Source organism: Quercus suber, unplaced genomic scaffold, assembly GCF_002906115.3.
Source record: "Quercus suber isolate HL8 unplaced genomic scaffold, Cork oak 2.0 scaffold_60, whole genome shotgun sequence".
NCBI classification, from domain to species: domain Eukaryota; kingdom Viridiplantae; phylum Streptophyta; class Magnoliopsida; order Fagales; family Fagaceae; genus Quercus; species Quercus suber.
This window is the reverse complement of record NW_027069525.1, coordinates 72,090-130,428: the sequence shown is the minus strand read 5'-3', so window position 1 is coordinate 130,428 and position 58,339 is coordinate 72,090. Positions and strand designations below refer to the sequence as shown.

General features: G+C 33.3%; 5 protein-coding genes across 8 annotated transcripts; 4 read left to right on the top strand and 1 right to left on the bottom strand.

Annotated features, from left to right (window-relative positions):
* The first annotated feature begins 10,315 nt into the window (after positions 1-10,315).
* Positions 10,316-19,661, top strand: LOC111989551 (uncharacterized). Of its 3 annotated transcripts, none has more exons than XM_024021345.2 (20): positions 10,316-10,637; positions 10,914-11,774; positions 11,896-11,964; positions 12,051-12,249; positions 12,543-12,627; positions 12,926-13,051; positions 13,180-13,248; positions 13,351-13,432; positions 13,518-13,577; positions 13,700-13,752; positions 13,832-13,998; positions 14,703-14,886; positions 15,809-15,866; positions 15,965-16,021; positions 16,104-16,352; positions 16,661-16,722; positions 17,501-17,557; positions 17,667-17,760; positions 17,919-18,059; positions 18,994-19,661. In XM_024021345.2, exons 2-20 carry the CDS (start codon positions 10,950-10,952, stop codon positions 19,078-19,080), a joined length of 2,724 nt encoding a protein of 907 aa, XP_023877113.2. In that variant the 5' UTR covers positions 10,316-10,637; positions 10,914-10,949; the 3' UTR covers positions 19,081-19,661. The 3 variants fall into 3 exon arrangements, with proteins under 3 accessions (XP_023877113.2, XP_023877114.2, XP_023877111.2); XM_024021346.2 differs by having other exon boundaries at positions 10,740-11,774; positions 12,935-13,051; XM_024021343.2 differs by having other exon boundaries at positions 10,740-11,774.
* A 1,380-nt stretch (positions 19,662-21,041) lies between these two features.
* LOC111989558 (organelle RRM domain-containing protein 2, mitochondrial) lies at positions 21,042-24,980 on the top strand. Its single transcript, XM_065772509.1, has 3 exons — positions 21,042-21,296; positions 24,395-24,498; positions 24,587-24,980. Exons 1-3 carry the CDS (start codon positions 21,199-21,201, stop codon positions 24,820-24,822), a joined length of 438 nt encoding a protein of 145 aa, XP_065628581.1. The 5' UTR covers positions 21,042-21,198; the 3' UTR covers positions 24,823-24,980.
* A 1,057-nt stretch (positions 24,981-26,037) lies between these two features.
* On the top strand, positions 26,038-33,625 carry LOC111989515 (arginine biosynthesis bifunctional protein ArgJ, chloroplastic). 2 transcript variants are annotated; one of them, XM_024021308.2, is made up of 17 exons: positions 26,038-26,420; positions 26,531-26,659; positions 26,830-26,953; positions 27,162-27,235; positions 27,549-27,593; positions 27,873-27,923; positions 28,024-28,092; positions 28,258-28,316; positions 28,537-28,606; positions 29,066-29,146; positions 29,232-29,318; positions 30,497-30,619; positions 31,108-31,170; positions 31,697-31,774; positions 31,850-31,995; positions 32,648-32,718; positions 33,444-33,625. In XM_024021308.2, the coding sequence occupies exons 1-17, from the start codon at positions 26,337-26,339 to the stop codon at positions 33,524-33,526; spliced, it is 1,437 nt and encodes a 478-aa protein (XP_023877076.1). In that variant the 5' UTR covers positions 26,038-26,336; the 3' UTR covers positions 33,527-33,625. The 2 variants fall into 2 exon arrangements, with proteins under 2 accessions (XP_023877076.1, XP_023877075.1); XM_024021307.2 differs by having other exon boundaries at positions 26,040-26,420; positions 26,525-26,659.
* A 585-nt stretch (positions 33,626-34,210) lies between these two features.
* On the bottom strand, positions 34,211-36,332 carry LOC111989516 (uncharacterized). Its single transcript, XM_024021309.2, has 3 exons — positions 36,076-36,332; positions 35,316-35,645; positions 34,211-34,771 (listed from the first exon to the last, which is right to left on the bottom strand). The coding sequence occupies exons 2-3, from the start codon at positions 35,628-35,630 to the stop codon at positions 34,388-34,390; spliced, it is 699 nt and encodes a 232-aa protein (XP_023877077.1). The 5' UTR covers positions 35,631-35,645; positions 36,076-36,332; the 3' UTR covers positions 34,211-34,387.
* Positions 36,333-43,669: 7,337 nt separating this feature from the next.
* On the top strand, positions 43,670-44,914 carry LOC112031120 (histone H2A). Its single transcript, XM_024063803.2, has 2 exons — positions 43,670-44,006; positions 44,480-44,914. Exons 1-2 carry the CDS (start codon positions 43,797-43,799, stop codon positions 44,720-44,722), a joined length of 453 nt encoding a protein of 150 aa, XP_023919571.1. The 5' UTR covers positions 43,670-43,796; the 3' UTR covers positions 44,723-44,914.
* Positions 44,915-58,339: the final 13,425 nt, after the last annotated feature.

Genomic DNA, 58,339 nt, shown 5'->3' with positions numbered 1-58,339 from the left:
GTGGATTAGAAAGAGTCTAAAATCCTTGTAACCAAATATGATTGACATATTTCCTTATGAGGAGAATTTAGTTTTAAATTTCCCATTCTCCACTTCTTACGGTTTTGTTGTGGGGGTTGTTGGACAACATAGAGCCTATAATCAAGGTGAGTGACTCCATAATTAATTTGACATTCTCATGCAATTCACGATTTAGGTTGTAAACGAGTTGAGTCAAACTATATATTAAAATTTCCAAATTGGTTCATTTAATTTTATGTTAAACATAAGTCAGATTTAATCTCCTTGCGAAGCTATATAGCATGATTAAATTTTGGTCATTTCTTGTTGAATAAATCCAAACTTATTTATGAGTTACTTGATTAAAATAATTTTCTATTATATTATGTAGTAAACACTGCAACTAATTTCTATTACCCTTTAACAAATCTAATGATTAATAACTGAATTATAGTTTACACGTAAGAAATTTAAAATGATACGTCATGCCACTATTGATCAATTAATGTACAAAGAAAATCCACTGCATAATGGTGAAGGAATTCTTTTCGTTTATGCCTTTATGGCCTACCAAAGACCCCCTCAATTTTAATGTCGATACACTACTTATACTTCTCAATCCTCCCATCAAAAAGTATCATTGATTGTTATTAGTCAAGTAATTGGTCACCAAAAGTAACGTCTATTCAGCAAATGACGTTTTAATTTAGAGAGATGCTACGTCTACAACAATTTTATAATATTTTTACAATAAATCACAGGTGGTTAGTTATTATTGGTTCAAATTTAAAATTAACACTAAGATTACTTTTTTCCCCCAAAAATAACAACCAATAACAACCGCCACTTAGGATTTGTTGCAAAAATATTGTAAAATTGTTAATGACATGTAATTTCTCTTTAATTTATGGTTCATAAATAGACTCCTAATAAAATGATTTTTTATATCACTTATTTTCTTTCTTTTTTGAGAATCCAGACTGATAGGCCAAGTTTTATTCCATGAAGAGAAAAAAAAATTACACCATACGATAGGCCAATTTTTTTTCGTTATTGTATATCACTCTTATTACTATTATTAAATATATATAAAAAAAAAATCCAAAATTATATTAATCAAACAACTAGGATAAACTCTATGTGGGCTACATTAAGTCTTCTAGCCGATAACATATTATAGAAATTAATCATTTGAGTTAATTAGATAAAATGATTTTTATTTAAGAACTTTCGTAAAACTAGATTCACTAACCTTGAATTGTTGCCAAATGCCTCATACCTAAGTGATATTGCCTGGTTCTTTATGAGAAAAACTAAGGTTTGAATCCTCCTGCCTCACTTGTTGCAACAATTAAATTTATATACAGAACAAAAAAAAAAACTTATATTAATTGTTCATAATTACATATATTTTTTACTACAATATGAACTATTTATATCATCGATAAATTACAAGTAATAATTTGATATCTTATGCAAGTATTTGCAAATGTAAGCATTCTAATTTCAAATCATATATAATATAAATATATTTTTATACATATAAATATTATAAATAGATAATATTATTTATATAAACATAAAATATTATATTTATTCAAATTGAAACTAACACTCATGAGCCTGTTATCCCATTTAAATTTGATAGTTTGATAGTTGGACCTAAACCTAAACTTGAATTTTACTTGTTTGATAATAAATAAACAAATATAAATAAGTTTTTACCGAGGTAAAGTTTGAGTTGTTTATAAATAGATTGAGTTGAGTTTACTTAAAACCATATTAAGTAATTGGAAATGAATTCTAAGAAATATTGATGTATTAATCTTGCTATGAATTATCTCACATTTTCAAAAAAAAGGAAAGCAAGAGAGGCTGATGAGAGAGACGGTGGGGGTTCACTAGATTTATATTGCACAATACATAGTTGACTTCTTTTGTATATGGTAATGTCTTAAAAGGGTTATCCAATATGCACCGAGATTCGTGGGCAATATCTTGCACAAGATGCAATAATTCCAAATTGCAAAGCATGAGCATTTAATGTCTTGATAATCCTTTTTTTTCCCTTTCCCTCGGGGTTGTTAGAAACGCATATATTTAATGTCAAATATTTTTACCCTTAAACTCCTAAGCACTTCGTCCATGAAGCGGAATCCACCAAACATAATTTTCTTTGTATAAAGCTCTCACTTTATAAGATTCCTAATTTATTATTTTGAGTTAAAGTGATAGACTTTGTGATGCTTCATTTATGTATCTTAAATCCGGTCAAACTCTCCCTATTTAAAAGAGAAACAAAAAAATAAGTTATTATTTTGAGTGGAAGATAAATATCATGCACTAAGATCGGAAGAAATTATAAAGTCCTCTGGTGGATCACGTCATTTGTCCACCATTACACTAAAAAACTTCCACTTGTTTAAAATTGCTAAGTTAGTAATTAATTTCTGTTTAAAAAAATTTTCTAACTAACAATTTTAAACAAGTGGAAGTTTTTTAGTAAAATGGTGAATTACATCACTTGTCCATCATGTAGATCTTATAATTTCTCCAAGATCGGACCATATTAATATTTTCAATGAAACATTAAAAAAAATTCGTAATGGCATAAATGCCCCTACAAGGCATTGATGCTTTTTTTTCCTCCTTTTTGTGGATTAGAAAGAGTCTAAAATCCTTGTAACCAAATATGATTGACATGTTTCCTTATGAGGAGAATTTAGTTTTAAATTTCCCATTCTCCACTTCTTACGGTTTGGTTGTGGGGGGTGTTGGACAACATAGAGCCTATAATCAAGGTGAGTGACTCCATAATTAATTTGACATTCTCATGCAATTTACGATTTAGGTTGTAAACGAGTTGAGTCAAACTATATATTAAAATTTCCAAATTGGTTCATTTAATTTTTTGTTAAACATAAGTCAGATTTGATCTCCTTGCGAAGCTAAATAGCATGATTAAATTTTGGTCATTTCTTGTTGAATAAATCCAAACTTATTTATGAGTTACTTGATTAAAATAATTTTCTATTATATTATGTAGTAAACACTGCAATTAATTTCTATTACGCTTTAACAAATCTAATGATTAATAACTGAATTATAGTTTACATGTAAGAAATTTAAAATGATACGTCATGCCATTATTGATCAATTAATGTACAAAGAAAATCCACTGCATAATGGTGAAGGAATTCTTTTCGTTTATGCCTTTACGGCCTATCAAAGACCCCCTCAATTTTAATGTCGATACACTATTTATACTTCTCAATCCTCCCATCAATTGTTATTAGTCAAGTAATTGGTCACCAAAAGTAACGTCTATTCAGCAAATGACGTTTTAATTTAGAGAGATGCTACGTCTACAACAATTTTACAATATTTTTAAAATAAATCACAGGTGGTTAGTTGTTATTGGTTCAAATTTAAAATTAACACTAAGATTACTTTTTTCCCTCAACAATAACAACCAATAACGACCTACTACTTAGGATTTGTTGTAAAAATGTTATAAAATTGTCAATGACATATAATTTCTCTTTAATTTATGGTTCATAAATAGACTCCTAATAAAATGAGTTTTTATATTACTCATTTTCTTTCTTTTTTGAGAATCCAGACTGATAGGCCAAGTTTTATTCCATGAAGAGAAAAAAAATTACACCATACGATAGGCCAATTTTTTTTCGTTATTGTATATCACTCTTATTACTATTATTAAATATATAAAAAAAATCCAAAATTATATTAATCAAACAACTAGGATAAACTCTATGTGGGCTACATTAAGTCTTATAGCCGATAACATATTATAGAAATTAATCATTTGAGTTAATTAGATAAAATGATTTTTATTTAAGAACTTTCGTAAAACTAGATTCACTAACCTTGAATTGTTGCCAAATGCCTCATACCTAAGTGATATTGCCTGGTTCTTTATGAGAAAAACTAAGGTTTGAATCCTCCTCCAAAAGTAATAATTTGAATATCTTATGCAAGTATTGCAAAGGTAAGCTGTGGGGGGGGGGGGGAGGGTAAAGCCTAGAGCCACTTAATGGGCCAGGGCACCCTGGTAAGGACTATTATATTTCCGATGAGCAATAGGTGGTTGATATGGCCCACTGAAGGCAGGGAGCCCAGAAGTAAAGGGGGAATGCCGTCGAAGGGTCAATGCTGGTCCGAGGACGTCCTTCTCCTCAGCCACAAATAGCCTTGATCAAACAAACGTGTAGAAGATCCGAATAGCCTTCCTAACAATCTCAACGATGGTGATAGATCCTGAGTGGATCCAGAGATGATCAGAACTAAAGAAAAATATCTAGAGGAAAAGTTGCTACCACCGCATTAATGCGCTGCAACAGCTTTTCTAGCCGCATTTATGTGGAGAATACCCCTGAACAGTGTAACCTCAGCTACCGCCACTCAGAAAGAACTAAAGTAGACACATGACGTGACGTGCACTTGAGTAGATGCGCGGATGAAGAACAGGTGGACGATGGAGATGATAGAAAAGGATATTATATAAAGAAGAAGGATCCCTGATAATAGGGGACGGAAAAAATAGAGAAGAAAGGAGAGAAAAGTTTTACTGTAATTCTGAATGCTGTAATCACTGCTCACTTAATAAAACATCTCTTCGGACATTCATTCATGGAGTCGTTCAAGCTTTAGTTCATGTTATCATCACTGCACGTAACCTTGCCTACTATTCTGAGTTTCATAACCAGCCCAGCTCTTTTGCCCACTCTCTACAAATTCATTGTTCTGGGTTCGTTGGGCCTTTAACCCATATCCTTTTGGGCTTGGGCTACAAAAACCGACCCTACATAAGCATTCTAATTTCAAATCATATATAATATAAATATATTTTTATACATATAAATATTATAAATAGATAATATTATTTATATAAACATAAAATATTATATTTATTCAAATTGAAACTAACACTCATGAGCCTGTTATCCCATTTAAATTTGATAGTTTGATAGTTGGACCTAAACCTAAACTTGAATTTTACTTGTTTGATAATAAATAAACAAATATAAATAAGTTTTTACCTAAGTAAAGTTTGAGTTGTTTATAAATAGATTGAGTTGAGTTTACTTAAAACCATATTAAGTAATTGGAAATGAATTCTAAGAAATATTGATGTATTAATCTTGCTATGAATTATCTCACATTTTCAAAAAAAATGTGGGCATACACATCTTTATATAACAAACCTTTTGAGCCTATATGTTATTGCCAAGTACAAAGATTTCAACTTTTATTTCTGATATTTTTTGTATGTAAAGGGACTCATAATAATAATAATTTTTCCCTAGCAAGTAAGAACTGACATTTTGAACTCAATTATTTATTTTATGTGAAGAATCGGATAATACCAATAAACTATATAAGAGAATAAGACTTTTTGTAGTGTACCAAAACATATTACCATTTTAAAATTGTTATTCAATATATATATATATATAACAATATAAAATAAAATATTGTTAACATCTTCTTGTCTAAACTTATTGGAAAATATAAGATGAGTTAAATTTAATCAAATGGAAAATGATAAAATAAAGTGAAAATCATTAATGCTGTGTTTGGATTGGGTGAAGTGAAGATAATAGGGAAGGATAAGCATTCTAATTTCAAATCATATATAATATAAATATATTTTTATACATATAAATATTATAAATAGATAATATTATTTATATAAACATAAAATATTATATTTATTCAAATTGAAACTAACACTCATGAGCCTGTTATCCCATTTAAATTTGATAGTTTGATAGTTGGACCTAAACCTAAACTTGAATTTTACTTGTTTGATAATAAATAAACAAATATAAATAAGTTTTTACCGAGGTAAAGTTTGAGTTGTTTATAAATAGATTGAGTTGAGTTTACTTAAAACCATATTAAGTAATTGGAAATGAATTCTAAGAAATATTGATGTATTAATCTTGCTATGAATTATCTCACATTTTCAAAAAAATGTGGGCATACACATCTTGATATATAACAAACCTTTTGAGCCTATATGTTATTGCCAAATACAAAGATTTCAACTTTTATTTCTGACATTTTTTGTATGTAAAGGGACTCATAATAATAATAATTTTTCCCTAGCAAGTAAGAACTGACATTTTGAACTCAGTTATTTATTTTATGTGAAGAATCGGATAATACCAATAAACTATATAAGAGAATAAGACTTTTTGTAGTGTACCAAAACATATTACCATTTTAAAAATGTTATTCAATATATATATATATATATAACAAAAATAAAATAAAATATTGTTAACATCTTCTTGTCTAAACTTATTGGAAAATATAAGATGAGTTAAATTTAATCAAATGGAAAATGATAAAATAAAGTGAAAATCATTAATGCTGTGTTTGGATTGGGTGAAGTGAAGATAATAGGGAAGGGAAATTATGGTTGGTTGAGCTTGAGAGAAGTGGGCATAAATGGGGAGAAAACTTTTTAGTGGCTCACAAAATTACACTTTCGTCCATGAGTTTTCATCCCTCTCTTTGCTTCACGAGGATATATATGTAAAAAAAAAAACAAAAAAAAAAACACTCATATTTGCTTTCTATTTCTATTCCCTTTACAAACCAAACAGAAGAAAGATAAGTACATATATATAATTTTCTTTTCTCATTCCATCCCTATTTTTAGACATGTACGCATTGTTTTAAAAATTGCACCAGACCAACCAATTCAACTAATTGACTCAAACCTAGAACTGGTTAGGTAAAAACTAGAATAACCAATAAAAAAATTTGGTTAAAACCATGAAAAACTGGCCAAAATTTTGAAAAAAAAAGAAAAAAGAACCAGACCCTTTCCTAATTCTTTAATCGTTCTGGTGTTTGAAACCATGCATATTTGAGGGAAACATTTTATTTCCCCATTTCTTTATCATTTTATTTCCCTTCATTTTTTCCTTTTCTTATCCTTCTCTCTAGCTACAAGTCTACAACCAAACAAAGTGTAAAATAATGGCACCAAAGTAAAGTTGCAACCATAAACATGATGACATGAGGAGTATTCAAACAAGCCTACAGCCCAATCCAATTATTTTCTTAAGCCCAATAATTCAAAAGATATTTGAAGGATAATAATAAGTCATTTTCTTCAAGAAGTCAAAGAGTATTTAATGTTGATTTCCTAAGAAATATTTAGTCATTATGTTTTAGTTCTTCTGGACAGATAAGTTATTTATTTTGTTTATAATTCAAGAAAAGAATTTCATACACATATACATGTAGATTAGGCTAGAAATTGAACAAAAGCCAAAAGAACAAAACGGAGAAGGACATGTGGCGCTAAAGATGGAACATAACTATCAGATCAAAAAACCAAAGAACTTATTCACAACACATATCAGAGTAGTTTTAGAGACCTTATATTAGGTTATTAGGTCCTTGTAAGTTTATGTCCTAATACCTTTATTTAAGTTTAATGCGATATGTACGTGTTGTGAAAATTTGATATGTATGAATGTCTATTTCAATGCAACATAGTGTTATTAGAATTGAATTAATCGAATTCTTGTGATTTTCCTTTAATTGAGAGGATATGCTTCAATTTACTTTTAATCGAGATAATTTACTTTAAGCCATTTGATTTTGAGATGATGCAACATGTCTTATAGTCAATTAGTTAATTTAGTTACTTTAGGAGTTTTGCCAATTAGCATTTCTTAATCTCTTTAGTTGTTAGCCGGTGCATATTTCAAAGTCCTACTAGGTTAAGTATTTTCGTACCTCATACCCTAATTTATAAAGTTGAATAACGCTTCAAACTAGTTGTCATATCCTGAGAATTATCTCGAGATAGCAACAATTTATCCATAAATATCTCGAACAACCTAAAAAGGCAATTAAAAATACTAAAATTAGTTTTTATTTAAGGTTATTTTTCATTTCATTCATTCCCCTTCAAAAATTAAAAAAGATAATTATTTAATTCTTTTATATTCTTTTTTTTTGAGAATTCATTCTTTTATTTTCTATCTATTTTATTTGATTCCATTCATTTATAAATTCCTAACATTAGGGTTAGAAACAGATTTCCCAATATCCTTTTGGTAAGAGTTTATATGACTGAGCAATTTCTAAGCCCATATGAGGCCCAAATAGGCTGGCTTGAGGAATGGCCCTGTACAGTTTTACCTTGGGCCTAATTTCACCACACGTACGCATGCATGCAGGAGCCTTATCCCTCAAGACTTCAAAATCTCACACGGTCCCAACTCCCACGTCTCTTTCACCCAACAAACTTTCTGAAATCCAACGGCTCAGAAAGCAATTGAAAATACGTGACGCAATTGCGTGGACCATCCAACGGCCTATACTAACTCCGATGCACCAATGGCGGCATGTGTTATTTCGTACACGTCACTAAGAAAAGAGACTGAACCAAACCTCAACACACTCTATCCTTTCGATGAGAATTGCTATGTACACCTGTACAAGACGTGACACTGCATCCAAAAAAATAGGTCTCAACTCTCAGGTGTCCGGTTACTATATATGTCGACACACTTTAACACAGCTTTTTTTTTTGAGAGATACTTTAACACAGCTTGATAGCGAAGGATTGGATTATATTATTTATACATTAATGAAAAATAATTTAATCACTACTTAATTATGTGTTTAAGTTGTGTTAAATTATGTTTGCAGGTGTTTGACATACTTTGACGGCATATTTGTTAATAAGTCATAGTTATATTTCCATTTATAATGTTTAATCTGTGTCAAATTATATTGGGTAGGTGTTGACATAATTTAGGCATTTGTTAATTAGCAATTGAATTATATAGACATGGCTTGTGTCTAGTGTTTAGTTTTATTGGACACGTTGTGATATAAACATGTTTATGCATCCCAACCCGTCTAGTAGAATTGGATACTAAACACAAGTTCTTTTCGAATTATATTACTTACTTATATATCAATATTCATTAATATTTAGTAAAACTAGTACCTGAGCACGCACGTGAGCGTGTGCTCAGAGGCTAGTTGAAGATTACTGAATTATGATCTGAGATATTTTCTAATAAATAGTAATAATAATCCCTTAGATTGATAGGGTTTTTAAAAGAAAAATTAGAAAGGGATAATGATAAGTTAATGAATAATAATCATGACCTAAAAAATAAAACAAGGCAAAAAAAAAAAAAAAAATTTGTAGGGAAAAAGTAATGAATAATTTCATTCCAAATTATATAGATTTGATAAATTTCAAATTAAAATGTTAGCAAAAATGAAAATCTTTGGAGATTTAAAAAATATAATGGTTGAGAATTTGAAAAATATAGTTGCAAGAAATGAATAAATAAATAAAATTTATAAAAGAAAAAAAAATGTATTCAGCACTTGATTTCTTGAAAGTAACGTATCATACAAAAGGAAAAAGAAATAGAAAAGATAAAGATAAATCAACTAAATATATATAATTCATACTCTATATATATATATATATATATTTTTAAAGTCTAAATACTAATTACTATCTTAAATATTTATAATTCACTTAATAATATAAAATTTACAAAAGAAGAAAAAGTGAAAAAAATTACCTAGTACTTGGTTTTTTGAAAGTAAAGTACCATATAAAAAGAAAAAAAAAGATAAAGATAAATCATTTCCTAGTCCACAATTTAATATTAATTACCATCTTAAATATTTATATTCTACTTAATAATATAAAATTTACAAAAGAAAAAAAAAAGTGAAATTTTTGTTTTACACAGTACTTGATTTCTTGGAAGTAAAGTAGTATATAAAATCAAAGAGTTTAGAATTAATGGGCATAAAAAAATTTAAAAAATATAAACAATTTACATTTCCTACTTAATAATATTCTCACAAAACTTTTTAAAGACTTAAAAAAAAATCAAATCTCTACTTATCACGTGTTTAAGTTGTGTCAAATTATTTGTGATAGGCCTGTTTGGTAGGCTATTTTAAGCAACTTTTAGAGCTTTTTAAATACACTAACACATATTTTTACACTATTACACACTTTTTCATTCACATATATATTAAAAACAACTAAACAACATTATTCATTCTCTTCTGCCAAACAGCCTATAGTGATCTGGACTTTTATTACTCATGCTGATGGGTCCTCAGTTTCAAGCCGCAATATATGCCACGTGGAGACACATTACAGGTCAGCTAAAGTGGGCTCCATCACGATATCCACTTCTCTTCTCGTTGCTTCCAAAACTTCTTCCTGATTTTTTGTTACTATATAATATTTTATTCTGTCTTTTCAACTCTTTCCTACTCTTTTATCTCTCTCCCTCGAAATTAAATCTCGACCGCGAAACCAGCTTTTCGTTTCAGTTTGTTGCCGCTCAGTACGTTGCCTTTTTATCAATTTCGTTTTCTTTTACCTTTTCTTTTTTCCCAAACACAAACACAAAAACCCTAATCCTATCAAATCGCGCGCTATATTCTTATTTGGATCTCTGGCTTAGAACCAAAAAGCTTTCGTTCTCTCCGCAAATCTCAGATCTGTAAGATTCAAATTTCACTCCAAGGGCCCTTTGTTTTTCTCGATTTGATTTCTTTTTGCAGATTTGGATTTATCCAAAGCTTTGAAGGTAATTTTTTTTCTTTTCATTATTTCAAATAAAAAAAAAAAAAGCAGTTCAGGCGGTTATTGATTACAATAACGGTTTTTTAATGTGTTTGGTTTGTTTTAGGATTTCTAGCGTGGAGGTTACGAAATATATATTTTTTTTTCTGTTATATAGAGGCCAACGTTGAAATTCAAGTTCAAATTCAAATTCAAATATATTTTGCTTTGAGTTCATAGTTCATAATTAAGAGGGGATTTTGGCTTCTCGTGCTGTTTGTTTTTGAATGCTCTCGCTCAGTTTTGCTGTTTGGGAGGAATTGAATTTTGTGGCTGAATGGGAGAGGAAGGAGCAGTGTGTTTGGATGTATTGACGAATGGAGTCAGTGAAAACGAGAACACGACGAATGAGTTGAAGCGCGATCATCAGTATCTTCTAGAAGTCGAGGCGGAACCGTTGTTTCCAAACAAGAAGCAAGCGAAGGAGGTTTCGAACGAAGACATTCGGTCAGAAGTTTCGAACCCCAACACTTGTTCGCCGAAGCAGAACGGGTCTAGTAGCGTTCAGGAATTCACTAGCCAATCACCTGGACTTGGGAATGGGAATGGGAATGGGAGTAACAACCAGGTGGAGTGCGGTGAAGTCACCTCCACATGTTTGGGAAGTAACTCGAGTTCGAGTTCAGACGAGGCATTGAGCCACCATGATGACAATGACACTTCTCACGATGCTGATGCCTCGGCCTCGGCCTCGGCCTCCGGTGCTGTTGAGACGTCCCGGGTTGTGATGGAAATTCCCAAGGATGTTCGGTCTACTGGAATAAGGAAAATTACGTTTAAGTTTAGTAAAAGAAGAGAGGACTATGATAACCAGTCGTATGCTTCGGTGGTGTCTCAGCCTGAGACTAATGGGGTTGCTATTGGCATGTCATATGGAGTCCATTTTGAACGAGATTATTCGGCCGCGATGATTGATTCTGGTAGGGGCATGGTAGAAAGCATATATGGGAAGGAGTACTTGGGACCCAGAAAATCGGGTTTAGGTAGTTCTAATAATGAGTTTAATGTGTCTGAGAAGGTTGTTCCTACGAATGTCAAGAAGCTGTTAGCTACTGGTATTCTTGATGGGGCTCGAGTGAAGTATGTTTCTACTTCGGGGAAGGTAAATTGTAGTTCTATATAATTTTTTATTTTGTTGGTATGTTACGCGTGCACAATTGGGTTTTGAATCCGCAACCTCATTGGGTTGTTGTTTAAATTTTTATATTTTTTTGGAATGTCAGATAGAGCTTCAGGGAATCATAAATGGTGGTGGATATTTGTGTTCTTGTTCGTCTTGTGATTTTTCGAGAGTAAGTCGTGCAGTTTTAATTGTTTCTGGTTACTGGAGCTTTTGTTTGGTAGTGGTGATTAATGATTGATTGAATGGTATGAACAGGTTTTAAGTGCCTATGAGTTTGAGCAGCATGCTGGTGTCAAGACCAGACATCCAAATAATCACATATACTTGGAGAATGGGAGGCCAATTTATAGTATTATACAAGAACTGAAGACTGCACCACTCAGCATACTTGATCAAGTGATAAAGGATTCGGCCGGATCATCTGTCAATGAGGAGTTCTTCCAGCTTTGGAAAGGTGATGACTGTTATTTGATCTTTTAAATTGTTTTATTTGGAATCTGCCTCAAATGGCACTTCCTTCCCTCACAAGTGTTGGCCGAGGGTGAGGTATTATGGTTTCAAACCATTTTTAGTTACATATGAACCAAAAGATCAGAAAAAAAGGAGGGGGGGGGGGGGAAGAGGTTGCATATATATACTTGTAATGAGAACTTGCATAGGAAAAGAGAGAAGTTGAAGAAAACAAATGTTGTGTGTCTATTCTTTTATGGTCTTGTTCAGACTTTGAGGTTCTTTTGTACCCTGCAGAAAGTCTTCAACAGAGTGATGGAAAGGTTGAATCCAATCGAAATTATAACCGCAAGCTTCCTCCGTTGCTTCATTCACATATGAGGTAAAACATTATTAATCTCCATTAGTGGGTGCTAGCTCTGCTGCCCTTTGGATTGATCCACAGGGCTTGGTTGGTTTGGTTCATGTAGAGCAAAGGAATTAATTTATCTACCTGTAGATATTTGTGGAAGACACCATCAATTTGCATAAAGTTTGTGCATGATTTTATTAAGCCTAGATTCTAGTTGTTTTCTTGATTGTGTTTTTGGTGATTTCTAATTTTCTTTTTGGGCATGGCAACTGAACTTGTTTATGATTAATTATTTGGGTTAACAATGTTGCTTTCTTGAAACTTCTAGCTACTCCAGTCCAGCTTTTGAAGAAAGTGTTAGCCCTGCTTCATGTTCCTTTGTGCAGAACAACCATTTTGAAAGGAAAATGTATACGATAGAGGCATATGAAGAGCGGAAATATGCAATGAAAAAGTATGCTCTCTCTTTGTTTTTCTCCATACATTTCTCGTTCAGCAATCTACATTCTTCTTCACTAAATTGATTTATTGAACTATATGCGTTGTTCTGTTTTGGACGCCAACATTATACGTGTTTTGTAGACCGAACTCCTATGTTTCTAGCTCAATTACACAACAGAAGAAAACTACTGATGGTGGCACTAGGAAAAGGTATTTGTTTTCATCTTCTACTATGCTTCTTCCCAATTTCAATAGGATGTTTATTAATGGGGTTTATACTTGCTTACTTGGGGAGTTTTCTTGAATTGGCAGGGATAATGATCTGCACCGGTTGCTTTTCATGCCAAATGGACTTCCAGATGGTGCTGAATTGGCTTACTATGTCAAAGGACAGGTATTGAAATATTTTAGTGTTGGTGATTGGTTCTTTTTATGGTGGATGTTCTGCTGATGTGGTTCTTTATTCTTGTCTTTTACAGAAAATATTAGGCGGCTACAAGCAGGGGAATGGTATTGTCTGTGGATGCTGTGACAGAGAGGTATGATCATTGAGTTGTATGGACCACATCAAGTTTTGAAATTTGCATTGCATGCTTGTTTACCTGTTTCTACCTCCCTCCCTCTATTGCTTAATAATACTATCACTTGTACCTGCGAACAGATTAGCCCTTCACAGTTTGAAGCACATGCTGGAATGGCTGCCAGGCGTCAACCGTGAGTAGCCTTTAAAGTACTGTGATTCTTGTTTGAGTTAGTTTGCTGTAATGTAATTAGTTTATATGTCTTATTGCAGCTACCGCCACATCTATATCTCTAATGGTTTGACACTCCATGATATAGCTATTTCATTGGCAAGTGGACAAAACCTTACCACAGGTGGCAGTGATGATATGTGTGCAGTGTGTGGAGATGGGGGGGATTTGATTGCCTGTGATAGATGCCCACGGTCTTTTCATGCAGGTGGTACCTAGCTTCTGATTTTCTTTATTGCTTTATGCTTGGATTTAGTTGATGTTAAAGATCATAGTGTGTTTGGATGAGCTTACTTTCATCAGTTTATTTTATTTATTGTGCAAAAGTGCAGCTGTACCTTAAAAAAGGTGATGCTTTGAAAAGTTGTACATTCTGTTCAAAAATGAAAATAAGTTGTACATTATATGTGTCACCTTTCCATATGTGTTATATTGGTTTCTCAATTTTGTTTGAAGTTTTGTTAGGTACACTTGAATTATGCATAAAACATAAAGGCTACCCTGTCTTTTTATACTGTCTTGCCTCACATCTTTCTTCAGCTTTATCTTGCACTAGCAGGACATATAACTTGACTCATATTGCTTCCACTAGATAATGAATGGTCTTTGTTTTACGTTGAGGAGTTTTCTAAATCCAATATTGCCAGCCCAATTTCTCAGAGATGAATACCTTATTATATCATTTCCAATTACCTTAAAAAGGCATTTGTATATAGAAAAAGACCTTAGAAAGATATGTCAGCTTCTTCTTCTTTTATATGTATATGTATGTGTGTGTTTGTATATATACATATGTGTGTGTATTTTACTCTTCATTTATGATTACTTCTTTATGTCTAAATTACTCTTAATGCTTTTTCGGTATACAGTTTTCTTTCATTTTTGTTTCAGCTGGATTTTTTTGTGTTGCAGCTTGTTTGGATTTAGAGTGTGTTCCTGAAGGTGATTGGCACTGTCCAAATTGTATAGAAAAACCTGGCCCTGGCAGAAAATCTGCTGCTGGAGAATCCTCAAGTCTTGTGAGACCAATTGTTATACGGTTGACACGAGTTGTCAAAGCTCCTGAATCTGAATATGGTGGTTGTGTTGTTTGCAGGTTGCTTGCTCTAATTTATAATTTGTTATCCCTGAAAATTGCAAAATGTTGTTTGTTATTTTTTATTTGGTTATGTGAGAAGATGATACACAAAATTTTGTGACTTGGTGCCAAATGTGGTCATGGTAATATAGTATCTCTGACATTCTTTGACTTGATTAAATTGTCTGGCATCTGAGAGAATCATGTTTAAGATATGATCAACCTTATATTTCCCCTTTGATGTGTAGTGGGTGATTGAAACAGATTTATCCTTTGTTTTTCCTGTTTTTGTTTTCATTTATGTGCCATTTTCAGTTTACACAAGGGAGTTTTATTTTTCTTATCCTATTCTTCCCAAATAAAAAATGCTTCCTGTGCATGTCTTTGTGGATTTGTGGTCTTTGTTTTTCTAGTTCACCTCATCTTTTTTTATCTCTCTTCCCCCTGCTAGATACTTTTTTACTTTGTAATTGCTTGGGAAGGGGTTCTTATCAACCTGTTATTAATTTCGGCACTTGGTCATTATCGTCCTACGCAGTTCTTGAAAGAATTTTTTGGTGATTGGGAGCAGGTACAGGGAACTAATGGAATAAATGTGGATTTAAATCAATAATGTTGGGCGGAAAAATGGATACATGATAAAGCAATGGGTTAACTGTTTTTAAAATGTTATAGATTAGTTGCTTATGTTTTGTGTATGGACTGGATTGTTTAGCCCTAATGAAGGGGTACCTATCAAAGAAGAAAAAACTAGTAAAGAAGGGGCTTCCTCTTGGTGGAAGATCTGTTTTTGCCTTTTGAAGTGGAAGTTTCTTTTATTTGTTTGTTTTCTTGTTTATGTTGATCAGTTAGCATTATATTATGTGCCAGCGATGCACTTCCTCTTTTGATTTTATAATTAGGCTAATCAACTGTTTGACAATTTTTGTTTTGTTCTTAGGGCTCATGATTTCAGTGTTGCTAAATTCGATGAGCGAACAGTTATGCTCTGTGACCAAGTATGGCTCTCATTTTCCCCTTAAGCGTGCAAGCATCAATTTTAGTATTGATAATTTTTTTAGACATTTTTTTAACCTAACTCTTTATTTCTGTTTAGTGTGAGAGGGAGTTCCATGTAGGATGTTTGCGAGACAGTGGGCTATGCAATTTAGAAGTAAGTCTGGGAACCTTGTAATAGGTTTTTCTTATAAGGCCGTTTAAAGGGGCTTATATATTTTGCTTGAATCGTATCTCAGGAACTCCCTAAGGATAAGTGGTTCTGCTGTGATGACTGTGATAAGATCCATGTGGCTCTACAGAATTCAGTTTCCCATGGAACAGAGACAGTTCCTGCTTCATTGTTTAACATAATAAGCAACAAGCATGTAGAGAAAGGATTATTTATTGATGGGGATGCAAATGATGTTCAGTGGCAAATTATGAGTGGAAAAAGTCGCTATCCAGAGCATCTACCCTTGCTTTCAACAGCTACTTCTATTTTTCGAGTAAGTAGTTGTTTATATACTGTGTTGGATCCCAACTTGTCTTAACAAAACAGTGATATCTTGTGAAAGAGTCACTTGGAACCTTGATTGATAAAATGTGAATTTGAACCAAAATTTCCCCATTGTTGATTATCTGCTTTTAAAGTCTTGTTTGATGAAAAATATTTTAGTTGTCATTCCTTTTTCCCCATTGCTGTTAAATCTTATATTTGTGTGTTTGTGTCTGGAGAACTTGGTTATACTATAGTTATTGGAGTTATTAATTGTTCTCCTCTTTTGACTAATTTTTTGTCCTATATTTTTGCCAGGAGTGTTTTGACCCTATTATTGCAAAATCGGGTCGTGATCTAATTCCTGTTATGGTCTATGGGTAAGTAGTATTTGACATGTGCTTATTACACTACCTTTTGTTTTCATTCTTCTCTCTTGTGGGTGCATGTGTGCAGTGTGTGTTTTGCTAGCATTTTATGATGGTTTCCATAAATATTTTGCGATAGTTGAAGTGGCATTTACTTACCCCAAAAAGAGTTGAGGTGGCTAAATTTATGACTGTTGTTAATGTGGGACTAGTTGGTGAGAAGAGTAGAGGCATTTGGTTCTTGTACTAGGCTACTAGCATATGTTTTGTTTAACGGTTGATGTGTGAGACATTATATTTTGGAACACCATTATATAGCAGGTATTGTGGGTACCTCTCTTGCTATTTCACTGATGTCAAACAACCTTTTTTTTTTAATACTCTCCTAGGTCTTATAAGCAAATACATTATTATGGCTACTACTATCAGATATGGGAAAGTTAAAAAATGTTCTTTATTATTTGATGTTTTAGAAGCAAAAGAAATTTACCCATAAAATTATCTTTCCTTGGTCAACCAGGATGATTTAAAAATAAAATACCTTTTTGAATATTGCATTTAAACACAGGAATATTCTAATTACCTTTTTTTTTTTTTTTCCTTATCTAACCTTAACAATTTGTTTAGCATTTCATTTAAACACTGCGGTTAGGTCCATTTAAACAATTTGTTTAGAAATTCTAATTGCATGCTTGGGCCTAATATTAAACTTCTTATGACTTTATTTTGAATGTTTGGTTATTCTGGAAATTACCATAATGTGTTTTTATTTTTCTTTTGTTTTTTGCAGGAGAAATATATCTGGGCAAGAGTTTGGAGGAATGTATTGTGTTGTTTTAATTGTGAAGTATGTTTCTTTCGTGGCACAATGTTGATTATGTTTCTGTTTAGGGTTTCTTGAGATTTATTCTAGACATTTCAATCATCATATATTTACTGGTTTAATGCATGCACAGGTCCGTTGTTGTATCAGCTGGTCTTCTCCGAATTTTTGGCAGAGATGTCGCTGAGCTTCCTCTAGTGGCCACCAGTAGAGAACATCAAGGAAAAGTCAGTACTTCCACAGTTTCATGTTGTTTTTTAAATTTGCTATGTTGTAGATGTTAATATTGCCCCCCCACCCGCTTTCTTTCCCTCCTTTTCCTGAATATTACATGTTTTTTATGGGTAATCTTATGATTTGTTTTTTATTGTATTTTTATTTTTAGGGTTATTTCCAAGCATTGTTTTCATGTATAGAGAGGTTGCTGGTTTCCATGGATGTGCAAAACCTGGTGCTCCCTGCTGCTGAGGATGCTGAGTCAATTTGGACAAAGAAGTTAGGCTTCAGAAAGATGAGTGAGGAGAGAGTAAGTGAATTCTGTGACAGTGGACTCATGCAGATTAAAAAAATATATTTACCTGATTTTTTTTTGGGCAAATTAGTTATAGGTCATCTGAATGTCAGACAACTTTAAGGGGGGAAAAAAAAATATAAACAGAAAAGAATGAAACAGTCATCTGAACAGGTTAAAGAACACTGAGAAAACATTAAGCTGCCTTTCCTTTTTTTGATCGGTAAGTGAAAGAACCATGGGACTTCAACCCATGACCCCGTGCACCGTCTCATTCTTATGGAGGGTGGAGGTGCTGTTTAGCCATGGAGCTGTGCACAATAAATAGGATAAGTTACATTTTAAGCTCCATAGGGGTTGATGTCAAATTAAGCTCTTTACTTTTAGAAGTTTCATTACATTTGCAAGACATTTCAATTGAAACTTTACACCCCTTAAAAAAAGCAACACCTTGTGATTATTGAACATGTGTCTATTATATATGATCATTGTTTAATCCAATACGTATGGTGTCATTTTATAAGTACTTTTTTATTTATTTATTTACAACATTTTGTGTAGAGGGTTTATGGTTTGAGTTGAAACTTTCATAAATTATAGGGTTTATTTGAATCTTCTAAAAATATGGGGTTTAATTTGAAACCACCCCTAAATAAAAAATACAATTTTCCCAATAAATAACATGTACAAAGAAAAGGAGAAACTTTGGGAAAATTTCCGAATGTTTGAAGGGTCGGATTAAGTTCCTGTTTTAGAGATCTGTATGACATGAGTGTCTATTGTCTTATTTTTTTTTTTCAGTGCCCATTAGTTAATAAAATATGATGGTGGACGTATTTTCTTTTTACTATTATAGTCTTATTTAGAATGGTATTGAACTTCATATTCCATCTTCATGTTGGTAAATAGTGAATGTGAAACAATTATTGACTGATATTTTACTGGCTAGTTGTCGAAGTATATGAGGGAGGTTCAGCTGACAATTTTCAAGGGAACAGCAATGCTAGAGAAGTCTGTGCAGCAAAGAATGGAGTGATAGCTTTTTCAAGTCCAAAATGACTCCATCAATGAAGATGTGAAGACTTATTCATTAATTTTTGTATAAGTGATTCTATTTTCATGTATTGGTGCTGCTATTTTGTTTTTGGCCAGCAGCCAGCTACATTGTTTCTTTCTTGTACAAACTAGGAATGAGAACTGAGTAGAGTGGAGTAGAGTGGGGGAGAAGGGAGTGTTAAATAAATGAAAAAAAAAAAAAAAAAAGAAGAGAAGAAAGAAAGAAGGGAAGAGGAGGAAGTAGAACAAGAAAAACAGTGCATGCTAACCTTTTATTGCGCATGCATGCGGTAAATTTTATTTTTGTATTATTGAAACTTTGCTTTTTTTTTTTTTTTTTGCCCTCTAGTTCCATATATGTACAAAAATGTCTATCAAAAACTCAGTTACCCTTTGTTCAGGAAGAAAGTTGATTTAGTTGGCTTTATTTATCAAAAAAAGGAATGGAAAGTTGATGTAGTTGGCATTATCGTGTACTTGAAGATCCTGATAAAGAGAAAGCTATTTTCTTGTAGAAGTCAGAATGTTGTTCATATTTATATAAATCTTATTTTCGGTTTACGTTTTTGGCCCTCATGCTGCTTAGTTTGTTTGTTTGTTTGTTTTTTTTTTTTTTTTTTTTTTTTCGATTTACTGTTATACTATATGTTTTCTTTTTTTGAGTGATAATGTATAAGCCTTTTTAACACCCAACAAAAAAGCAAAATGAAAATTAAACCTGTGCAAATTATTGGGTGCTCTATTAGCATAATCACATGGGATTTTCTATCAACAAAAGCAAGTCTCTAAACCAAAGATCCATCGGTCTACTCTTTTAGACCTCAAATCAACAACTCCGCACTCGAAACACTTTGGGTCCCCTTAAGCCAAGACAAATCAAAGCAACAATTGTTAGGCAGAATAGTGGAGCAGATCCAAGATAAGGTAAAACGTGGAAGGAAAGGATTCTATCACAAGCAGATAAGTTTTTTTGATTAAAAGTTTAAAACCAAAAAGAAAGGTATGGAATGTATATATAAACTGATAATGAAGGAGTGGAAATGCATTGTCTTTTCCTAGTGATCCATTTCTCTCCGTAGGCAAAGAATTTTAGCACTACTAAAATAAAGCCAATTCCATATTGTCATAGGTTTTTATCCATATCGAGATATAGATTGAAATTCTAGTATATAAAAAAAATTATTTTAAAAAAAAGAGTGGGAGAAGGATCAATTCATCTAAGGGTTCACAAAAAGGAAAAAAAGGAAAAAAAAAATGTTACACATACACTAATACATGTTGGAAATTGAGATAAGTTTTAAAGAGTGCCAACTGAATTTTACTGCAATACATTTCCCAAATTTGGCCTTCTAATGCGGCCTTTGGCAGTAAAATTCGGCCCTTAATAATGTCACAACAATTCTCCAATGATATTTCATTTGCTTCTACAATCTCCTATTAGTCTAAAACCAACAGACTTACTAAGGTCATATATATATATGTATATATAACGATTGTCTTTAAAATAATGGTTAACAATTTATTTTAAGAAAATGTTGACATCACTTTTATGAGAAGTGAAAAAAACTATCAAAATATTATTATTTTTTTTTTATCTTAAATGAATTGTTAACAAATATTCTAAGAATATCTATTAACATTTCTCATATATAAAAGTTTCGCTGTAAATATTACATAGGAAAACTTTTCTTGTATTTTTGGGTAATATGAAAGAATGGATGACCAATTAAGATATATATGTATATATACACACTCCCGGTTTCATATTTATTTTATTACAATATACACTTTTTCTTTTTTTCTTTTTTCCTTCACATATGTCCAAGAGTGCGTAGTAGACTGTAGACACCACTAAAAAAGAAAAAGAAAAAAAAAAAAAAAAAGCAACATCGAAGGGTTCACAAAACAAATGAATAACATCCGACGTTTGAGATTTGTTGATTGCACATAGTAATTACCATCTGTCGTGACTAGAAGATTCTCTCACACTCAACACGTTTCTCATTCCAAGTTCCAACCTTCCTGTCCTATCGAGGGTTTTACTAGGGTTTTGCGGATCCTCTAAAACCCAAATCAATATCATTCCCAAATTCCTACAATGGCCTTCGTCTCTGGCATTCGACGCGTTCTTGGTGGAGGATCTTCCACTGCGTCTTCGATTCTAAATCACATGGGATTTTCTATCAACAAAAGCAAGTCTCTAAACCAAAGATTCATCGGTCTACTCTTTTAGACCTCAAATCAACAACTCTGCACTCGAAACACTTTGGGTCCCCTTAAGCCAAGACAAATCAAAGCAACAGTTGTTAGCCAGGATAGAGGAGAAGATCCAAGATAAGGTAAAAGGTGGAAGGAAAGGATTCTATCACAAGCAGATAGTTTTTTTGATTAAAAGTTTAAAACCAAAAAGAAAGGTATGGAATGTATATATAAACTGATAATGAAGGAGTGGAAATGCATTGTCTTTTCCTAGGGATCCATTTCTCTCCGTAGGCAAAGAATTTTAGCACTACTAAAATAAAGCCAATTCCATATTGTCATAGGTTTTTATCCATATCGAGATATAGATTGAAATTCTAGTATATAAAAAAAATTATTTAAAAAAAAAGAGTGGGAGAAGGATCAATTCATCTAAGGGTTCACAAAAAGGAAAAAAAGGAAAAAAAAAAAAATTATGTTACACATACACTAATACAATACAGGACAAAATTGGGAAATGCCCTGTTTGGGTAAAAATAGCAGCATAATGCCCTTTTCTCCAAACTATATAGGGAAATGCCCTTCTTTTGTAACTCAATTTTCTCAAAATCGAGTTAGGCCCTATAGCGGCGTTTTTTAGGAGCCTATAGTGACGTTTTTAGGACCTATAGTGGCGTTTTTTAACTCGATTTATAAGAAATCGAGTTATAAGTAAAAAAATTAAAAAAAATTGCCTATAACTCGATTTTATGGAAATCGAGTTATAAAACGTCACTATAGATCCTGAAAATGTCACTATAAGTCCTTGAAAACGCCGCTATAGGGCTCCAGAATTTTTTTTTTTATAACTCGATTTTGAGAAAATCGAGTTACAAAAGAGGGGCATTTCCTTATATAATTTGGAGAAAAGGGCATTATGCTGCTATTTTTACCCAAATGGGGCATTTCCCAATTTTGTCCCACTAATACATGTTTGAAATTGAGATAAGTTTTAAAGAGTGCCAACTGAATTTTACTGCAATATATTTCCCAAATTTGGCCTTCTAATGCGGCCTTTGGCAGTAAAATTTGGCCCTTAATAATGTCACAATAATTCTCCAATGATATTTCATTTGCTTCTACAATCTCCTATTAGTCTAAAACCAACAGACTTACTAAGGTCATATATATATATATATATATATAAAACGATTGCCTTTAAAACAATGATTAACAATCTATTTTAAGAAAATGTTGACATCACTTTTATGAGAAGTGAAAAAAAAACTATCAAAACATTATTTTTTTTTTTTATTTTTATCTTAAATGAATTGTTAACAAATATTCTAAGAATATCTATTAACATTTCTCATATATAAAAGTTTCGCTGTAAATATTATATAGGAAAACTTTTCTTGTATTTTTGGGTAATATGAAAGAATGGATGACCAATTAAGATATATATGTATATATACACACTCCCGGTTTCATATTTATTTTATTACAATATACACTTTTTCTTTTTTTCTTTTTTCCTTCACATATGTCCAAGAGTGCGTAGTAGACTGTAGAGTCGTAGACACTACTAAAAAAGAAAAAAGAAGAAGAAAAAAAGCAACATCGAAGGGTTCACAAAACAAATGAATAACATCCGACGTTTGAGATTTGTTGATTGCACATAGTAATTACTCTTTGATATTGTCTATATTTGTGTTATGATCTATGTCAAGAAAAAGTGAGTTAGCAATTGGGTGATTCTTTAGAGGGTAGAAATGCCTTGTGCTTGTGATTTAGCTTTAGCAGTCTAATCAGCCGGTTGTAATTTATATTACGAAAAAGTGAGTTAGCAATTGTGCAATCTGTTTTCTGATTATTATCTTTGTCTTGGTTTTGCAGTATTTAAAATCTTCTGTATTTCAAAGCTCTGAATTTTAAGGTCAATATCAAATAGATCATTATTTTGGTTGAATAGCTGTAACAAACAAAGTGATTTCAAATGTCTTTTCATTTTGGGGTTTCTAAAATGAAAGTGCTGAAATTTTAGGATAAATCATTTGATTTTTTTTTTTTTTTTTTTAAGTTTGGGGGGTGGTTTCAAGTTGCCTGGATGGCGCTGCTATGTGCCAATTAAATTGATCTCTAGATGACATTGTTGATGGATCTTGTTCTTGTTTTAGCAGTGATGCTTATTTAAATTAAGAATTCTAAGCTTGTTCAAAGTAAGAGATATGTATATTTATTTCTGATAAAAACAAGTGGAAGTATTCACAATATCTACCTGATCATGTTTGCAGGTGCTTAGTTCTCATAATACCATCTGCCCTTTGTCACTTGAATGTAGAGCTTGGTTTATTGCTCAAGGAAATATTATCATACCTTAGGATGGTGTAGATGACTGTTGCTACTTAAGAGCACTGACATTTTGGATAAATATTTATCAATCTTCATTCATCTCAAATCCCATTTTATAGCTAGTGCTACCAATTAGAGAATCTAGTTGTGGAACCATCTAAGTTAGTTCTAAAATCAAAGGAGTGATTGTGTGAATAAGTTAGTCATAAATTTTATTTTCCAACAGGCGGATCTTAAAATCTAACATTTATTTGTTTGTTTATTACATAAGTATAAATTTCTTTAAATGCATTACGATTTGTTGGATGTTTTAGGGGTTTAAAGGTGGGTGAGACAGGTTGAGCATGGCCCAGTAGTAACCATACTGCTTGGCTTTTACCCCCAATAACTTGAGCTGGGTGCATCTTCCCTGCCAACCTGACATATCTGCTCAAAATTTGGCAATTGCTATCAAACTAGCACTGGAGATGCAGTATAAGGCTTGTAGTTAGTACTGATGGATTCTGCACATAGGACAGTTGATATTTCTTTTCTAATTCATCTTATGAGGTTATCAACTTATCATCAGCTTATGTAACTTACCGGTTTCTTACATTATTAAAACTAATGTATTTTATCATAATGGCATCAAGGGTTATGGAATAGTTAAAGGATTAGTAGCAAATTTATTGCCTAGTGTCTCTTCTCAAGGCTACGTAAAACAGACTGAAGATAATGGGCGTCTACCTACAATTTACATTTTACTTGAAATTCTTATTTTGAAGCATGACTGTCTTTTATCCTTGTGTAACAAAAACAGGTCTTTCCAGACTTACAACAGATCAAAAGCTTCAAGAGGCATTTTCTCCTTTTGGCCAGCTTGTTGATGGTAAAAGGCAAACATATTTTGGTTATATTTCTTCCTTGCATCCTTCCTTATTCTTCCACTCTGACCAACTGACTTAATGATCCTGCAGCAAAAGTCATAACTGATAGAGCCACTGGAAGATCAAAGGGGTTTGGGTTTGTTTCATATGCAACCATAGAAGAAGCTGAGAAGGCCAGAGAAGGAATGAATGCCAAGTTCTTGGATGGATGGGTTATTTTTGTTGACCCTGCCAAACCAAGGGAGCCTAGACCTCCACCTCAGCCACAGCAAGAGCCTTCCGAAACTGGTTTCAGAACAAACAGGACTGTTGGATGGTGTGGATGAATGTATTAGAAGCTGTAGTGGATCTCATTGGGATATGATTACTGTTTGAGACTATACTACACATTATTTAGCCAATATACATGTTGAATTGGTGAAAATGGAACTCTATTGCATTAACCATTGAGAAAAATGAAACTTTTTGACCTTTTTTAATTCAATGCCTTGTTGGTCTATTGCTTTTAGCCTGTTAGGCCTTGTTATTCATTGTGTTGCTAAAATTTTATTTACGTGGTATGGAACTTGTTATAACTGGTTCTAACTTCTGAGGATTTCGACTTCAAATTCAGTTGAAATGCACTGAATCTTAGAGGGCCCTCTAATGTTTTCCCAGGGTACCTATATCAACACCGTGAAAAATGTATAATAGTTCAATGTCTGTTGACACAACCAAGTCCTTTTACCTTCAAAATTTTCCATGGGTTGAATTGAGAGGGATCCCACGATTCTCATCAGGTTGTCAAAGGCCCCCCCCCCCCCCCCCTCTCGGTTTTTTTTTTCTTTTTCGGTTTCATTTCGTTTGTTTTGAGTGGAAAGCGTTTTATTTTTATTTTTTCATTTTTCTAGTTAAAGGCGGATTTGAATCCGAGTGGCAGAGTGGGTAACAGATATGGCTGTTCCAGATTTGTTTAAGCTGATGAGTAATTGTTTGATAGTGAAAATGTTGTCACATCACCTAAAAGATAATACCTCATTGTTCCATTAGACATAGACATAGAAACTATGGACGTTTTGCTAAACTCTTAGGCAAAGAAACTAATAGATAGTGGGACAATTAAGAATCATTTTTTAAACTTAAGAAACTTAAGACGAATAGGAAATTGTGTGTTCTAATTAGTTTAATTAGTAAAAGATTTTGTTATCAAATTAGTCTGATGATAAAAGACTTTTATCCTACTAACGGAATATCGTAATAAAACTATCTCACACGAAGGAAAAAAAAGGGCAAATAGAGAATTAGAGATAAATTAAAATTCAATAATGTTCTGAAAACTGTGGGAAGACTTTTGTCTCGGCTCCCAATAAGGTATTGTCCTCTTTGGAAACGGCGTTGTGCCTATTCTCAAGTGTTTGCTCAATCTCACATCGGAGAGAGACGCCTTTCACTCATGTCTTATAAGTTTTTGGCCTAAAAATGAGTGTAATAGGCCAATCAAGTATTGTCCTTTTTGAAAATGATATTGTGCATATCTTCAAGGGTCTACTCAATCTCACATCTCCAAAAAAGGACAATACTTGATTAGGGGTGAGACGAAAGTGCTCCCACAAAAACTTCCATAAGTGATCTTAAGAAATTTTGTTGGTTTTTTTTTTTTTTTCTTTGGTAGCATAGAGAGAGAAGTGAGGCTACTTAGTTGGCAGAGGATCTCAACTTCGTGTTTCAACCTCGGAAGGTGGTGAACTGGTCTGAACAATTTTTGTAACCTTCCGAGGTTGTCACACTCGTCTTTTTTTTAAAAACGCCTACAAATAAGAAAAAAGAAACAATACTTTTACATTTACAGTCGCAAACAAACATGAATAATCTGTGTCTATATGCTCCTCATTCTCACTGCGTCTCCATGATGAAACTGCCACCACCACCACTAAGTGCTCCGAAGGTCAGTATCACTCTCTCACATTGTAATATTCGCCTCAACAATCTGTTTGGTTGCTCAGAAAATTTTAAAAATAGTTGAATAAAGGAACTGTATATATATCTCAGTCACAGATTTGGAGCTCGTTTGGTTCGTCTCAGAGGGAATTCAAAGTCCGTGCTGTTTCAACCACTGGGAATATTGACGCCTCCAATTACATTCCAAAGGCTCCGATTTTTCTCCCCGAAGGCCCATGGAAGCAGGTGATCATTTTTCTTTTCTTTGTTTGGGAAACATAATTTGCATATATTTGTCAAAAAAGTACTTTTTGAAAACATATTTATAAAAAAAAAGAAAAAAGAAAAAAAAAAAACCATCTTAATGTCACTGGTAAAATATGTAATCAATGTAAGGAAAATGGAATAATGTGTAGATTCCTGGGGGAGTTACTGCCGCTGAGGGATTCAAAGCTGCCGGAATGTATGGCGGTTTGCGTGCTAAAGGCGAGAAACCTGACCTTGCCCTTGTCACTTGTGATGTGGATGCCACATCTGCAGGTTAGCTAGCTTTCATTTTGCTTAGCAAATTTAGTTTCGATCATTTTTATGCTTTTGTTTTGTAGTAAAACTTATTTTCCAGTTGTTTATGGTCTTTAAAGTATTTTTCTTGAGTTGTGTGCACTTGGAACAATATTGGCTCTTTGAGAATTTAAGAAAGGAAAGGATTTGATTGGAGATACTGTTTCATGTCAATATTTATTTATAGGGGCGTTTACAACGAATGTGGTTGCTGCTGCACCAGTGTTATACTGCAAGAAGGCGTTAGACATTTCAAAAACGGTACTCAACTTCTTTTTCTGTCAACCATAAATCAATAAAGGGAGGGATGAACTTGTAGCTAGCATGAATTTTAGATATTATTATGATTATTATTTGTTTCTGGCTAGATTATACTTTCGACAATACTTTGTTTTAAAGGGCTTGCTACCTTGAACATTTGATGTATAAGTTACTCATTCAACACATATTTTGCCATAGTATGGCCTATAAATCAAAATAGGGATTTTTTGTGTGGTTGCTATTCAGATTTTTTATTATTATGTTTTCAGTTTCTTATCTATCTGCTAATGACTCAATTTTGGCAACTCATCAGGCACGTGCAGTGTTAATAAATGCAGGCCAAGCCAATGCAGCAACGGTAAGATATCTGAGTATATAGATGCTTTGCTTGTACATTTCTGTCCAGTAACTGCATAGTTTCAGTTAAAATGTGGTACAATACCAAAGTTAATGGTTGTTCTCCCCCCGGGGGCACTGAGGCCATGTCCTTGCAAAGACTAGGGGTTTATTCAAGTCAACCACATTATTTGCTGTCAGCCTGTTACTTTGAGAGATTCATTGAATAGGGGGAAAAATGTTGTTGCTTTGAGTGTGAACCAAGTCTTATGTGGCTTAATGACCTACCAATGATGTCCAGGGTGATGCAGGATACCAGGATGTGATAGAATCTGCCAACATGCTTGCTGAGGTATGCTACCTTCAGAGTTTGAACACTTCATTCCCATCATTGTGGTTGTGCAGGTTCAATTTTTTCTTGCTAATTAGACTAAGAATATTCGTTGCTGCAGCTACTTCAAAGGAGACCAGAAGAAGTGTTGATTGAATCCACTGGTGTAATTGGTCAAAGAATAAAGAAGGTAACTTGGTGACCTTATGTATGTTATACTGATCACATTGATATGCACCATGCCTGCCGAATAGATCAGCTGAAATTTTTTGCTGCAATTTCTTTTGTCAGATTAATAACATGCCTTGTTGCTTTCAATGTTTTACATATAATTGATACTCTAATGCTTATGCAGGAAGCACTTTTAAAGTCACTTCCAAAATTAGTTGCTTTGCTCTCATCATCAACTGAGGGGTAATGCTCATGCTTTCTTCATTTTAGTTTGTGTTATTGACGTTAATCCATGTTTATGAAGGCACCTGCTTGTCTATGTTTTCTACTTCCAATCTTCTATGTTGATTCTTTCTATTGTATCGAAGTATGTATAAGCTTCAAGTGATCTCCTTGATAGGTTGTTTAGTCTCCTATGTCATGTTTATTAAAACATTCTTGAATATTATCAGCACATGTGCAGGGCAGATTCTGCAGCAGTGGCAATCACAACGACTGACCTTGTTAGCAAGAGCATTGCAATTGAATCTCAGGTGTGAAAGTACTTGTTTTCTGTGTCAGTTTGCATGCATATGTGTTACCGTGACAAATATAAACCAATGATTATCAGCATTCATATCCTGAGAGGTAATTGTGCTACTTGCTTAGATGAGGCATTGAATATGGATACTGGATCAAGGACCAAACAGGAGCAACTCTTGTTGGTTTCTTGATTTCTAATGCATAATTGGTGACTCTGTAGAGTTTAATAAGGACAATATCTAATGTTGAGGAAAATGGTTTGATTCAGCAATGGGCTGTGTCTTGTCAATAAAAAGCAATAAGCAAGTTAACATTCTTCCTTTGTAGAAAATGTTGTTGGATATATAGAATAGCCTTATCTCAACCTTACAGAACTTGCATCCCAGGAAATTAGGATTCTTCAATATTATTAATCTTGGAAATTTAACTTCCTGGCAAAGACAGGCCTTTAAAAGTTATAAATTCCTCAGGTTGGAGGGAGAACAGTAAGAGTTGGGGGAATGGCAAAAGGTTCTGGGATGATCCACCCAAATATGGCTACCATGCTTGGTGTATGTATCCTCACGGTTCTCTTGCAACTTTTGTGGGAAGCATACATTTCTTTTCCATTCCTTTATATTGCTTTATGTGTTCCAGGTAATAACAACTGATGCCCTGGTTACAAGTGATATTTGGAGAAAGATGGTGCAGATAGCTGTAAACAGGAGTTTCAACCAGATAACTGTATGGAATATCATTGCTTTAATCCTGTCCATTTTATAGGATTATTGACTTGGCTATCATTTCTGTAATTTTCGCTGTGCCCACTTTTACACAGACTTCCTTTAATTTAGGTGTTATAAGTAACTCTCCTATTTTGTCTCTTGCATGTAATGATCACCCATTTGTGAATGTAGTAAATCACACTGGAGTTGACTTTTATACCCATTTTACAGTTTCTCTTATTATCTCCTGTCAATGGGATGAACTTTACCTCATATTGGACTGCTTGATGTTTAGACGCCAATCTTTGGCCTGCACATCCTTTACCTCTCCTTAATAGCAATATTTCTGTATATTCTATATGTGCATCTTTGTCTTGGTATTATGTCATAAGAGAGCTCTCTGTAAATTTCATTGTCAATACAATTAATCATAATGCCAAAACAAGTATAGTTTTCCTCTCTCTCTCTCTCTCTCTCTCTCTCTCTTGATAAGTAAAATTGTCCTCTTTATATGGAGTGGGGTGATGTCTTCTATTGAATGATGTGTGATCCACCTAATGGTCAGTTCTTGTTGGGGTTTGACTACTTGACCTGGAACTGAATTTGAGTACAATTGTTTCGAAAACTTATTAACCCAAATATAACCAAAATTCAAAGAAAAATGAACCAAGCTGGTAACTTTTAGATTGGGTTGGTTCAGTTCCTCTGTTCATGGTTGCTCTCCTATTGCCCATCACGTCTGCTGTAGGTGTGTGAACTTCCAAGTTATTTACATTCAGTTGATGCTAATCAGAGGTTTAACTAATTTGTTCACTGCTCTTTGTTTTTTATTTTTCCTAATGATTATTGATTCTTTGTGTAATCAATATTTCTTCTAGTCACCACTATTCATTAACAGAAAGCTCCTCCTCTCCCCATAATAATTTAGCCTTAAGAGAGGTTTTTGCTTCCTAGATATTTAATGAACACAATTTTCCCAGTTCACATTGATGAATATAGGCATATACATGACCTAATTTCTGATCTTATAAATTTGCATATGATACTCCTGTTCTATGATCCATATGTCATCTTTGGCAAGCACGCTTGTTGCCATGAATAAGTACCCCAGTTTCCTTTTTGACATGGTGTGATTAATCCCACTTCTGGGACATATGAAAACTGTAAATATAACAGATGGTTGATTTGGTGCAACAGGTAGATGGAGATACTAGTACCAATGATACTGTTATTGCTTTGGCTAGCGGGTTATCTGGATCAACCAGGATAGCTTCCATAGACAGTTACGAGGCATTGCAACTCCAAGCATGCCTTGATGCGGTAAGTTATGCTGCTATTAAACTATTCACTTAATCATATAAATTTACAAGTATTATCTTCTCATTGATAAAGATCTGTTTTCTGCAAAACTTGCACCAAATTTCCATTGTATTTGGATGCCTCTGTTCCCCTTCCTCCTGGTGCTAACAAAACCCTTGAATTTATTTACACCTCCTAATCCAACATTACTGAAATTTTTTTGTTCACCAAGACTGTAAAAGTTTTTTTTTTTTTTTTTTTTTTGACCAAAAAAAAAAAAAAATTGTAGTGTTGCACTTAACTCTTTTCAATTGCTAATGCTTTAATTTATCAAAAATAAAATAAAATTGATAGTGCTCAAATTTGTTCCTAGGACTCGGTTCTGCATTTTATATAATTTCATGAGAAGGGCCATAATTAGTCACGGGCCTCAAATTGTAATATTGTATGGATCTAAACCAGGTATTGAGTTCAATTTATTCAAAGTTTTATCAATTTCAAATTTTCAGGTAATGCAAGGTCTTGCCAAATCAATAGCTTGGGATGGAGAAGGAGCAACATGTTTAATAGAGGTCTGCATCAAAAGTTAATGTTATCTCTGCTTATGAGCCAAATTTGATGCTGTACATTTGCCCCATTCTATAAAATTGGACATCTAATAGTAACCTACCACACCTACTCTTGATTGTAACTAATACTGGATATAAACACAACTATGAACAAGAAACAAGTCTCTTAGGGGAGCAATGTGAGAGGGAACAACTCTCATATCTATGAAGCAGTATCCTCTTACGCATTAATTAATTAAAAAAACAAAGAACCAGCATGATTTTTTCACAGAGAATGAAAAAACAAAAAAAATTGAAGCTTATATTTATGACTGATTCTAGTTCAAATGGCACTTCCTCCTGTAATAATGGGTTGGAGGGTGAGGCTATGCGTTGTGGGTTAAAGACCCATTGTGTGTATGTAACTTGCAAATTACAAAAATCTTTATGACTTAATTATGATTTCAAACTCAGCAATATGCTGTGATTTTAGAGAAGTGACCGGCCGATATGTTGAAATCTTCTATCTAATTTTATCTTTGGTGTATAGGTAAGTGTGGCAGGTGCAGACAGTGAGGCTGAAGCAGCAAAGATTGCACGCTCAGTAGCATCTTCTTCACTTGTTAAGGCATGATTTTTAAACTTGACCAACCTTCCAATATCTCACATTAGAGTCTAATCTTCTGTCAGTTTTGTTAAGCAGGCTGCTGTATATGGTAGAGATCCAAATTGGGGGCGCATTGCTGCTGCTGCAGGCTATGCGGGGATTTCTTTCCACCAAAACAAGCTTCGAGTATTGCTAGGGGATATTCTGCTCATGTATGCTGGGGAACCACAACCATTTGACCGGTAATTCTAAGGCTTGACTTTTATATTAAAATCTGGGGCATAACCAAGAACTAGTTCTTTTCTCTATAAGATTTGATCTTGCGTATGCTTTTCCCCCCCCTCATTTTAGTTCCACCCAGTGTACATATATTATTTCCAATGCTCTGTGGAAGTTGATCATAAGTTTCTATTCTTATCTTTTTTTTTTTTTGGTGGGGCGGGGGAGAGAATAGGCTGATTCCTTTGATTAACTTACTGTTACCATCGGTGTGTCACTAAAATCTGGTACCTGTCACAGCACGGGGTATCATCTTGAAATTTTTCTAAACAATGCTTCTTTGGTTGCTGTGTGTTAAAAAAGGTAATCAACTTTGCGATAATAGTTGCAGTTTTGAGAGGCCCAGAATGTAGCCATCATCCAAATTCCAGTGTGAACACTTCGTTTCCCAAGCTAGTTTATACCCCATGTTTTAGAACTGAATTTTTTGAGGTAGAGGACTCTCCTGTATAGATGACTGCAGGTTTGATTCTGTGAAGGCAAGCATGTTGCGGGTGCACTTTTTTTTCTAAGCATTTTACATGTGCACATTGCCTTTTAAGCATGTCACTTTCTGTTTACAAATTCTTCTCAGCTTGTACCCACAATGTATTAAGTAATTGGAGATGTTTTCAGGGCTGCAGCAAGTAACTATCTGAGGAAGGCTGGTGAAACCCACAGTACAGTTAAAATACATATATCAGTCGGTAAGCTTCTGTAGTACTCATGAAGCATACAAATGCTAATTTGCTCCCTATTTATAGTTAAATCCAAAACTACCAAGTCCACTAAAATTAGCCAGTTAAGGGATAACACTCCCCTAGAGGGTGGGATCCACATAATTTTGTTAAAAAGAAAAAAAATATAAATGCAATTTTGCCTGCTAACGTTTGTTTACACGATGAATACTAGTATTGGTTTAGAATGTTTGTCCATAATCTGAATGATTCAGACTGAATCCAAACAATTCAGTTAGGGTGATGCTCATGTCCCTGCTTAGGCTGCAGATTTGCTTAGTTGTTAAAGGGCTAGGATTCCTGAATTCTCTTCAAGTTAAATAACTACTATTCATTTTTAAAAAGAACGGAAAACAATGTGTTAGCTCTTTTACCATTCGGTGGCTAATCTGGGCTGTATTTCTTGTGGTTGAACAAGTTGGCTAGCTGAATTTAGTATTTGCTCATTTGGGCAGCCATCTTCTCAAATATTAAGATTTAGCGCGATCTTATCATAAAAAAGATATAGTGCAGAGTTGACAACTCATGTTTAGTTACCCAACAGATAATGTCTAAAAAAGGAAATTCCGAAAGATATCTGCCATCTCATACTCTCATTGCATCAGTACTCTACTTAACTATAAATGAGCATAATGAGATTTTACATCTTTTGGTGTTTATCTTATTTAATTTCCCTCATTTCTTCTTTCAAACAGGTGATGGATTGGGAAGTGGGCAAGCTTGGGGATGTGATTTAAGTTATGATTATGTCAAAATAAATGCAGAATACACAACATAAAAGAACACTTGTGCCATCTCTTATTTATTCTCACTTCAGGATTTCCAAACAATTAAACCCTCTTTATCATATATTGATTATTAATTTAATATTTTATCATTGTTGTATCTCATGTAGATCTGCTTACGCAAACCATTTTTCAACAATCAACATTGCATGATTGCAAATAAATTTTGGAGCTCATTCCTACTATCATAAGAAAAAATTAGGAGAGTCTAGGAAATCAATATCTGAACTGGGAGTCTCTGGTAGAAACTCCTAATAATTCACTAGACCATAGTAGAATCGATAGGCTATAAGCTAACACATTTGTGGCAAGTCTGCAACAGAAACAGAACCTCTTTTCCCCTTCCAATGCAGCCCCATACTTAAGTCTGAACATATATCTCTACCATGAAAAGGGAAAGTATCACCTACTTACAAGACTTGTGATAGGCTTTGGATCTGGAAACACTGATTTAGTGATTTCTGACCCTTCGTTCTAGTATAATTAGTGGGAATTGATGGGGCCAGGCTTCAGCAAAGCCATCAAAATGCTGGTTAGACTTGCATGAAAACAAGGTTCTACCTGTGGTGGAAACAAAAAGGAATTCACCATATACTTAGCACTAAGGAGGCCTCTTTCATCAAGACTAGACATGGATACAAATCTACCTACAATACAAACTTTGAAATCAATACTGCTATATACAAAGCATCAAACACCATATATTAACTTAGTTAAAAAGTTATCACCACACAGTAGTGCATGTATCATCCAAAGTTCTTAGACCATCAAGAACTAATAAAACAGTTAAGGCAAATACTTATTTATCCACACACATGGGAACAAATGATAGGACATGGTACAGAAATGTCGACTCATAATGCTTCAGCAACCGGGTAGTGCATCTCAGTGTGTGCTTTTCTAAGGAAGCTGTTCCCACAGTGGGAGTTGGAGCTGCCAACTTCAAAAACCTCAAATTCATTAGAACCCTTAGCAGCCTTGCGAGATTGTTTCTTGTCCTTGCCACTTATCCCATGTGAAGAGTTCTTCTGCCCTTTCTTTCCATTTCTCTTTTCATTTTTCTTGTCATTTTTCTTGCTGTTTTTATACTTCTGTGAGCTCTTGTTTTTAACCGAGTGTGACATCAAAGAAGGCCTTGGATCATACACATCAGGAGCCCATTTCACAGGCAGTTTCTTCGGCGGAATCCCCTCAGTCCTACGGCTACCTTTCATTGCAGACACAAGCTTCAAAGGAGTCTGGAAGATATAAAGTTAATAAAAAAAAGCATTACAATGATTCCCTAGCATCATTTTAAATAATAATAGTGTGCAGCCATTTTGATAAATCTAAAAGACATCTTACAGCAGAAATACAAAATTTAAGCAACCAAACCTAAGTTTTTCTAAACAATCACATCTAGGTTTTCCTAAACAATAAAATAAAATCAGTTCAACTTAAACCAACTAAGCAAGGTTCCAAGAGTTATCCATCATCTGACGCATCTCAAATTAATGCTTGAATGCTAGAACCCGCTTCCCTTCACCTCTTATAAGTCTTCAAAAGGTGTTTATCGGTTATTTCCCCATCATTATTTTGTCACATCTAAAATTCACATTTAGGGTCTATTGCTAAAAAAATTTCCAGCCAAAATACGATGGTAGCAAAGAATGTTTTGTTAGAAGAAAACTGAAAGGCACTTATGAGCTCACAACAGAAAAGACAGTGCAGGAGGTAAATGCGCGCCCGCGCGTAAATATATACAAGTTCAGTAACAAGTTTAGCAAAAAGATGAGAACTTACTGGCAAAGATATCGATCGTGAGTAGGCATGATCGTTAGATTCCTCAGAGTGGAGGCCCTGTGATATTGTTTCAGGTTCCTCATCTTCTTCATCTTCTTCATCTGAAGAAGAATTAGGAGGCAACCTTAACTTTGGATATGGAAAGGTTTCAGACTTGATTAAGTGCTTCTTTGGGCAAGTTGCCTCCCATTCATGTATGTCTTCCTCCCCCTCATGCCCATCAGATGCAGGTTCCGACACTTGAACATGTTGGATATTTAGCGACTCATGAAGAGCATCCCCAAGGGCATTTACATCAGAAGATTGACTGTCCATTGCCAAAATCAGCTTCTACAAAAATTCGAGTCCAACACATGAAGATTAGAAACATCAAGTATACTGGTAATCAATAGATTCTACAAGAACAAGAGCATCACATTCATATTCAAAAGACAACTATAGTGGTAATCAATGTAGTAAACATAAACAGCAACAGTAAAATCTTTAAGATATCCCTCATTCCCATCAAAGCAAAAACCAAACAAACCTTGAAATCCAAAAGAATTTAAAGTGACAACACGCACATCCAACTAAACTAAATCTTAATATTTTTGAACGCACAACAATCCCAAAGTCATAAAACTAAAATAATGTTATTATTAAACATGTTAGTGAATGTAAAAAGCTTAAAGATTATCATATCAATACTTAATAAAGTCAGAAATTTCATATGCATTGAAATCTACATGAAATTAAAAATAAAAGAAAAAAGAAAAAGTACCTTAAACAAATTTCAGGGCTATGACAAACCAGGAACGCGTATTTAGTATTTTACCAAACAGAATCTACTATCTTTCTCAGCTTTTGTCCACCCAAAACCTTAATCCCTCTCGATCTTGAATTTCTCGAAAACCCCACTTCAAATCTCGCACAGATCGCTCACGAAACGAGAATGACCGGGAAAATATCTCACCGAAAGAACAAAAAAACACAACAACAACAACAAAGAAGGAGAAAGAAAAAGAAAGCAAATGTTAACTAAGATTACCACGACGATCACCTTTCTCAAGACGTTTCAGACGATGAAAAGATGAACCACCATGAAAGCAAGTCAAAGAAGGAACCAAAGGAAGAATAAAGAGTTCAACGGGTACCGAAGGCATTTTCACAATGCTCTTCGAAACCCAGTTAAGAAAAACCCCGAAACTCCTCTAATAAGCCACAATTGCAGCGATTTTTTTGATCAGCGAAAGCAGATATTTGGAGTTGAATAAGAGGTAAAAACAAGTTGTGGGATGTGGGTCTGAGAAATCAGCGAGTTTGGAGGCAAAGCATGAAATGGGTCGGAGGGAGAGAGAGAGACATTTGCGTGATCGGAGAAGAAGATAAGAAAGATCGGAGAAGGAGGCAGGTATTTGGTATAGAAATGAGAAAGAGCAGGGGAGGGTTTACTATATACACATAGGGAGATAAAGAGAGAGTCTTTTGGTCAATGGCCAATGTGTGTATCGCCTAGACGTGTGGCGATGTCTCAGACCAAATCAGGGACGTACACGTTTTTACCATGACTTGTTGCTCTACTTCTACGAACACAACAACATATTGTCGTTTCTCACCAAAAAAAAAAAAAAAAAAACCCATATTGTGGCAATATTTTTGCTAAGATAACAAATTTGTGACATTTTGTTGTGTTTTAGATATTTTCATATTCTATTTAAGTGGAGCTTGTGATGTGTTTTTATATTAAAACTTAAGACTTTATTTTCTTACATTTATCTATTTGTGAGTGTGTTTATAAGTTTAAAGTGTCCATTTGATAACAGTTTTTTTTATTTTTTTATTAAAAAAATTTTCTTTTTTTGAAAGTACGATAGATAAAAGATAAAAACTAAATAAATTAAGTAAATAATTTATGTGGGATCCATAAATAGTAGGAAAAATAAAAAATTATAATAAAATAAGTAGGTGATTTCAAAGTATTAAAATTGGGATCCTACGTAGGATTAGATAGTGAATCGTAAGATCCTACACTATTTGAGAAAAAAAAAACACGTTAGTATGTTAAATAATCACAAAAATTATACATTCATTCATAAATTTGCATCAATTTGATGTAATTACCATACATTATTATATTCATTTGTAAGCATTATTTAAAGAGGCAAAAAACCTCAAAACTTGACACTCTATTGGGATGCTATTTTTCATTTGGATCCAACTAACACTCTATCTCTCTCTATTAGAATAGCAAAACTTGGCCTATTGGGATGCTATTTTTCATTTGGGTAAAACTGAGCATTTTGTCAAGTTAAAGAAGATTACAATAAATTAGGATTGTTTGAAATTGTCAAAATTGTACAATTCTATCGATCTTGAACAATTATAAAGATTCTTGAAAGATCCAGATTGTTTTGGGCAAGTGAGATCGTAAAATTGTAAGATCGTAGGATCTAGATCAAGATTTTGACAACCATGGGTGATTCACATGAGACCCGCAAATAATATGAAAAAATAAGTAATAAACTGGCTTATTATAGTTGTTAAAACTATACCTGAGGTTAACTCAAATGAAAGATTGGTTCACTGGTTCATTGGTTAAACTTTAGGTTTTATTAATTGATTAAATATTATATTTTATAATTATAGAAAGCAACTAAAATAAAATAAAAATACTTCATTTACGTAAATTAATAAATTATAACAATATATATATATATATATATCACATGAAATAAAGTTAGAGAATAAAAGAAACACATCATTCATATGTAAATCATCCAATAACTAGGTTATATAATTCAAAAGTCTTAAAAAAAATTTATCTCATAGAAGTTCAAAATAAATCTTTAGCTTATTCACTTAAACCCTAGAGCTAGCATAACAAAATTATTTAAATCACCAAATACAAGTGATGATTAAAACAAGGTGTTATCGTTGTGATATTGATCACTTGTGTTTCATGCAGACCAATCAATGGAGTCCACAAGGTTACCTCTATCTTTAGAGTGTAGAAGTTCTTCCATTTTTGTCTATTTTTTTAAGTTCATCACTTTATCACATACTTCTATAGTTTTATCACTATCTCTTTATCTCTTTCGGTCTCATCACTATCTCTTTATCTCTTCACTCTCAACTCTCATCTCATGGACTGCACAACTCTTACTTTATCTCTTTAGTCTTTAATCTTTATCAGTTTACCTTTTCAATTTTCAGTAGTTCAATAATTCAATTTAGACTTGAGAGTTCAATAACTTCAGTTCAATCTTCTTTCACAATTTCACACTATATTTTTTCTTTTATCTATGGGTTGCAATTCGTTGGTTTGCACATTTTGAGATTTGGTTCATGGATTAAACAGTTTAAATAGTGGTTTGGTATAGATTAAATAACACTATGAGGCATCTCAAATCAGCATTAAATTTTCATATTTCACAATGGGTGAGATGGCAAGTTGTGATTAGTATATAAAAAATGATATTTTAATCACAATCTATCACATTAATAACTATCAAGTTCTAAAAAATTTGTGGAATTTTCATATTTATAGCATTATTGTGGTGTGCTTGGTTGAAACGATGAAAACTTGTCTCGTGCACTTGGTCATTTTAGAACATGCATTGTGCATGTGTTACCTTTAGTGTCCAAGAACACTATAGACTATAGTTCCGAAGGCATGCCAACTCCCTTTTTTAGCTTGGCAAAAGATAAAATTGTTTTTCTTATTTTAAACTTGCTACCAAATATAGGAAAATTAGATAATTTTTTGAAAAATGATTTATTTTTCATTAAATATTAGTGCTGGAACAAATGGATCATAAATTGTAAATTGAATCCTTTAAATTTGGAATAATCTTGATTTTATCCCAATTAATTTAAAATTTTGGGTTTTAGATCTTAACATTATTTAAGGATTTAATTTCAATCACACTATTTATGCGCATTGTTGAATTGATCATTAAATATCTTTAGAAGTTTTTTATACAAAATATTTATATTTAGAAGAAATAAGATAATTTAAGCTCAAAATGATGTAGTTTTAATATACTGTGCAAGTAAGAAAAAAATTGTTCATTTCTATTTTCTATTTTAAAACTTCATTTTTAGCTTTATTATTTATCTTTTTCTATGTCCATTTTCACTCTCCAATCGCCACCACTAGCCTTCGCCGGCCCTCTCCATCCAAGCCAACATGGTCGAACAATCTAGTCACCATTTTACACAACCTATAATGTCATTCTTTAACATCTAATTCTTTAAATTTGCCTCTTCACTTGAGAAATCGTGGATTTTAGGTTTATTATCACGCAAATTACACAACCTATAATGTCATTCTTTAACATCTAATTCTTTAAATTTGCCTCTTCACTTGAGAAATCGTGGATTTTAGGTTTATTATCACGCAACCAACTTTGGCCAAATCCATTAGCCACCATCTAGAATTGATCAATTTCACCAAGACCTATCCTTGAACAAAACCCATAAACCAATATATTTCCAAAGTCGACCCGAGCACCATGCCAAATCGATCGAACCACTATGTTGAAAGTCCAACCACCAAACCTAACTTAAAAAAATCATTACCACCCAATACCCATCCACTATTCTCTTGAAGTTACGGATTACCCTTGCTATACGGATAATAACACTACCCCATTCGTCTCATTCTCACTTATAACTCCTATTTTCAAGTTTTTTTTTTTTTTTTTTTTTTTTTTTTTTTTTTTTTTTTTATAAATATTTTTAGGGGGATAATTTTAAGTTTATCTCCTACTTTGAGCCATTGTATGATATTTTAACCCTATAATTAATCACGTTTTTTAATTAGTAATCAATTATTCATTTTAGGAAGCTTGTGGGGTGGGGTGTGAGGTGTGGGGTAAGGGTCGGGGTTTAAGTTTACAGAAGAAAGTTTCGCACACATATACACTTAGATTAGACTAAAATAAAATTTTTATCTTGTATAAAAAAATTATTCATTTTAGGAAACAAATAATTAATTAAATTAATTCAAACATCTAGTTTTCTGTTAAGTTTATTTCATGCATTAAAGCACATCCTTTCTTTGGGTTTTAACCATTAACAATGTGACACATTATTAATAATAATGAATGCTTTTTTGAGTATTAAAAGTTTTGATGATGCCATCGTGCATCCTTGGCATGATTGTCATTATAAATACAAGATCTTCAAGAGAGAGTTTACACACATATACACTTAAAATTAAACTAAAGTAGGATTTTTATCTCACATAAAAAAAAGTTTTGATAATGTTCTAAAATGAATTCTCAATCTCGAAGATGATATTTTTACCATTGAGTTTATGAAATGATCATTTACCATTAAATTAAAATTTTAGTATTGATTGTAAATATGGTGTTTGTGAACCTTGGCATGATTGTCATTATAAATACAAGATCTTCAAGAGAGAGTTTACACACATATACACTTAAAATTAAACTAAAGTAGGATTTTTATCTCACATAAAAAAAAGTTTTGATAATGTTCTAAAATGAATTCTCAATCTCGAAGATGATATTTTTACCATTGAGTTTATGAAATGATCATTTACCATTAAATTAAAATTTTAGTATTGATTGTAAATATGGTGTTTGTGACCCCAAATGTAAAAGGTGTAATTTGCAAATTAATTTAGAAAATAAATAAAAACTTCTATTTGTTTTTTGAGAGGAAGAATGAGAGTATGGAAAAGATAGTTTGTGTGAGTGTACATTCTTGTCATAATTCCAAAAGATTTCTCTCACGGTTTTTATTTCTATTTTAAAGAAAGAAAAAATTTGTGGGCTCAATGGGGATATACCCACCAATCCTTTTTTTTTTTTTTTTGATTTTATTCCTCACCAAATAGTAAAAAATAATAATCACTTCATTTTCTCCTCTTAGTTTTCTATCATCCAATTTTTCAACCAAACTAAACAAATTTTTAGATTATCACTGCAAACTCTTGACATGATGATTACTTTACAAGTAGAAAGTTTGGTGTTCAAAAGCTTTACACACTTATATAGTATACACTTAAATTAGACTGAATAAGCATTTATATTTTTGTATAAGAAAAAAACAAAAACAAAAACAAAAACTTTAGATTCTACTCCAATCCGAGATATTTATTTGAACTGGACCTGGATAATTGAACATCGTTTGCTTGCTGTACGAGCTTCAGTCAGGCCCGACCCAAAATCATGCAATGAAACTCACCTAGAACGGCTGATTGAATGGATATAGTTCAAAGCGGAAAGCACCTGAAACTCGCAGTCTCACTCTTGAGAGCCCATTGATTCAAAAGCAAAAGTAAGACTTATCCAAAACGATCGTGTTTCTTTGCCTACGTTGCAATCCATGTACCACTTTCGTTGTCTATCTCCAGATTCTCCACGAAATCTCTAAAGTCAATTTCATGGTTAAACTCCATGATCTAGTAATGGGACTTTTTATTTATTTATTTTAAAATAAGTTGTTTAAATGTAAAAGAGTAGTGCTAAATTATACAACATTTTTCGCAATTGTTGTAATGATTTGTTGTGATTTAAGTAATACCATTTTCATTTGAACTCATCACTGACATCACTTTTATTATTCACAAATCACAATGCTTTACATTAATAACCATAAAACAATTATGAAAAAAATGTTGTATCCGTAAACTTATTCATTGGGCTAAATAAACCTATTCGTTTGCAACATACAAATTTTTTTTCCCCCATTTTAAAGAAGTGTTTGGTATAACAAAATCAAACAACAATAATATATTGTTTTTTAGTTACATGCACATTCCTTGAAGAATAGATTTTTAAATTTGAAAATGAATAGAGGCTAAAATTGATTTTAATATGATTCCAAACAAAATTGATATAAAATAAAAGAATAAAATTTTGAGGTTCAGGCTAATGCTATGCAATACCTAAAATTTTCAAAAAGATCCAATTTACTCCCTAAACATAAATGTTACTTAACACTATTTTAAAATTTTTTTCTTGTGTTTCATTCTCTATATCTGGTTATTATGTATCTACCATTGGCTGTTCAAATTCCCCCTCATGTATATAATATATAGTTTCAATTATATGGTCAACACAAGCAATAGGAAGAAAGCAAAGAACTTAAAGGAGTAGGATACTTTCAAACAATGTTAAGTATTATTTGTACGTAGGGGATAAATTACATATTTTTGAAAAGTTTTAATAATAATTTGCACTAATTCATTCTATAGGAGTAGTTTTTGTATTTTACCCTCAAAATAAAACCTTATAATATTCCACTCCTTACTCATAAAGGACATTAAAAAAGTATAAATTTTATGGACCTATGGATTGTACCTATAACTTTTGGGGTATGTCGTGTTTCAACTGGTTTAGTTTTTCTTTTGTCTCTATGAAAAATAATTAATTTTGTGGTCTGTCACACAAGTTTTAATTTTTTTTTTCTTCTAAATGCAATTATATAATAAATCTAATTGTTTCTTCAACAAATATATATATACTGATAGTTCTTCAGAAATCAGTGGGCTAAAGTCTCGGGCGCTAACGATTAAAAGGCTACTGGCGAACTTTGAAAAAACAAACAAGAAAATCAAAAGAGACCGGTGGAGGCCGGCCAAGAAACCTCCAATGGCAAAGTCAGTATTTTGTGTAATTCTAAGTATATTGGAAGAAAGAACTAAATACATTTACCTTCTCGTAAGATGCTTATATAGTGTGTATAACCGGTTATTTCTTTTATGTAACTTCTTCCGCTGTTGCGGAGTCCAAAAAACTTGGAGATAGCTTCCATAACTGCTATGGAAGTTATATTGCTTGGCTCTATTTTCTTTAACCATTGTTGGCAATGGTTCGTAGTGAAGTGTCATGATTTTACCCAAGACGAGCTTGTCCAAGACGTGCTCTCCAGGACGAGATTGACCAGGACTCTACCATGACGATCTCGTCCTGGACGAGTATCTTAACGGGCATGCTTTGTTATTTGGACGAGCTTCATGAACGAACCTGGAGAGTTGTTGTTGTCCCATCATATACTACTAAAAAAAAAAAAATGTATATATATATAATTACAATTTTTTTTTTTTTAACAATTACAACGACAAAACCAATTATGATTATTGATCGACACATATGAAATTAACTTTCGTGAATCGCAATAGACCATGTCAACCCCAAACACAAGCAAAGATACTCCTATATTATAGGGTCTAAATAGTAAAATTGGTCTTAAATTATCTAAATCCACGTCCTTACCTCATTGGTCCATCCCACTTCACGCGGATCGCCACTTCATCACTTCACAACCGTCGATTAGACCCAGATTCAACAGTCCAGATTCCCCCAACCACAGACTATGGTTCTCGCCGAGTCCGTATTAAATCTCACCCACCCAACCATACCGCTCGCTCACACAATTTCCATTTCCATTTCCCACTTCCAGTCCAACCACTCTCTTTACCTCACTCCCTGTTTGTTTCTCGAGAAATTTTTTTTTGTGTGATTTTTCATGGATACCGGTGGAAAAGTGAAGAGAGGAGCTGGAGGAAGAAAAGGCGGCGGTCCAAAGAAGAAACCCGTCTCCCGGTCCGTCAAAGCCGGTCTACAGTTCCCAGTCGGTCGGATCGGCCGGTACTTGAAGAAAGGCCGATACGCTCAGCGTGTCGGTACCGGTGCCCCGGTTTACCTCGCCGCCGTGCTCGAGTACTTAGCTGCTGAGGTAACCAAATTTTTTTTGTTGCTTTTGGCTATTTAGGGTTTCTAGTTGATTTAGTTGCTTCTGCTTGATTCAGTTATAAAGAATATGAAAAAAAGTAGAACTTGTAATGGAGAAGTAATTTAGGTTTTCAAACTTCGGAACTTAAGAATTTGAAGCTAATTTAATGTTCATTTGTAGGTTTTAATTAGAGCCAAACATTTAAATTAGTTAGTTTGTTTGGTTGTCTGAACTATGATTCTATTAGATCTTGCATTACTGTAGTCTCAAGTAATGAATTTGTTGTGAGTTCCAATTAGTTCAATTAGTAAAGTTTTTTATCGTCAAATAAGAGATTTGTGGTTCGATTCCTGGCCATACCAGAAAACTGATTGGTGGCTTGGTTTAACGTTGTAAATCAATGATGACATCATAGGTTAATTTGTGGAAATTAGTTTTCTTGTTCACTTTTAAGAATATTGTTTTTTTGGTTTTAGGTTTTGGAATTGGCTGGAAATGCTGCAAGAGACAACAAGAAAAACAGGATTATCCCGAGGCATGTGTTGCTAGCTGTGAGGAATGACGAAGAGCTTGGAAAGCTTCTTGCAGGTGTGACCATTGCACATGGAGGTGTACTTCCCAACATCAACCCTGTCCTTCTTCCGAAGAAGACCGAGAAGGCGGCCACAAAGGAGCCCAAGTCTCCAGCCAGGGCCACTAAATCGCCCAAGAAAGCTTAATGTGTTAAAACAAATTCAGTCTTTTGTGTCACTGTATGTAATTTCCTATCTGTATGTGGCTTGTAGGGAAGCTTTTTAATGTTCTTAGGAGTTAGGACCATTTGTACTCTTTGTTTCCATGTCATTGTAGTGTTAAAACATCCTTTGTTTTAAGTCATTGAAATGAAATTGCAGCCCAGTTTGGAATTCTCATTTGTTACTTTGGTTGAAGTTGTTGTAATGTAATTAGGCTTAATTTGGGTTGTTTGTGGTTGTGACCATTTGGTTTGTTGTGTTAAGTGTATAGAAGAAAAAACCTAGCTTACACATGTGAGTTAACTGTGGAAGATTTCAATTCATATCGAAGAGACAAGAGGCGTCTTTGGTTCATTGCCTGAAAATAAAAGATTTGACCCAAAGGCAGGCTAGAAACACAAATCAACTGCCAAGAGCCTTATAGTGCAATGCCACAATATGTTCTCCTTTATTAGGAGAACTAGCATTTAAATAACCGACCTCCCCTAGTTGTAAGTCGTAACTGTTGAATTTCAGGAAAAAAAAAAAAAACTGAGGCTTAACCAAGGTTCTTATAGGAGCCATTGAACTTGGAAGCACTAGAAGTTCAAGTATATTGTAATTCATGTTTCCTTAAAATAGCACAAAGATGATAATAGGTGTGGTCAAATTAGAGTTGATCTTTCTGTAAAGGTCATAAAGCATAAATAAGATGTGCATTGTAAATCCTTGTCTCCCATGGATTTGGAGTCTTTGGCTTGATAGAACCAATTTAGTCTTTTGAGATTCTTCTTGGTCTATTTTGTCTCCACTTTTGTATGCATAGAGCGGTTGAACTTTATGCTCTTTTAGGGATGCCAAATCTAATCACTTAGAGATGTCTATGGAAGTTTGATGATTCATTTGGATCTTGATTGAGTTAAGTTGAATGTGAATTTTTGGCGTTGGGTAGTCTTGATCTGGCAAATTGAGGGGGCCTACAGCGGGATCATTGTGGTTTTTGGATCTATGGGTTTTCTAAGGGGCATAACTTCTAGTGTTGTGTTTGAATTGTGGGCATGAAAGGGATGGTTTATATCTTGTGCTTTCTTTGAGGTTCGCTAGTTTGGTTGTAGAATTAGATGCTCTAGTGATGGTCCTTCCTAAAGGGTTAGGCGAAAACTAATCTTGGTTTATTTGCCTCATTGTTGATTATAGGTCTCTTCCACCAGTTTTCTTGTAAAATGATATTGTATATGTTTATGGAGGCTAACTAAATTGTTGGCGCTTTGGTTTGATTGGCTTATGGTCAAGCTGAAGATATTTTTTCTAATCCCCTCTCTAGGGTTGATATCTGTTATTTTGTTGATGTCTCCAGAATTGTACTTGTTAACATTGGCGAGTAGTTTTTGTTAGTATTAGCCTTCTCTACCGACAAAAAATAAAGATGTGTTGTCTAGTGTAATATACTAATTTGAAATAAGTCAATCAGTTTGCTGCTTGCGTGCATCTCGTTCTTGTTATGTTATCATCACCATTGTCCCTTACCATCATCAGCTAGTGAAAAAAGAAACTTGTCATTTACATGATGAAAACATAATAGAATTCTCCTCTAATATAGTATGTGACAATTTGAGTAATTATTCACATGTCCTAATAAGCAATATAACTTGTTTAAGAAATTGTAAATAAAATAAACATGAAGGATTGTCTGATCATCACATATTAAGTTGAATGACATCCCTTCAAATTGGTTTAGAGGAAACATTGCCTAGAAAATTGTGCTCTTTCATCTAAATAAGAAATTAGTGCGGAGATATTTAGGTACAACAAATTTTGTATTTGCTTTCAGGTGTGATCTTGGTTGACTTGGTTAACTCATTTGTATGATATTGCTAATATGATCCTCTACGGATGGATAAAATGACATTGAATTGAATACTATTGGAGTATACTATGATTTGTGCATTGCTTCCTCAGTGGATAGAAGAGCTATTATTGTCAAGCTTAAGTAGAGTTGGCATGGTTGATTGTCCCCTTCAAAGCTTCACCAATTTTTATTCGTAATTCTATTCTGCATTGGATTTTCCTTATCGTTAACCCATTCTAGAATATAAAGAGTTGTTTCACTGTTCAGAGAGAGAGATTGTGATGGCAATTAACAATGGTAATTGATGAATTTTGTAGTGTATATATAATTTGTTTCGAATTATTGTTTCCTATTCTAACTTGTATTTCTAGCTGTCCTATGATTTGGTTTTTGTGCATCCTAGTTCTGTAAAATTCTTCCAGCATCATTGTTAGAATTACTCTTAAAAGTGTAAAGTATGCTGTGAAGTTAGGCTTCTATGGTGAGTTGGTTTGGCATGAGAAAGAGGTCTATCATTAATTTGCTACTGCATGATGCCACCTTGTTCATTTGCAATTTTGGGTGTCATCATGTGATTTGCCATTGAATCTAGTTTAGGTTGATTGTTGATGAGGTGGTTATGAAAAACTTAGAAAGTTGACCGTGTTATGTATGTTTCACAATGATGCTGTAACCCACCAGGTTTTAGTTGCGTTATTGTGAAGGAAGGCTGAGCTTGTTTGCATTTCATATGGTTTTTAATCCATCTGTGTGCTGATGGTGAATGCTAGAATGAAGCATGATTACTCTTGCTGATGAGAAATGGAGCAAGATCTGTAGAATTGAGGCAGACGAAACTTCTTTTAGGTGATTTCTAATATCTCATTAATAATTTGGTTTAATCAGCAGACCTGCGGTTCGGCCTGTTTTGACCAATTTTCCCTTTTCCCTTTTCCCTTACTTTTTTATAGGTTAGACAGAGGACCCAAATTTGAAGGGGGATTAGTGTCTCCTCCACCAAATGGAACTAAAACTTATAATGCCTTGTTGGCTTTCCATACTAGGGAAGGAGAAGCTGGGTGTTTGACCTTACTTTGCCGTGCGTATCCGAGACTGACCGTACATTTACCATAATATTTCATACTTAGAAAAGATATCAATATGATAATACCAAATATAGTTGGTCAAGTTAATTAGGTAATTTTCCGACTTATCAATCTTATGCCACTAGGAAGACTAGGATGACTTACTTGAATTAAAATATGGTAAACACTTCAAGTCCAGAAGAAGTGACTATTTAGTGTTGTATGGTCAATGGTGATATATGCATCTGCTCTTTCCACTAAGCTCTCTTCAGCATTGAGAAAGGTTTATTTCATTTTTTGCAAGTCTAGATACACAACAAATTTAGTTTGGAAGTTATATGCAGATCTTAGAGGTATTGAGAGTCTTTTATGCTATTCTAGAGGTGTTCGTTTTGAACTCACACCGGCCGACATATCTTGTATCATTGTTATTAATTTTCTTCCAAGAGTCGAGACAGAAGGCTACTTCTCCACAATATTGATTAAGTTGCATCATTCCTTGGTGGACGGTGTCAGCTGGATGTAGTTCTATAATGACTAGGGGTTTCTCGGTTGAGAATAAGGCTTTGCTCACCATCATGGGCACCAATCTATATCCTATTGATCATTTGACTACTCTCAACTCCGATCGTTCAAGGTTTCTCTATAATCTTATCAAGTGCGTCTCCATTGACATCTGCTACTACATCTATCATTGTTTTTGTCAAGAAAGGTCCCAAACTTCTTCCAGAAATGGCTTATTATTTCCCTCTCTTGTGCTCAAGATTTGTGACTATTTTTTGGTGAACTATCCTGATCCATACACAACTCTTCCCCATGTTGGGCCGATCGGCATCTCCATTCTTGCAAGGATTTGTGCACATATTGAGAAGAATAAATAGAAAGGTTCTTCTAGTCACCAAGAGGCCCTTGGATTTGGTGGTGCCAATGTTGACCTTGAAGCGGAGATTGAAAGGATGGTACTCATGGTAGAGTAGGGTGCCCCTCCTCCATTTGATCTGCCTGATATCCAAGCAAAGTTTAAAGAGCTATTGATTCAGATCACATCGGGTCGGGTTTCTACCATGTGGATTCGCATCGGGTTTCTCCCATGTGGATTCTCGCTTTGTTGACATGTACACTTAACTTGACATTCTTGACTCAAGGGTTGGTTGGATTGAGCAATTTCTACATGTTCCGTCTCCACCTCCTCCTTCACTTCCTGCGGAGGATTAGAGGACTACCTTTGCCTATTCTGCCAAAAAGGGGGAGAGCATTAAATGTTGACTTCTTTTACTTAGAGGGATTGCTCACAGAAGGGGAGTACATAGTCAGGAGGAGAGAAGATTGACTAGCTACACCAAATCTAACTCGTTTCTTTTTGTTGAACTTATTTTGTACGCATACTGTTTTTATCTGGTCTTTATTTATAGTACTTATAACTCTAGTTGCTGGGATGTACTTATGGCTGTGTTTAGGCCTATTTGGCTTGTGTGGTGTTTTGGATTTAAAACTTTATATTATGCTTAATTATTTCCATTATATTGTTCTTTAATGTTCGACATGCACTTGTGCTTGTGTGCTTAATTGCTTGCATGTGTGGATGATCACTACTTGGTGTTTTGATCATTGTAGCCATTTTAAAAAAAAATGGTTGTTTGTTTGATTGATAAAGTTTCATTCATGCATATCTTTCTTTTTCTTTTTTTTTTTGGTTAAAAGGGAATTATTATAAAACAACTAACTGTTTATAGACCCCAGAGATGGGCTTGTTAGCCTGCAAAAGGACACACCATACATATCCAAATACAATAAAGGAAGAAATTCAGCAGAGCGAGAGTGATAAAAAATGGCAAAATCAGCTTGCATACAACAGCTCCTTATAGCCAAAAAGTCTGCACATTTGTTAGCCTTCCTAAACACGTGCATTCATGCATATCATTCATATATACTGATAGCATTGTATTTATTTATTCTTTTTTACTTTATTCTACTTGCCTTAAGTTCATTGGTTTTCAAGTTCAAGTTTTGCTATTGTCATTAGAGTTAGGTGTGAGTCTTTTGTTGTTCCTAGGTTTCTGGTTCACATTTAAGTTTAAAGTCTATATAGGTGTATTTTGTTATAGAATAGCTTAAGAGGGAGATTGTAAATTTCATGTTTTTAATTGGCTTTATTCAATTACAAATTTATGTGTATTTTTTTGTCCCATTTTAATGTATCTTTTTGGGCTTAATTTTATTTGGGGTAAAAAGTTCTTGAGCCTTGTGATATTTATGAAAGTTGCATTCTGGGCCAACTCGCGACCTCAGGCGACCTACTCAGCTCATGAGTGACGTGTGACAAAAGAATTAAATCAAAGTGTTGACTAGGCGTCTTGCGACTAGCCAAGTTGCGACAATGTCACAAATTGCATAATCAAATTGTTATGTTTTATGATATTTTTCTGTCCACTGTAAAAATGCTAACACACACATTATGTGTATGTTGAATGTGGCAAGAGAGAATGATCAGAGTATAACTTAATCTCTACACATCATTCTTATTATCCATCTAGTCACCTTTGTAAGAAAAGAGAGAGCTTTTAGTTTTGAGCCAAGAAACTCTCATCCTCTCTTCATCCATCTCATACTTTGAGAGAGATTTTTATTCACTTCATCTCATACAAACACAGATCATGGTGAGACATGAGTGAAGTTTTGGAAATATAGGAAACCATCTCAAATTCAATCTTATTAGTGGTTGTCTATTGGTGGTTCAATGGAGGTGTCTCCGGCAAGTGAGGTAGAAGTAGTTGGTTGCTAGTTGGGGTTTGAAGGACTCAGGATGTCTATCGTATTGCAATTATTTTCCTAGCAGAGATTTTTGACGTTATGGTCGGGGGAGAGGTTTTTCGCTCGAGTCTCAAGTTTTCCTCTTCCTAAACACTTCTTTATGTTTGGTGTTGAATTGCTTTCATTTACCTTATTTCCATTTTGATATTTACTTGTTTAGTTTATAGTAGCTTTGTGTTTGATATATGGAAATTGGTTAATTACTTATATTTCACTAATTAATAGTTTAGACTAAAAGTGATTAAGCCATAAAAATGATGTTTAGGATTCTAAATATGTGTTAGGATATTATTAGCATATTGTATATAGGTTTTTACAATTAGACCAACCACTTCTTGATTGTGGCTTGTCACTTATTGGACTTGAGTGCTCAGACCAACCAAATTAATGTGCTAGCTGTCAAATGAGAGACTTCACCTTTCTTTTCCTTCCAATGACTCCTGCGTTTGTGAACGCCCTTCTTTTATCAGCGTAGAATAGAAGGCACACCTTTGGATTTACCAATCACGAATGACTAATGTATAGCAAAGTTGCAAAATTGTTCAGCTCAATTGTTTATTGGGCTGTCCAAACTTCGGTATGGTTGAAAGTTGAAACTAGACTACCTTTGTGTTTGACTGAACTCTAAAACCTCAGCTAAATTATGTCAATATGTCGTAATTACACAAATTATAATTGAAATAAAAATGATAAATTTAGACAAACATACGTTGTTTTTTATCATCCAAATTAAATTACAAATAGTATCTCATTATCAATTTGTCACTTGTCAGTTGTCATCTACCTAAATCAAGTTAGGATGTGCCTAAAAACAAAAGTTTTTTGGTGATGAATCGTTCAAGCCTCTCTGTCAATATCCGCATCTGCAAGGTTCTCTCTTTTCTTAAGCAATGCTCTGTATGAATTCTTAGCTTTTTATTTTTTATTTTTAAAAACCTTCTTTAATTCCTCTTTAGATGATGAGAAAGCAGAGATAAAGCTGTTCTGCTGTTTTATATCTAAATTTTTTGAGTGCTAACTTTCCCAGCTCAGCTTCTTTGTTTAGTAAATATATAGATATAGGGTCCGTTTGGATACAGCTGAAAACTGAAAACTAAAAATACTGTAGTAAAATAATTTTTAAATGTGTGAATAGTACCATAGAATCTATTTTTAATGAAAAAATTGCTAAAAAGTGAAATTTGTGGATCCGTAAACAGTGCACGGATGTACTGTTTATTGACAAAAAGTCAACAGCTACTGTTTATTAAACAGTAGCTGCACGGTTGCGCATTACTCCCTCAAACGCTGAAAAAAAGAAAAAAAAAAAAAGAAAAAAAAAAGAGAGTCCAAAACGTGAAATGAAAACACAGTCGCAACTTTCATTAGTATCCAAATACTCACATAGTAAAGGAAACAATTTTGTTACTATTTACTTAAATTCTTAGAAGTAAAAATGCCCACTCCAATGTCGTTTCATGAGGTTTTCGATTTCAAACTTTTAGGATTTTGCTAAGATAGATGGTTCAGACCTATTTTGTCATCCCATTTGTAAATGTTCAAGCATTATGCTAATTTTCATATTCACCTCGTGTTGTGCTAGCAAAAACAAGAGAATTTTTCATCGTAAATATTTGAAACGTGAAAGCTATAGTTTGTATAGTACTTCCTTCTCTACTATGTCTATACTTCATAATCCATGGTGCCATGCCTTCTAGAAAACTGAGAAGGCAAGGAAGAACTTTGATTATACTGATTATTAATGAGTGAATTATTATTATTTTTTGTTTTGATTATACTGTCATACTAAATCCAGTTTTTACGTATATGGCGATGATAATGATTGAAATGTATGCAGAGGATGATGCTCATGTTCTGTTTATACTTTGATTGCTTGCTAAATAGGGAGGATTTTTATCTAAAGAAAAGAAAAGAAAAATATAGTCACTGACAAAAGTGATGACACATATCTCATCCTATGAAAATCTAATAATTGTCCTCTAGTGGTAAGTGAAACATTCTAGGCTTATTAAGGTTGGGTTTGGATACGATGGATAGTCACGGCGCGTTTTGCTTCCTGCGTTTTCTCCTTTTTATTTTATTTTATTTTATTTTTTTTGCTGCAATTGTTGACATTTTGGGGACAAAATTTACTGTTCACACACTATTCACGCACTGTTCATGCACTGTTCACGCAATATTTAATATTAAAAGTGGGTCCCACGATACTATTTACATATTTAAAAATTATTTTGCTACAGTGTTTTTAGCAACAATCAGTTTTTATCAACTTTCAGCAACAATAAGTGCTATCCAAACGGACCCTAAGACTAAACAAAATTTGAATGCTTAGTTGTAGAAAGTTCTAATTTCTAGTGTTTGCTTCTAATAAATGTTTAGTTGGATTTACGTTGATGTAAAAGCCAGAGAAAGGATATTTGATGGTGACTTTTAGATCAGATTTCAAATTATTTGTTTGGAAACAATTTATTTAGCTTTTTGCTAAATTTCTTTTATTGAAAGTGTGCTTAAGGGTTCATTTGTGAATAACTTATTTAGCTAAAATTGAAAACTTTTTGTTGAAAGTACTGTAATTAAAGTTACAAATTAATTGAAATAGTACAGTAAGACTTATGAATAGTACCAAAAAGTGCAATGAGACCCATGAATAATAATAAAAATAAGTTAAATAGTCAAATAAGTTATCTCAAATGCTGTGTATACTTCTACCTTGGAAAAAGTGATAAAAAGTGGAAAAAGGTGATAAAAAGTGGAAAAAAGTGATAAGAAGTAGGAAAACGTGAGATTTTAAAAAGTTTTACATAAGAGATAAAAACTAAAAGTTAAAGCTGATGCCAAGCATACCAGAATTGAAAGGACAACATATTTTAGAAGTTCCAAAACCCTTCTTTTAGGACTAGGATTGTGCCTTGAGATCTTAGATCTCAAAAAACAATTAACCAGATCAAAAGCTTTTCTGATTTGTTATGAATTTCATGCAATGAGAGTGAATCTTTCAAGATGTGTATCCCTCTTACGGAAATGTTCTCTTTCCTTTTCAGTGTCAGAGAAGCTCTGATTTCTTGTAATTCAATTTTGAGTAAAGGGCCTTTGTCTAATTTTGATAATTAGAATGGGTCTTTGATTGAGTTTTGTGTAAATCGGCTTCAAATGGGCAAAAGTTGTGTCTTCAGTTTTCGTTGTCCAATTTAATGTAAAGTTCTTTAATTTGGTGGGTCTACATTATCACTGTGTTTGGTAAAACAAAGGGGGGAGAGAAGGGAAGGGAAAAGAGGGGAAGAGAAGGGAGAGGAGGGGGAAGAGAAAGGTCAAATTTTTTCGTTTCTCTTGTCTGGTTTGTAATGAAGAAATGAAGGGAAATACACCTTATTGATGGGACCCACCATATGTACTCTCTCTTCTCTCTCTTTCCAGGAAAGAGTATGGTGGGTCATGAAGGAATTTATTTCGTTCATTCTCTTTTCTTTTCTTCCCGAATCCCTCCTAACCAAAAAAAGTGTTAGTCTTCGCCTCATATGAGAAAAGGCTGGGTTTTCTCGCAAGGAACAAAATAAAAGGTGCTTTAACGCTGTGATGTTTTTTTTTTTTTCCTGAGAAAAAAAGTTGCCACAGCTGAATTTGAAAATGGGAATCTAAGAAATTTTTTCCCTAATAATAATAAAAGTATATTCACTGTTAAATTTTAGATGAATTCAAGATCTACATTGGAAATTTTAGGTTTTACCTTGAAAAATTTCCTGCAAAAAAAACTCAATTGTCCAAACAAGTTGAGAACTGATAGGAGACTTAATTACTCTTAATGAGGAAAAAAGAGTAAACTAAACTAAAAAAGAAAAGATATCCTAGTTTTGTAATTTACTAGTTTTCCAACACGCACAACCCATCTCAACTTTATTTAGTGGTTGCATTATTTCAATTTAGAGCTAGCTTTTTAGCTTTACCCACTACCACCTTTAAATCTTGTCTTCTCCTTTTCCTTTTTCTATTTAATCGGGACCCAGACACACACGCATACCATACGGCATCTAAATAAAAATGAAAAGCAAAGAAGAAGAAAAAAAGAAAAGAAAAAGTTCAACTCTCAATTATAAAAGATTGTGATTATTGAAAGGAGATCATATGATTGCTTACTTAGAGACGGACTGGTGGAGAGAGAGAAGGGGTTGGGTTTTGGTTTACTTGGGTTAAGTACATATGTCAACTTTATAAAGTACCACCTAGCCTAGTTTGGAGAAATTTTTTTTACACTAGCTTTCATATAAACTTTGTTCAGAAACATATTAAGTTTTTTCAAACACGACTTGAGCCTTGATTTTTTCAGAAAAATATTTTTATTATTTTTTCATAAATATTAATGCTTTTAAAAAAAATTAATGCTTCATATTAATTAATTTAAATAAAATTGAAACTTAAAGGGCTTAATTAAATGAAAGTAAAGTTATAGGATTGAATTGATTTTCAAGCAAATGTTTTTTTTTTTTTTTTTAAAGAAAGGGGCATTATGAGTAGTGGTGTTTAGCAACTAATTTACACTGAAGCTATCCTATCAAAAAAAAAAAAAAAAAAAAAAAAAATTACCNCATTTGTTAGCCTTCCTAAACACGTGCATTCATGCATATCATTCATATATACTGATAGCATTGTATTTATTTATTCTTTTTTACTTTATTCTACTTGCCTTAAGTTCATTGGTTTTCAAGTTCAAGTTTTGCTATTGTCATTAGAGTTAGGTGTGAGTCTTTTGTTGTTCCTAGGTTTCTGGTTCACATTTAAGTTTAAAGTCTATATAGGTGTATTTTGTTATAGAATAGCTTAAGAGGGAGATTGTAAATTTCATGTTTTTAATTGGCTTTATTCAATTACAAATTTATGTGTATTTTTTTGTCCCATTTTAATGTATCTTTTTGGGCTTAATTTTATTTGGGGTAAAAAGTTCTTGAGCCTTGTGATATTTATGAAAGTTGCATTCTGGGCCAACTCGCGACCTCAGGCGACCTACTCAGCTCATGAGTGACGTGTGACAAAAGAATTAAATCAAAGTGTTGACTAGGCGTCTTGCGACTAGCCAAGTTGCGACAATGTCACAAATTGCATAATCAAATTGTTATGTTTTATGATATTTTTCTGTCCACTGTAAAAATGCTAACACACACATTATGTGTATGTTGAATGTGGCAAGAGAGAATGATCAGAGTATAACTTAATCTCTACACATCATTCTTATTATCCATCTAGTCACCTTTGTAAGAAAAGAGAGAGCTTTTAGTTTTGAGCCAAGAAACTCTCATCCTCTCTTCATCCATCTCATACTTTGAGAGAGATTTTTATTCACTTCATCTCATACAAACACAGATCATGGTGAGACATGAGTGAAGTTTTGGAAATATAGGAAACCATCTCAAATTCAATCTTATTAGTGGTTGTCTATTGGTGGTTCAATGGAGGTGTCTCCGGCAAGTGAGGTAGAAGTAGTTGGTTGCTAGTTGGGGTTTGAAGGACTCAGGATGTCTATCGTATTGCAATTATTTTCCTAGCAGAGATTTTTGACGTTATGGTCGGGGGAGAGGTTTTTCGCTCGAGTCTCAAGTTTTCCTCTTCCTAAACACTTCTTTATGTTTGGTGTTGAATTGCTTTCATTTACCTTATTTCCATTTTGATATTTACTTGTTTAGTTTATAGTAGCTTTGTGTTTGATATATGGAAATTGGTTAATTACTTATATTTCACTAATTAATAGTTTAGACTAAAAGTGATTAAGCCATAAAAATGATGTTTAGGATTCTAAATATGTGTTAGGATATTATTAGCATATTGTATATAGGTTTTTACAATTAGACCAACCACTTCTTGATTGTGGCTTGTCACTTATTGGACTTGAGTGCTCAGACCAACCAAATTAATGTGCTAGCTGTCAAATGAGAGACTTCACCTTTCTTTTCCTTCCAATGACTCCTGCGTTTGTGAACGCCCTTCTTTTATCAGCGTAGAATAGAAGGCACACCTTTGGATTTACCAATCACGAATGACTAATGTATAGCAAAGTTGCAAAATTGTTCAGCTCAATTGTTTATTGGGCTGTCCAAACTTCGGTATGGTTGAAAGTTGAAACTAGACTACCTTTGTGTTTGACTGAACTCTAAAACCTCAGCTAAATTATGTCAATATGTCGTAATTACACAAATTATAATTGAAATAAAAATGATAAATTTAGACAAACATACGTTGTTTTTTATCATCCAAATTAAATTACAAATAGTATCTCATTATCAATTTGTCACTTGTCAGTTGTCATCTACCTAAATCAAGTTAGGATGTGCCTAAAAACAAAAGTTTTTTGGTGATGAATCGTTCAAGCCTCTCTGTCAATATCCGCATCTGCAAGGTTCTCTCTTTTCTTAAGCAATGCTCTGTATGAATTCTTAGCTTTTTATTTTTTATTTTTAAAAACCTTCTTTAATTCCTCTTTAGATGATGAGAAAGCAGAGATAAAGCTGTTCTGCTGTTTTATATCTAAATTTTTTGAGTGCTAACTTTCCCAGCTCAGCTTCTTTGTTTAGTAAATATATAGATATAGGGTCCGTTTGGATACAGCTGAAAACTGAAAACTAAAAATACTGTAGTAAAATAATTTTTAAATGTGTGAATAGTACCATAGAATCTATTTTTAATGAAAAAATTGCTAAAAAGTGAAATTTGTGGATCCGTAAACAGTGCACGGATGTACTGTTTATTGACAAAAAGTCAACAGCTACTGTTTATTAAACAGTAGCTGCACGGTTGCGCATTACTCCCTCAAACGCTGAAAAAAAGAAAAAAAAAAAAAGAAAAAAAAAAGAGAGTCCAAAACGTGAAATGAAAACACAGTCGCAACTTTCATTAGTATCCAAATACTCACATAGTAAAGGAAACAATTTTGTTACTATTTACTTAAATTCTTAGAAGTAAAAATGCCCACTCCAATGTCGTTTCATGAGGTTTTCGATTTCAAACTTTTAGGATTTTGCTAAGATAGATGGTTCAGACCTATTTTGTCATCCCATTTGTAAATGTTCAAGCATTATGCTAATTTTCATATTCACCTCGTGTTGTGCTAGCAAAAACAAGAGAATTTTTCATCGTAAATATTTGAAACGTGAAAGCTATAGTTTGTATAGTACTTCCTTCTCTACTATGTCTATACTTCATAATCCATGGTGCCATGCCTTCTAGAAAACTGAGAAGGCAAGGAAGAACTTTGATTATACTGATTATTAATGAGTGAATTATTATTATTTTTTGTTTTGATTATACTGTCATACTAAATCCAGTTTTTACGTATATGGCGATGATAATGATTGAAATGTATGCAGAGGATGATGCTCATGTTCTGTTTATACTTTGATTGCTTGCTAAATAGGGAGGATTTTTATCTAAAGAAAAGAAAAGAAAAATATAGTCACTGACAAAAGTGATGACACATATCTCATCCTATGAAAATCTAATAATTGTCCTCTAGTGGTAAGTGAAACATTCTAGGCTTATTAAGGTTGGGTTTGGATACGATGGATAGTCACGGCGCGTTTTGCTTCCTGCGTTTTCTCCTTTTTATTTTATTTTATTTTATTTTTTTTGCTGCAATTGTTGACATTTTGGGGACAAAATTTACTGTTCACACACTATTCACGCACTGTTCATGCACTGTTCACGCAATATTTAATATTAAAAGTGGGTCCCACGATACTATTTACATATTTAAAAATTATTTTGCTACAGTGTTTTTAGCAACAATCAGTTTTTATCAACTTTCAGCAACAATAAGTGCTATCCAAACGGACCCTAAGACTAAACAAAATTTGAATGCTTAGTTGTAGAAAGTTCTAATTTCTAGTGTTTGCTTCTAATAAATGTTTAGTTGGATTT

Excerpts from the sequence above, each read along its gene's own strand:
- LOC111989551 (XM_024021345.2), top strand. The coding sequence starts at position 10,950 with ATGGGAGAGGAAGGAGCAGTGTGTTTGGATGTATTGACGAATGGAGTC. Across the intron at positions 13,052-13,179 it reads CGGAAATATGCAATGAAAAA|ACCGAACTCCTATGTTTCTA; the intron begins GTATGCTCTCTC and ends CGTGTTTTGTAG. Across the intron at positions 14,887-15,808 it reads GGTGGTTGTGTTGTTTGCAG|GGCTCATGATTTCAGTGTTG; the intron begins GTTGCTTGCTCT and ends TTTTGTTCTTAG.
- LOC111989558 (XM_065772509.1), top strand. The coding sequence starts at position 21,199 with ATGGCCTTCGTCTCTGGCATTCGACGCGTTCTTGGTGGAGGATCTTCC. Across the intron at positions 21,297-24,394 it reads TTTTCTATCAACAAAAGCAA|CATGACTGTCTTTTATCCTT; the intron begins GTCTCTAAACCA and ends CTTATTTTGAAG. Across the intron at positions 24,499-24,586 it reads TTTTGGCCAGCTTGTTGATG|CAAAAGTCATAACTGATAGA; the intron begins GTAAAAGGCAAA and ends ATGATCCTGCAG.
- LOC111989515 (XM_024021307.2), top strand. The coding sequence starts at position 26,337 with ATGAATAATCTGTGTCTATATGCTCCTCATTCTCACTGCGTCTCCATG. Across the intron at positions 27,236-27,548 it reads CGTTAGACATTTCAAAAACG|GCACGTGCAGTGTTAATAAA; the intron begins GTACTCAACTTC and ends GCAACTCATCAG. Across the intron at positions 28,093-28,257 it reads TTGGTCAAAGAATAAAGAAG|GAAGCACTTTTAAAGTCACT; the intron begins GTAACTTGGTGA and ends ATGCTTATGCAG.
- LOC111989516 (XM_024021309.2), bottom strand. The coding sequence starts at position 35,630 with ATGGACAGTCAATCTTCTGATGTAAATGCCCTTGGGGATGCTCTTCAT. Across the intron at positions 34,772-35,315 it reads CACGATCGATATCTTTGCCA|ACTCCTTTGAAGCTTGTGTC; the intron begins GTAAGTTCTCAT and ends TATATCTTCCAG.
- LOC112031120 (XM_024063803.2), top strand. The coding sequence starts at position 43,797 with ATGGATACCGGTGGAAAAGTGAAGAGAGGAGCTGGAGGAAGAAAAGGC. Across the intron at positions 44,007-44,479 it reads TCGAGTACTTAGCTGCTGAG|GTTTTGGAATTGGCTGGAAA; the intron begins GTAACCAAATTT and ends TTTTGGTTTTAG.